The 63685-nt window shown below is 42.0% G+C and overlaps 2 protein-coding genes across 2 annotated transcripts; both read right to left on the bottom strand.

The window, feature by feature from the left end:
- Nucleotides 1–18715: 18715 nt before the first annotated feature.
- HTATSF1 (HIV-1 Tat specific factor 1) lies at nt 18716–36797 on the bottom strand. The gene is made up of 10 exons (NM_001290108.1): nt 36529–36797; nt 36088–36335; nt 34199–34379; nt 33298–33345; nt 32613–32767; nt 29471–29634; nt 28276–28375; nt 22634–22723; nt 21475–21612; nt 18716–20980 (listed from the first exon to the last, which is right to left on the bottom strand). Exons 2-10 carry the CDS (start codon nt 36271–36273, stop codon nt 19736–19738), a joined length of 2307 nt encoding a protein of 768 aa, NP_001277037.1. The 5' UTR covers nt 36274–36335; nt 36529–36797; the 3' UTR covers nt 18716–19735.
- A 4947-nt stretch (nt 36798–41744) lies between these two features.
- Nucleotides 41745–46228, bottom strand: BRS3 (bombesin receptor subtype 3). The gene is made up of 3 exons (XM_038586614.1): nt 45795–46228; nt 43819–44170; nt 41745–42158 (listed from the first exon to the last, which is right to left on the bottom strand). The coding sequence occupies exons 1-3, from the start codon at nt 46226–46228 to the stop codon at nt 41745–41747; spliced, it is 1200 nt and encodes a 399-aa protein (XP_038442542.1).
- Nucleotides 46229–63685: the final 17457 nt, after the last annotated feature.

The raw sequence follows: 63685 nt of genomic DNA, 5'->3' as shown, positions 1-63685 counted from the left end.
CTCCCCGTGACAAGAGAAGGGGAACCCAGACTCCTAGAATTCTGGACGTGTCATGGGCTTCCATGGGCCCCAGAGGGAAGGACTGCATCTCTGAACCTGCGACAGAACGAAGCAGCTCAGAGACCGCAGCCAGAGGTTTGGAGCAAGGGGGTCCTGATGCTCACTTTGAAAAATCTTCATTATTGCCTTGGGTTGGTGGCACCGTCATTCAGGTCCCAGACCCTAGAGCCATCCTTTGCTCCATTCGTTCTCCATTGCAACAGTATTTAGCAAACTTTTAGTAAACACCTACTGCATGCCAGGCACTGTTCTGGGCATTGTGTTCTATGGTGAATGAGACAGACCAAGTCTTTGCCTTTGGGGAATAAACACACACACACACACACACACACACACACACACACACCGCTTATGTGTCTGGGTGTTCATATACTGGTGTATGGTATTTGTGTATGTCAGATGGTAGTCAGCGCAACAAAGAGGAATTGGCCAGGAAAATAGAGCAGGGAAGGGGAATATATAAGATCATCTGATAACGTGACATTTGAGCAGAACCCTGAGGGAGCAAACCATGTTGGTACCTGCTCTCCTGATATCCGAAGGAATACGAAATGCAGAAGGGCTCTCATGCTTGGTCTGTTCACAGAAGGGTGAGGAGGCCAACGGGGCCTAAGAGGAGGGGGGGAGGGAGGGAGGGAGGGGAGACAGGCCTCACGGGCCCTGCTGAGGCTTTTGACTTTTGCTCTAATGAAAAGGAAAACCCACTGGAAGGTTTGGAGAAAACACATGAGTAAATCCCGAAAGTTCTACCTTCAAACTGCATTCCATCCTGTGCTTTCTCACCACCTCCTCCAGGCTCACTCTTTTCTGAGTACCCATCATTTGTCCTCAGCATCACGCCAGGGCGTAACGGTGCTCCCTACTTCCACCCTCGGCCCTTCTCAACTCGTTCCCCTCCGGACAGAGCCAGTGGAGAATCCAGTCACTCCTTGTTTAAAAGCTTCTAACGGCTTCTCTTCCCAGGTTTTGGCTACAAGGCCCCAAGGGGATGACCTGCACCCCCACCCTCGATCCCGATCTCACCACCCTCCCCTTCGCTCCACTCCAGCCCCACAGGGTTCCGGGCAGTTCCTTGAATAGGGTCAACATCCTGTGGTCTTCACCCTCCCACTTCCTCTCCCTGGGATGCCCATCCCCCACACGCCCTCCGGACTTGCCCTCTGGTTGCATTTACATATCTGCTCGGAGGCCTGCTCCCAGCAGCCTTCTCTAACCGTGCTTTGCGAGTCAGCAGCCTCCTGTAGCCTCTGCCCTATTACCCCGCTTCCCCATTCTTCACAGCACTTTTCACTGCTTGACGTCATATTGCGTATTTATTTCTTTACAGTGTGTTGCCTCTTCTAAAATAATGCCTGGCACACAGTAGGGGCTCAGTACATGTCTCTTGAATGAATGAATGGTGGGGGAGAGAGAAGTTATTCAGTCACACAAATAAATTTAAAACTACAATGGTACTAAGTCAGTATCTGGTACTAAAAGGGACTCTGATAAGAAGACCTAGCTTCGGAACACCTGGGTGGCTCGGTGGTTGGGCATCTGCCTTTGGCTCAGTTTGTGATCCTGGGGTCCTGGGATCGAGTTCCGATTCTCCACTGCCTACGTCTCTGCCTCTCTCTCTGTGTCTCTCATGGATGAATAAATAAATAAAATATTTTTTAATAAAAAAATAAAAATGAGGGGTGGGGGAAAAAACCCTAAGACCAAGCCTTGAGTAACCACAACATTGACTGGCAGGTCAATGTGACAAACCAGCAAACATTACGGAGAAGGGATGGGCAAGGAGATGGGATGAAAGACAGGAAGGTGTTAGTGTCCCAAAGCCCAAAGAACAACAGGTTTCACGATGCTGGAGCTGGTTACCTGGGTGCAATGCTGCTGAGAACTGGGAGGATCTGGTACCTGAAAATTTTCTGTCAGATTGAGTGGCATGGAAGTCACACATGATCTTAACGAGGGATGTTTGCTGGAGTGATGAAGCCAGAGGCAGATGCAAGTGGGGTGGAGGAAGAGAAAAGCAGGGATCCCTGGGTGGCGCAGCGGTTTGGCGCCTGCCTTTGGCCCAGGGCGCGATCCTGGAGACCCGGGATCGAATCCCACGTCGGGCTCCCGGTGCATGGAGCCTGCTTCTCCCTCTGCCTATGTCTCTGCCTCTCTCTCTCTCTCTCTCTGTGACTATCATAAATAAATAAAAATTTAAAAAAAAAAAAAAAAAGCACTGGCAGTGGGGAGGGTACTTTGCAGGAGTTTGGAGGTGAAAAAGAGTGGAAAGATGGAGCAGAGTCTAGGGGTGCAAGGAGGGGTCAGATAAGTTTATTGTTCATTTTTTTAAGATTTTATTTTTTTAAGTCATCTCTATAGCCAATGTGGGGCTCAAACTTACAACCCTGAGATTAAGAGTTGCATGCTTCCTTCGGTTGCCTGGGTGGCTCACTGGTTTACTGTCTGCCCTCAGCTCATGGCCTCATCCCAGGCTTCTGGGATCAAATCCAGTACCTCTGCCTATGTCTCTGCCTCTCTCTCTGTTCTCTCATGAATAAATAAAATCTTTTAAGAAAAAAAAAGAGTTGCATGCTCCCCTCTGCCTACACCTGCTCACCACCCCACAGACTGAGCCAGCCATGCTCCTGTTGGTTGCTTTCTCTTAAAAGGATAGATTTCGACATGATTAAAAAAGACCTGGTTATGGGCATCCCGGTGGCTCAGTGGTTTAGCGCAGCCTTCAGCCCAGGGCAGGATCCTGGAGACCCAGGATTAAGTCCCACGTCAGGCTCCCTGCATAGAGCCTGCTTCTCCCTCTGCCTGTGTCTCTGCCTCTGTGTGTGTGTGTGTCTCTCATGAATAAATAAATAAATAAAATCTTAAAAAAAAAGATCTGGTTAAAAACAAGGGGTTGAATATAATACCCAAAGAAGGTATTACTAATAATAGAAAATGCGGAGGAAAGCAGAAGAGGATGGGATGAAAGTCTGGGTGGAAGCTTTAGGTAGAAGGTGGGACTGTTCTGTTGGAAGGGAAGGAAAGGGCAGAAGATGAGCACAGACGTATACTTAATTACTTATTTTTAGCGGTAGGGAATTTGGCCTAGGAAGCAAGGATCTCTTCCTCTAAATAGATCCACAAACTTGGGGAAGATATTTTTCATTTCTTTGCTCATTTTAGAGAGAGAGAGTACTCTATTAGATGGTCTCCAAGGGTTCTTATACTTATGCTGTTCTAAGTAAACAAAGAATGTGAAATTCAAAATGGCAGAAAATTAACCACCTAGAATGTTCATTTTTACTATTTTTAGAGGCAAGTGCTCACGTCCAGTTCAAGGTGATGGACAGAGTTCATGTATTTCATCTCGTCTTCCTTCCAAAATCCCATTAAAATGCCAGAAGAAATATAAAAATAAGAACAAATCCAGAGCGGTGCTGGAAAACCAGAAAAGGTCTCACTAGCAGACCAGAGAAATGTAATGACTGATAGTTATTCAGTGTTTCCAAAGGGCTAGCCACAGCACTAAAGAATTTACATGTATTAAGCCATTTAAATAATTCTACAAAATAGGTCCTATTATTATCCAAATTGAAAGATGAATAAACAGAGGGGGATGGGTGAAAAAGGGTTAAAGGATTAAAAGGTACAAATTTCCAGTTACAAAATAAGTACGTCAGGGGTATAACATTCTGAATAGGGAATACAGTTAATAATATTGTAACAACATTGTGTGGTGATAGATGGTAGTGAGATTTATCATGGTGATCACTCCATAATGTATATAAATGTTTAATCACTAAGTTGTACACCTGAAACTAATATGTCAACTACACTTCAACAACAACAAAAAAAAAAAAAAGGAAAGAAAAGGAAAAGATGTTTGCTGATTCTAGGGCTAGCCCAATGAGGCAATATCAATAAAATAAAATTTAACACTGTAAAAACAATTAGTAAACAGAGCCACAGAGAGGTTAAGAGCTTGTCCAAGCCAAGGAGTCTGACTCTAGAGTCTGTGCTCTAAACCACTGTTATGTGACCCTTGAAAACAATAAGAAATTTCTGGAGATTATAATGTGGACCCCCACAGCCTACTAGCACAGGAAAAAGAGGAGGATATTGGAGAGATGATTATGAATCTTCCAAATGGACCCCCAGAAAAACCTCTGAATTAGTAGGGGCTAGAGTGAGTCATGGAGCAGAAAGCAGAGAAGTTAGTGAAAGGTCGCCAAGGCAAACGGGCCCTTCTCCAAATCTGTGTACAGTGTCTTGCTGTAGTGTTCATCCTTGGCTACAGCCAGTGAGAACAGCTTTCTAAATAAAGCACTTCTTGTGCCCAGAGAGGGGGCCCAGCATGGACTCTGTGGTTGGAGAGAGTAGGGAGTGCCCAGGTGATTGGGGGCCACCCCAGCTATAAGAATGGAAAGACAAAAGGCATCCTGGCAGGACAGTTAAATCCCCCCAAGCTCTATACATCTGGTAAGACACTGATAGCAACCTGTTCCCTATGGAGGCTTCACACCCTGGGATCCTCCTGGGGGCACGCTCCCCAACCATTCACCGCACAGCTCTGCCACATTCAGAGAGAAAACCTGTCAGGTGAGCAGGGATCTTCACAACTGCAGAGGACCCCAAAAGCACTTACCAAACTGTAGCAATCTAGTCCTTCCTGTGAATGGCCAATCACCAGACATTTAAGCAAAACCAACAGCACAGCAGAGAAAAACTCCAATGTGCAAGCAAAACCACTGACTTTTCAGGGGGAAAGTTAATGTCGAAAATGTTTTAAAATTTCAGATCAATATCTTGAGAGATGTCCAAGAGAATATTGCATCCATAGAACAAAATCCGTCTGCTATGAAAAAGAAGTAATGGAGAGAGTAAGACAGAGTTCTCACAAATTGGTAATATAATTGCTGAAATAAGGTGATTAGCAATGGACATAACCTGCGAACTGTCTTAGCAACTTGGAACTAGTCATGGAAGATCAGTGGAACAATCTGTACAGGACACAGGGTGGAATTTCTTTTCTTTTTCTTTTTTTTTTTTTTTTAGACAGAGACAGAGGGAGAGGGAGAGAGAGAAAAAAATCTCAAGCAGGCTCCACGCTCAGAGCCCAACTCAGGGCTGGATCCCACGACCCTGAGATCATGATCTGAGCCGAAACCAAGAGTCAGTCCCTTAACTGAGCCACCCAGGCGCCCAGAAAATTTTATATTTTTAAGATTTTGTATCTGTGGGGAACAGATGAATTAATCAATTGATGATGTTGAGACAATTGCCAATTCATTTGGCTTATCCTAAACCTCCATTATCCCCTTTCTCTCCTGCTTCTATTTCTCCATCTCTACTGGAGCATTTCCATCGTCGTTTAAATATGCCCACATATCTCCCATTTTTCTCAACCACCTGCCTCCACTTCCATTCCCCTGTTCCCCTTCAGCAACACTTCTTGAACTTGTTGTCCATGGCTGGTCACTATCTCTGCTTCCTCCCCTTTCTTTTCACTCTTAAAACCCCATTTTAGGGGAGATTAAACACATTTGCACACTGCTGCTCTGAGTGGTGGTGTGAGTTTCACACTTCTGGAGGGCAATTTGGCAGCATCATTGGAAACATAAAATACACATGAGTTATGATGCAGAAAAGCTACTTTATGAATTCAATTTTTTAAAGATTTTATTTATTTATTCATTAGACACACACACACACACACACACACACACACAGAGGCAGAGACCCAGGCAGAGGGAGAAGCAGGCTCCATGCAGGGAACCCGACGTGGGACTCGATCCGGGTCTCCAGGATCACGCCCTGGGCTGAAGGCGGCGCTAAACTGCTGAGCCACCCGGGCTACCCTATGAAGTCTATTTTAAGGAAATACTAAAAGATATGCAAAAAAATAAAAATAAAAAAAATAAAAGATACACAAAAATAAGCTTGGATTTAACAAAAACAGATTTTTTATTTTAATGTTTCATTTTTTGAGAAGCCTGGGTGGCTCAGTGCTTGAGTGTCTGCCTTGGGCTCTGGACATGATCCTGTGGTCTGGAATCAAGTTCCACATTGGGCTCCTTGCAGGGAGCCTGTTTCTCCCTCTGCCTATGTCTCTGCCTCTCTCTGTGTGTCTCACATGAATAGATAAATAAAATCTTTAAAAAAAATAATGTTTCATTCTTTTTTAAAGGAGGCTCCATATCTTTTTTTTTTTTAATTTTATTTATTTATGATAGTCACATAGAGAGAGAGAGAGAGAGGCAGAGACATAGGCAGAGGGAGAAGCAGGCTCCATGCACCGGGAGCCTGACGTGGGATTCGATCCGGGGTCTCCAGGATCGCGCCCTGGGCCAAAGGCAGGCGCCAAACCGCTGCGCCACCCAGGGATCCCAGGAGGCTCCATATCTAATGTGGGGCTTGAACTTGCAACTGTGAGATCAAGTCGCACGCTCTACTGACTTAGCCAGCCAGTTGTCCCCAAAACAGATTTCTGATTTATAATAAGATAATTGCAAAGCAACTGCAAGGTTTCAACATGAACACTGTTCATCTGCATTAACATCCAGAGAGAATGATAGCACTGTTGGTCTTTGCTTAATTTAAAAACAAGATAAAATTAAAGAATGTCAATCTATAGGGAGGTACAGCAAAACTCTCTTCATCAGATGGGTAGAGCCTGCAGCTATAAAATAAGGAAAGGTTTTCTGGAGGAGGTGAAGTGGATATTTATCTAAAGTATTTATTACAATTTTATTACGTTTTATAGTAGGAAATGAAACATGTTCATGTCCCTCTTTCTTCTCAGGTAAACGAGTTAGAGGGTGCCTGGCTGGCTCAGTTGGAAGAGCACATGAATCCTGGTCTCCAGGTCATTAAGTTCGAGCCCCACGTTGGGTGTAGTGATTACTAAAGAATAAATAAATAAATACACTTTTTAAGAAGTGTTTTAAACGAATTAGGATTCCCATAATCTAGATTCACAGTACAGAAATAATGAAGGGACATTCAAATCTTCCCCCATCGTATTTATTTACTAAAACTAACACATCCATTAAGATCACATCACCTGAAATTAGTATTTCCTTGGAATGGTTGCCAGCACAGCAGATGTGTTCATTATATTTGTGTTAACAATCAATGTCAATTGCCACATGATCGATTTGGTTTCAGTTGCCAACACCCCAAAAAATAAATGCCCTTCAACTCCTCCTGGTGTTAGCATGCCCAAAACTTATACATCTTTGCAGCTCACATACCTTGCCTGTGAAGCTTTTCCTGATCTCCTCCACTGAGGAGGATCTGTGTTTCTTTGATCGTGACTGCTTGCAGGCCAGACTCCTATCAAGACCAGCAGGAGCAGTGGCCCTTAAGAGCTTGTTAGAAATGCAGAGTCTCAGACTCTACCCCAGACCTATTGAATCACAATTTCTGGGGAGGGAGTCCGGTGTTCACTAGCCCTTTGGAGTTTGCATGCTAATGTTTAAGAAGCACTGACTTAAGAGCACTTCACCAGAGCCTCAGCAGTTTCTGCGTACAAATGAGGTCACATTGACATTAGTGCTCAAATGATCTGAGCTCCCTTGATCACCTACATTTGCAGGACTCTGAAATCCTTTTCAGGTCTGCTTCCTCCCCCAAGAGTATTTCTGGGAGTCCTGAGGGTCTGCTCATACATGCAGCAGAACTGATCAGGATTGCTACTGATCTCCACTGCTATACAATACTTTCAAGCGGACAATTCTGCACAATCCACTTAAAAGCCAGTCCAGTCCCCAAAGTGATAGAAAGTACAAAATGCATTTTGGCCTGATAGGGTGAGATGAGGAAACTACTGGACACAATGTGGAGCTATACATGATGTTGGCCGCCAGACAACTCGCACCAATCTATCGAATTGCCCAGCCAGAGGCCACTTGATTGCATCCCTCCAACTGAAATAGCCTACTCCAGGGCTTCAACTCAGCTATTCTCCTCCCTTCTCCTGTACATCCGTTCATCCCTTCTGCAACATCCCAGCAGCATACATGTGATTTAATATAACCCACTTAAAAAAAAAAAAAGATTCTTCATGCTGTTCTGGCAAGTTAAAAAGCTTGGAAGTCACCACTCTGTCCTAAAAACAAGCAGAAAGCTGAACAAACTGAAAAATCACCAACTTTTCTTAAAGAAGATAAGTGGGGTCACAGGGCAAACTGCTGCCCTGAAATTGGAGAGACTGACAGGCAAATACAGAGAATCACAACTTACTGGAGCAGAAAGCTCCAAGGGATGCAGCTCTGGGCAGGAAACCCTGAAATGTAATTGACACATTGCTGGAGGCTCGACGTGACAGAGACCAAAGACTCCAGGGGAACCCAGTCATCACTGGGTCCCCACAGTCTTGTGAGTTTTAGCTCTAGGAGCTTGATCAGGTTCTCACATTGAATATCCAAGAAAAATCCCACCTCCTGCTTCTGGCAGTGGGAGGGGAAAACGAACCACTTTGAACACATCAGAGCATTCTGGAATTTTTGTTTGTTTGTTGGCATTGTTTTTCTTAACAAGGTCTGCCCTCAAGAGAAGCAAGTTACTAGGATTTTTATCAGAGCCTAACTGACCTTGGGGAATGGAAAGTTGATTCTTGAACAACATGGGTTTGAACTGCACAGGCCCACTTATACATGGATTTTTTTCAATAAATATAGTATTGGAAATGTATTTTCTCTTCCTTATGATTTTCTTTTTTTCTTATGATTTTCTTAACATTTTCTTCTCTCTGGTTTTACTTTATTGCAAGAATACAGTTTATAATACATAGACCATACAACATGTGTGTTAATTGACTATTTTATTGGTAAGGTTTTCAGTCAACAGTAGCCTATTAGTAGTCAAGTTTTGAGGGAATGAGGGGTCCCTGGCTGGCTTAGTCAGTGGGGCATGCAACTCTTAATCTCAGGGATTTGAGTTTGAACCCCACAATGGGTATGGAGATTACTTTAAAAAATGAAATCTTTTAAGAAAGAAAAGACAAGAAGAAATTACAAGACATATTAAAAGGCAAAAAGCAGTTTGAAGAGACAGAGCAAAGAGAACCAGAGTCAAATATGTCAGGAATGTTGGAAGGCTGAAGACTCCTCATCCAGGCCCCTGGCTTTAAATATCATCTCAAAGCCAATGTCACCAAATTTAAATCTCCAGCTCTGACTTCAACCCTAAGCTTTATAGACATATCAAATTGCCTGTTTGACATCTCATGCAGATGTCATATAGACAATTCAGGCCATGTGGTTGGGACAGAAGCCATCGCTTGCTCCCCTCCTAGAACCCTTCCCTTCCCTACTCTTCCCTGCTACAGCTAGGAGCACCAGCAGTTGCTTGCTTGGCCAGGACAAAATTGTATAAAGTCATTCCTGATTCTTCTCTTTCTCTCAAGCCCACATCCACTCCATTAGCAAATGCTATTACCTCTACCTCCAAACTATATGCAGAATGAATGCAGTAGTTTCTCACCATCTCTACTGCTATTTGTTTAGTCTGAACTATCACTTGTCAGCTAGACTCCTGCTCTCGCCTTCATTGTTTTCCTTCTCTCCAGTCGCAGTGATCTTTCTTTTCTAAATTAAATTAAATTTATTTTATTTTTTAAAAATAATCTCTACACCCAATGTGGGTTTTGAACTCATGACCTCAAGATCCAGAGATGCATGCTTTACCAACTGAGCCAGCCAGGTGCCCCACAATGATCTTTCTTGAAGCATAAACCAGACCACATCACCCTTCTGCTTAAAAGCTCAAAAGAGGGATCCCTGGGTGGCGCAGCGGTTTGGCGCCTGCCTTTGGCCCAGGGCGTGATCCTGGAGACCCGGGATCGAATCCCACGTCGGGCTCCCGGTGCATGGAGCCTGCTTCTCCCTCTGCCTGTGTCTCTGCCTCTCTCTCTCTTTCTCTCTCTCTCTGTGACTATCATAAATAAATAAAAAATTTAAAAAAAAAGCTCAAAAGAATTTCTTTTGTAGGAACGCCTGAGTGGCTCAGCGGTTGAGTGTCTGTCTGCCTTTGGCTCAGGACATGATCCCAGAGTCCCAGGATTGAGTCCCACATCGGGCTCCCTGCATGGAGCCTGCTTCTCCCTCTGCCTGTGTCTCTGCCCCTCTCTCTCTGTATCTCTCATGAATAAATAAATAAAATCTTAAAAAAAAAGAATTTTTTTGTACACTCTGTTTGCTACAGTGTGTGTTTCTTTGGTGGGAATTAATGAATAAGCAATAGGGGACTGACATTGATATAACACAGAAATTGTGTTGGTTCACATGCTGTTTTTCTAGCATGGCAACATTTTGAAGCAATCTGCAGCAAATTTCCTCACCTTTAAAAAGAAGGTCTTAGAAACGTAGGAAGACTCCAAGCAAAAATCAGGAAATCTACAGAGAGACCTTCCTTTAGTACTAGTGTGGCTAGCTTAGTGGTTTCAATAATGGGTATGATCTTTTCTATGGTAAGCTATATCTCAAAGCTGTGATTACAGATGAAGATGCTATAAAGGCATTTCCCCTATGTTAAAATGAAGAAAAATAACAAAGCCCATGTCCTGGATTATTTACTTTCATTGAAAACAGTCTCTATTAGAAGGGAATACCCTCCAGGACTCCCATCCTGACCCAGGGTTGGGTCAGGAAAAGGAAGCTGGCCCAGGGTTGAAGGCTGCAAAAGATCAACCGGCTGGGATACAGGGCACAAATGCCATCAGAGATATAACTCTATCAGATATATTGCTATTATTGGAATTGGTGTTGCTCTTCTTAATGCTTTGGTTATAATGTTCTATGGTTTAGAAGTGATTTACCTTGACCCTACATTTTTCCTAAACTCTATTATTTTTAGCAAACACTTTAGCAGAATGCAGTTTTTCAGGATCATCACGATAATATAAATACCTGTATTAACAACACCAAAATTTCTTTTTTAAAATATATTTTATTTATTTATTCATGAGAGACACACACAGAGAGAGCCAGAGACATAGGCAGAGGGAGAAGCAGCTCCTTGCAGGGAGCCCGATGTGGGACTCAGTCCCTGGACCCGGGATCACGCCCTGAGCTGAAGGCAGATGCTCAACTGCTGAGCCAAAATTTCTTTTTTAAAGATTTTATTTACTTATTAATGAGAGACACACACACAGAGAGAGAGAGAGGCAGAGGGAGAAGCAGGCTCCTTTCAGGAAGCCTGACATGGGACTCGATTCCGGGTCTCCAGGATCACACCCTGGGCTGAAGGTGGCGCTAAACTGCTGAGCCACCTGGGCTGCCCCCCAAATTTCTTAACATCCTCATCCCCCACATTATACCTATCTCCAAAATATGTTCTGAACCCAATCATTTCTCACCACTTCCACAGCTATGACCTATACTACCATCTTTACTTGCTTGGACTACCAAAATAGTCTCCTTTCTACTCTTTCTTCTAGTTCGTTCTCTACACAGCAGTTAAAAAAATCTCTTTGAAACAGAAGTCAGGTTGCATTACCACTCTTTAAAAATCAACTCTCAGGGATCCCTGGGTGGGTCAGTGGTTTAGTGTCTGCCTTTGGTCCAGGGCGTGATCCTGGAGTCCCGGGATCGAGTCCCGAGTCAGGGGCCCTGCATAGAGCCTGCTTCTCTCTCTCTCTCTCTCTCTTTAATAAATAAACAAATAAATAAAATCTTAAAAGAAAATCAATTCTCAGGGCACCTGAGTGGCTCAGTGGGTTAAGCATCCAGCTCTTGATTTCTGCTCAGGTCATAATCTCAGGGTTGTGATACTGAGCTCCATGCTCAGCAGGGAGTCTGTTTGGGATTCTCTCTCTTCCTTTCCCCTTTCCCCTCAAACAAACAAATAAACTCTAATGGAGTCCCATGTTATTCCAAATAAACCCATGCCCTTCCCATGACTCTCAAGCCATGCCTCAGAATCTTTTTGGTCATTATTCCCTCTGTCTGGAATCATCTTTTTCAGCTCTTCACCTAGCAGGTTCTTTCTCATCATGTGGGTGCTGTCTTAAATGTCACCTCCTCAGCAACCTTCTCTTCTTACCACCCTAAAGAATGCTCTCCTGTTACCAAATTGTGTGTAGCAAATCATCCTGATTTGTTTCTGTGCTATCTGAATTTATCTTTTAAAAATATATGAGTATTGTCTATTTCTCCCCCAATTTCCTCTTGTTAATCCCTGTAATCTCAGACCTAAAACAATGTCTGGCCCATAGTTTGGGTTCATTGAATGAATGAGCAGATGAACGAATAGTCTAGAAAGTTTTTTTAAGACTTTATTTTCAAGTAATCTCTATACCTAATGTGGAGCTCGAACTCGACCAGAGTTCCAGAGTTGCATGCTCCACCAACTGAGCCATCCAGGTGCCCCATTTCAGAAAGTTTTATAAACAAACTCCCAATTGCATGGGACTCAGATATAAAAAGCCTAAGATTTGTAAACCTGCTCTTGTATTCCATGCATATATACTTGAACACTTCCACTCATTCATTTGAAGAGGTTCATTGCCTTCATCATTATCCCTATCATCATTCTGCGTGATTTCAACATCAAAGTGGTTGATGAATTTCACTGCCTTGGTATTGAGATAGTGAATTTCTAACAGAAATATAAGTAAATGTATGAATAAAATATAGTCTTCTTGCCAACTTGTCCAAATCCCTATAGTAGTGCTGGCATCTGCATTTGAATCTGGCTCTCATTTCTTCATTGTCATCAAAGATGAAGATAGTTCTAATGGTTAATGATAATGTGTCTAGTCAAACTGGAAGGGACCCAAACACGTTTGTAAAGTCACAGAATTTTGGTAAAATTTTCCAGTTTGTGGAGCAGGTGGAGAGAATAAATAACAGAGAGGAAGAGTGTAGGGAAGTTAGAGAATCAAGTCATTTTAGACATCAAGTCAAGGTATTTTCCAAAGGAAATTTTGTATGATTCATTTAAGAAAGACATTTTATATCCAGGAAGATTTCCAGAAATGTGGATTCCATAAGCTCCCCTCTGAGAGGCCCAAGTGATTGTTAGAAAGCTTAACATGTCTTACCAAGGCCTTTTACTATAATTCAAATCCAGTTCTCCATGAAGATAATGAACAAGAATATAATGAAACTGTAATAATATAATCTTTATGTCCCCAAATGGTGATTAACTCTACCAGTGAGCCTTGTATTTTCAAAATCTTATCTCATTGGTTTAGTATTATAGATAATTGTTCCTACTCCACTTCTTTTGCCCCACTTAAAGTTCTTCACATTTCTCTAAAAATGTGGAGCTCCTCACAGAATACAACACATTCAGGATGAATTATTCCCAACCCTGAAAAAGTATTTGATTGTCTATTATATTCCAGTTACTGCTCTAGGCCCTGGAGAGACAGAAGAGATCAGGAGAAAGCCTGGCTATTGTGGAGCTCACATACTGCTACGGTGAGGGGAGGAGGGGACGAGACAAGTAAACACATAAACCAAATAGTATTAGAGTGTATAATTGCTCTGGAGAAGATTCCACAGTGGAGGCTTGGAGGGGGAGCTGGGTGGAGAGGAGGGGCAGGGGACCACAGGACGGTCAGGATTTCTAAGTAGGTGATACTTAAGTAACCTGAAGGATGACAAAGATGTAGCTTGGCTGGGGAAAGGGCATTCCAGGCCAAGATACATGCAAAGGTCCTGAGATTGGGTGAGAAACAGCTAATGCCCACATGACTGAAGAGTGGTACAGTACACTAGAGAGAGGCACTCTGCAATGAATCTGGAGGGGCAGGCCACAGTGAGGAGTTTGGATTCTATTCTAAGAGCTATTGGAGCATGGTAATAGAATGCTACTCAGAGCATATTTTAGGCAGTGAAGTTTTAATTGCCCTGGTTGTCATGTAAGAAAATCCTTAGAGGGGGACAAAAGTACAAATGGGGAGTCCAACTTGGAAGTTCTCTGATGGGGTGATGGTGCTTTGTACTACTGTGGTAGGATGGGGGCATGGGGAGAAGTATTTAGATTCTGGGTATATTTGGACTTCGAGGCTCTGTCAGGGCTTGGATGTAGAGGGTGAAGGAGACCGAGAAATCGAAGATGATTCCTAGATTTTTGGTTTTCACAGCTGGGCTGTTGAGATGGGAAGACTAGGGTGGGGGTGCGGGGGTTAGAACAGCATTGTTTACTTCAACACTGAAACCATTAAGAATGTTAACAAGGTAATGGTGAAGGCAATGAACTTCATTGATGATGAATGGGGATATGCAAGTATATCCATAGCATAAATGAATCCATCCAGCAACTATTTATTGAGCCTCTATTATGCGGCAGGCACTGTTCTAGACTCTGGAAATCATATTGCTGGATCAATGCCACATTTTTGGGGGGCTGCCTTATCTTGACATAGATTACAACTGCCATTTGAGGAGGGTCTATACCTAATGCTGCCTTTATGCCCACTGCCCTACCTCTTCTAGCATATTAATGAACATGCAGTAGTCTAATCTCTACTTGCTAATTGAACCAAATTATATTAAACAGATGCTGTATTAAATCTAAATCAGTAAGACTAAATCAATAAGACTAAATCAATAGTCTAACACTACTAATATCTCAGTATGGTAATAAACATATTTCCAGTAAACAGTGCTATCAAAAGCATTGAAGTAATGTATAAATTTTTGAGACCCTAATCTATAATTTCTTAAGTATCACCAAAAAAACCCAAAGTTTATGGGGCACCTGGCTGGCTTAGCTGATACAGCATTCAACTCTTGACCTCAGGGTTCTGAGTTTGAGCCCCATGTGGGGTGTAGATTACTTAAAAAAAAACAAAAAAAAAACTCCCAAAAGCTTACATTGTTTAAAAGCATTATAAGGGCAGCCCTGGTGGCCCAGTGGTTTAGCACTGCCTTCAGCCCAGGGTGTGATCCCGGAGACCTGGGATCGAGTCCCACATCAGGCTCCCTGCATGGAGTCTGTTTCTCCCTCTGCCTCTCTCTCTTTCTCTGTGTCTCTCATGAATAAATAAATAAATAAAATCTTTTAAAAAGCAGTATAAAATACTTTAAGAGAGGTCAAGTTATCACATTTTCAACTTTAGGCATATAGTTGAGTCTAGAAATTTGATGTTGATGCTGCAGTTTTATCATCACTATTATTTTAATCTAATTTCTATGAAAAAAGTTGGAAATGGCCGATCAAAAAATTTATTTATTAACAGATTAAAAATAAATTTTTTAGTAATCTCTACACCCACTGTAGGGCTCAAACTCACGACTCCCTAGATCAGAGTCACATGCTCCACCCCCAGCTGAGCCAGCCAGGCATCCCCAGGTTTTATTTTTTTAAGTTCTTCATTTCAGTATAGTTAGCATACAGTGTGATATTAGTTTCAGGTGTACAATAGAGTGACCCAGCACTTCCATACATCAGCTGGTGCTCATTACAAGTAAACTCCTTCATCCTCCCCCAACACACCCACCTCCCCTCTGGTAACCATAAGTTCTCCATAGTTAAGAGTCTTTTTTGCTTTATCACATGGTATTTGTCTTTCTCTAATTTTGCCCTCTCGCTCCATCCATGTCATTACAAATGGCAAGACTTCATTCTTTTTTATGGCTGAAGAATATATATACTACCTCTTCTTTATCCATTCGTCAATCGACACTTAGGCTGCTTCCATACTTGGCTATTGTAAAGCTGCTATAAGCATGGGGGTGTATGTATCCCTTTGAATTAGTATTTTGAATTAGTATATTTGTATTCTTTGGGTAAATATCTAGTAGTATGGGGCAGCCCGGGTGGCTCAGCGGTTTAGCACTGCCTTCGGCCCAAGCCTGATCCTGGAGACCTGGGATCGAGTCCCACGTCGGGCTCCCTGCATGGAGCCAGCTTCTCCCTCTGTCTGTGTCTCTGCCTCTCCCTCTCTCTCTCTCTGTGTGTCTCTCATGAATAAATAAGTAAAATCTTTAAAAATAAATAAATAAATAAATATCCAGTAGTGTGATTGTTGGGTCATAAGGTGTCTATATTTTTAACTTTTGGGGGAACCTCCATACTGTTTTCCACAATGGCCACACCAGTTTGCATTCCCATCAAAGTGTAGGAGGGGTCCTTTTCTCCATGTCCTTGCCAGCACCTGTTGTTTCTTGTGTTGTTTTTAGCCTTTCTGACAGGTGTGAAGAAATGCTTTCTGCTTAGAGCTTTACTCTTCTCACATCACCATTGCTATTTCAGCAGAAGCATTTAGAAATAGTGCAAATGCTGGCAGCAGCAAAGCCACCTTCATGCTGCTGCTGGTCTAGCTTTCCTTACCAAGCCCAGGACTAGCAGTGCATCTTAGTGTCATAGTCTGGAAGTTCTACAGATAACCCAACTTTAAACACAAGCTGCTCTGTTTTTGCTTTCTATGTGCATGTAATGCATCTGTCATCTCACATCAGAATCCTCTCAGTTCCAAATGAAAAGTAAGACAGGGGCAGCCCCGGTGGCTCAGCAGTTTAAGCGCCGCCTTCAGTCCAGGGTGTGATCCTGCGGACCGGGGATCGAGTCCCACATCGGGCTCCCTGCATGGAGCCTGCTTCTCCCTCTGCCTGTGTCTCTGCCTCTCTCTCTGTGTGTCTCTCATGAATAAATAAATAAAATCTTAAAAAAAAAACACAAATGAAAAGTAAGACAAATCTGTGGGACTCGAAATACCTAAAAGTAAACTTTAAACCATAAAGTAGGGCACCTGGGTGGTTCAGTCGGTTAAGTATCTGCCTTCAGCTCAGGTCATGATTTCAGGATCCTGGGATCAAGTCCGACATGGCTCCCTGCTCAGTGGGGAGTCTGCTTCTCCCTCTCTCTCTACCTCTCCCTCACTGCTCGTGCTCTTTCACGCTGGCTCTAATAAATAATAAAAAAAATCTTTAAAAAAAACCCTGTATTTTTCTCAAGCAATTGATCTCTGTGATAACTGGTGTCCAGGATTTTAGGCTATCTGCAGTTACCAATTTGTGAACTTAGGGGTAATTTTAACTTTTTAAAAAAATTTATTTATTCATGAGAAAGAGAGAGAGAGAGAGAGAGAGAGAGAGAGAGGCAGAGACATAGGCAGAGGGAGAAGCAGGCTCCATGCAGGGATCCCAATGTGGGACTCGATCCCAAGTCTCCAGGATCTCATCCTGGGCCAAAGGCAGGCGCTAAACGGCTGAGCCACCCAGGGATCCCCTAACTTTTGTTTTCTTATATCAGACCAGTATTTCACTTAGATGTGAACAAGCCAGTCAAGTAAATGAGGTGTGGTAAGAGGCAAAAATCATCTGAGTGTTCTGATCTTAAATGAAGTGACTATCTAAAACAAAACAAAAGCAAAAAAAAAAAAAAAAAAAAGACCCAGCATGCAGTTTATATGTGACTCCATAAGGAAAAAATAATCTTTAAGAATACTGACAAATACTCACAAGGGCCGCATTTATAAGCCTCTTCCTATTCTCCAAGCCATGGCTCTGTTAAAATGAATTAAGAGCACTTCTTGGCATTATATTGAAATGATTGGTTCACTTTAAGATTCACATTATTTGAGAAAGGCATATTCAGAAAATCAGCTGCCTCCTACCTTTTCTCCAAGCCTCAGAATACACAAACAACTTATACCAGAACGGATTCCATTCTTAAAAGGAAGAGGCAGCGGCTTTCAAATGGACCAGATATGGTCACTTTGGGCTTCAGAAAGAGCCTAGAGTTACCACAAATGGAGAAGGAAAACAGACTTTTGAACCAAATTGCCCCAATTTTACTCTGTCAGGTTACTTTTGTAGAAAGCAGTAGTAACTTCAAATGTCTCGTGAATATTGCAAGGCCAGTAACATCTTTCTTTTGTAACATGGAGTTTCAAGTTTACTCCTCCAGGGCACCTGTAGACTCAAGAGAGCTGGCACTCATACCATTTGAAGGCATCTTTGAAGCCACTTCTGGTTCAGGCATTCAGGGTGGGATGTGTTAAGTAAGCAACATAGCCTTAAGGAACATTAAGCTTAGACTTTGTCAGGTAGTTAAGCATTGCTGTGCTTAAAACCCATCCCTGTATTGTTCTTCTTTTGCTACCAGGACATATTGTTGCCTTGCAATAAACTCTGCCAGGACCAATAAAACCCGACTTAGTAAACAGGTGACTGTGTATGTGCGTGTGTGTGTGTGTGTGTGTGTGTGTGTGTGCGTGCGCGCGCTTCATGAGCCTTAATGTCTTGTCAAAATCACCTCACAAATGATTTACCATTTTTACAGCTATTTGTGACCTTTGCTTCCAGGGTGTTTATATAAAAAGAGTGTGTTTGATATCAGCCAAATTAATGAGCAGGGGAGAAAAGAAGTCAGAAAGAAAACAGCCCCCTTCTAACGGTCTTGGAGCTTGTCTGTGTTCTAGTTATGTGTTCCAGCCATTGTATATGAAGAGAAGCAGCAGCCTGCCGCTCAGGAAATCAATCCTCCAATAAATGGGACGTTTAAATGCTTCTGGCTTACCTTTAAAGGAGCACTAGTTTGGTCTGCAACTTTTCTATATTTTAGTTTCTTTAGCTCTTTTATGGACTTACCCCTGGTGAAAATCCTGAGATTTTAAGAAATCCCAGCGACTACAAAATTCTCAGCTTTGGCGTGAAATATAAGAACACTTTTTTTTTTTTTTTTGTCTGAAGAGGGTTAATGATTACACTTACAGACAGTATAATGAAAAAGCACCAATGCAGTTTATTTTAATGCTTCTAATTCACGAGAGTTACTTCTTAATTCTACATCAGAAGTCATTTCACCAATACTCAATTTGGAAAGCACAATCAAGAAAGACTCCAATTTTTATTCGGACTACACAACTCAGCACAGTACTAGGCATCATGAATCTAGAACAAAAAATCGAAATATGCAGGACACAATAGATCTTAAACTCTAGGGATCCATGAACCTCTGGGAAGTGTATACAAAAAAGCTGTGTAGTGTGTGCTTACATCTTTCTGGGGAAAGCTCCAATGATTTCAATCAGCTTCTAAAAAGGTACCCAAGCAGTACACAAGAGAATTCTCATCTCCTCCATATTTCCAAAAACGAAAGCCGCGACTTCAGGAAGTTCACTTTCGCACATTTCAGAGTCAGTTTCCACAGGGACAGAGGGTGGAAAAGAAAACAAATGAAAGTAACTTGCAAGGACTAGGCAGGGAAAAACTCCAGAGTGTTATTTACTTTATAAGTTTAGTAACATGTTCTGGGTTAGGGAGGGGAAATGGGGATGTTAAGTGCTAAGGGCAGTGGGGAGCAAGAAGACTCCTAAAAGGCTTTTTCAAGTCCTCACAAACACCACACTTGAGTATGAATGAAGCAACAGCAAGAATTTCAAATGCAATGTAACGCCAAGTCCAATTCTTCAGTTTCAGCATATTAACAACTTATTTTTATTTTTGAATATCACAAACTTCAATCAGAATACTTTAAAAAATATTATTCTGCATGCACTTAACAAATTGGACAAAGGACAAGTATCCAGCTGACTTGCATTATACTATGAAGTTTTACCTGAACAGCCAATTAACACAGATTTAAAATCATTAAGTACAGGTGACAGTGAAAACTTCAATGCATTACTCTGCTGGCATCCTACCACTAGGCACACGTTCATGTAACACTACTAGCAATTACCCTGGAGCACGGGCAGAATGCAGATGGAGGAAGCTCCCTACAAAGCAAGTTTAAGGGATTAAATGTCATCATCGACATCGTCGTCGCTACTGAGGACAAAGCTACTGCCTGTGGACAGGGGCCCTTCCTCCTTCACGTTGCCCACACCCCTCACTGTCCCTCTCTCATCAGAGTCGTCAAACAGCTTCTCACTGGAATCCTCATCGTCATCATCAAACAGCTTCCCGTTGGAATCATCCTCTTCAAACATCTTATCATCCACGTCCTCACCTTCCTTTATCTCTACTCCTTCCTCATCTTCTTTGTCATCCGAGTCTTCGAACATCTTCTCATCAACGTCTTCAAGCCCCTTTTCATCTGCATAGTCTTCATCCTCTCTTTCGTCTGACTCATCATCAAATACCTTTTCGTAGGTGTCCTCCCCTTCTTCCTTGTCATCAGACTCTTCGTCAAACTCCCTCTCTGAGACTTCCTCCTCAAACACTCTCTCAGAGCTGCTATCTCCAAATTCTGATTTGTCAGAGTCATTGTCTTCAAACTCCCTGTCGAGAATGTTCTCGCCGAACTCCTTGTCGGAGGCATCCTCATCAAAATCCTTCTCAAGGCCATTTTCTTCAAATTCTTTCTCAGAGCCGTCTTCAAACTGCTTTTCAGAGAAGTCTTCTTCGGATTCCCTTTCCGAGTCATCCTCTTCAGACTCCTTTTGAGGGCTCTCCTCTTCACACTCCTTGCTGGGGCCATCTTGGTCAGAATCCTTTTCAAGACCGTTCTCTTCATAATCATTTTTGAGCCTCTTCTTTTTGGATTCTTGTTCAGGGCCATTCTCTTTAGACTCTGCTTTAGGACCGCCCTCTTCAAACTCTTTTTCAGGGCTGCCTTCTCCAGACTCTCTCTCTGGGTAGTCTTCCTCACGCTCCCTCTTGGGGCAGCCTTCCTCAGACTCTGTTTTGAGGGAGCCTTCTTCAGATTCTTTCTGGGCGCAGCCTTCCTCAGCCTCTTTCTCGGGACCACTTTCTTTGGCATCTTTTTCCGAAGCATCTCCTTCAAATTCTCCCCCATCTTCGGTTTTTTCAAACTTCTTTTCATCGATGGGTTCTTCAAATGCCATTTCCCTTGTGGCCTCTTGTGCATTCATTTTCGATGTGCTAGGGCGCTCTGAAAAATGCCTTACCCTAGAAGGCCCCGCCCTTTCCGAAGCACAGATGGAATTTGAACGCCGAAGGCTTCTGTTAGCCTCGGGAGCATTAAGGAAAGCCTCCCATCCTCTCAGCCTTTCCTCCCTTTCTCTTGTGGTCTCTTCCACCTGTGGAGAAAGGGGAATTGCTATTAAAATGAGTTTTAGGCAAAAATAAATAACTTCTCTGCACACTTCTGATACTGACACAAATACCCTGATTTCATACAGCATCTCTTCTTAGGAAATCAGAGCATTTCCCTATATTCAGTTTTCAAAATTTTACATCTTGATTAATGGGAGTTGAGCTTAAGATCATTTAAACAAAAGCCCAACACCACAGTCCTGCAGAATTGTTAAATAAAGAAATCAAAGAAAAAGTTAATACTTGAATGCTCTCCATCCTTTACTTACCACTATTCTGAGCACACCTCAAAATTTCAGGCTTATAAACTGAAAAACTAAAACATTTTTCTTTCTATGCTCTGGATGCAAAGTATTATTTAGAAGAACTGTTACATTAAACAGATTAAACTGAGCCCAAAACTCATCTGAAGAACCACTAGATCAGCATTTGTTGGTAATGTTACAATTTATGTGCCCTTGATAGTTGCAGAATTTACCTGATAATCTGTAGTCCCATCCCACGCCTGGGCAGTGATTTGACGGCCACCAAACCACCTTCCATCAAGAGTTTGTATACAATAGTCAGCTTCCTCCGGATCCCTGAAGGACACAGAGGCCACACCATCGGGGTGTCTCTAGAAAGGGAAGAAAAGGCAGCAATGAATGATAAAACTAAAAATAAAACATACACATTTGACAAAATAAGTATGTAGTGGAGTTCTTTGATAACTTAAGCTTCAAGATTTTATGTATGAAGCCATTCTTCCTTTTTACTCCAGCCAGTGACTTGAAGCTAGCTGCTTCTTTAAAAAAAAAAATATTTTATTTATTTGAGAGAGAGAGAGAGAGAGAGAGATAGTGAGAGAAAGCACGAGCTGGGGAAGGGGCAGAGGGAAAAGCAGACTTCCCACTGAGAGGGGCGCCCGATGCAGGGCTCGATCCCAGGACCCTGGAATCATGACCCAAGCGAAGGCAGTCACTTAACCAAATGAGCCACCTAGGCACCCCAAAGCTAGCTGCTTCTTTAGCTTAATCTTGTATATCAAGAACCAAGCATGATGTTCTTGGAAATGCTTCTACCACTTAGCAGCTAAATGACCTTGAGCAAGGTGCTCACTCAATCTCTAAACTCCGAGCTTCCTCATCTGTAAAATGGGTAGAATAGTACCCACCTACCTCAAAAGATCATGAGAACTAAATGAGGTAACATGTAAAGTAGCCCGTATGCAATCAATAAATGGTGAATCTTTTAGTATGTGTCAATCTAGGAAGTAACAGAGTAAGAAGGGGAACATAGAGAAGAATATTTTGCTTGATTTTTCTTCAAATATGGAGGAGGAGAGTAATTCACCAAGAGGGGTAAATGGGGGCAAATAGGGAACCACAAGATCTCACACGTCTTTCTTGTACTCCTTTCATCTGATCACACACTCTAGGGCAATAAAGGGAAATCACCAAGGCATACCAAGTCTAGCAAGCCCTGACTTACAATCCATGTTCATCTAACTACTGCTGACAGATGACTACTACTAGATAGCAGCCCTACTATAGAAAAACATTAATCCAAAATTTGTGGCATACTGACCTCTGGGAATAACTTCTCAAAGGGAAAGAATGCTTGGCTTTAGGAATCATTTGTCTAAGCCACGAACTTACATCAAAGAGAAGAAGCTTCCTAATTTGTCCAAACTTTGAACACTCTACTCGAAGGTCTTCTCTGATTTCATTCAGCACCAATGGATCATCCTGCAAACATACACATGATTAAAACAGGTTTGCCCCCTTTAAATACAAACCCTGAGAAATCACATTTCTTGCTTTGACAAGCCAACATACCGAAAAAAGTTTTACTTAAAAAAAAGTAGTCTTGTCTGAGGCCTACAAAATCTTAAAAAGTCAAAACGGATTAAAGTTAGATCACCAAGACTGCAGCCACTGCTACAGGGCGGCCCTGCTTTCAGCTTGAGGAAAGGGCTGAGAATGGCGGGCAGCAGTAGGACTGTGCTGGAGCAGAGGGGAGGGGAAGCAGGGAAGGAGGACCGGGAATCCCCAATAACAGCAGCTGTACGGGCAGGAAAAGTCCTCTGACATATATGCAATCAGACACTGCTCATTCCTCTGTCCTGCACGGGCATCATGAGTGTACTGACCAGAGCCTTCTGCTTTGGGTTTTGCATAGATGCCTATTTACAGAAATGCTGTCATGGAGAGAGAGATAGCCCTTTCATTGACTAAGTGTTCTAAGATAGTTCTTTGTGCTTCCAAGATTCTATTTTAACTTACAGGGTAAACCTCCCTTATAAGGGTGCCTGTTCATCTTGTCTCCTACCACATCGCACCAGAACCACACAAATAAAGCACTGTTAATAAGCACACGAGAAAATATATTCTTAGGGTGTCTGGGGAGCTCAGTAGGTTAAGCGTCCACCTTCAGCTCAGGTCATGATCCTGGAGTCCTGGGATGAAACCCCACATAGGGCTCCCTGCTCAGCAGGGAGTCAGTCTGCTTCTCCCTCTTCCTCTGCCACTCCCCCTCCCCCTCCCTCCCCCCACCACTCTGCCCTGGCTCGTGTGTGTGCACGCACGCACACGTGCTCTCTCTCTCAAATAAAATCTTTTAAAAAATAGATTCTTAGCTGCTGCTTTCTTGCAACTATAAGTCTATTAAGAGCATTCAAGAGCTGCTGCTTCTGGTGGTCTTGAGTTCAAGTGGACCATCTACCCCACAACAAAAGCATTTAAGATTACCAGTAGGAATTAACAAACCTTTCCTCAAGTCCCAGTGCATGGAAAGGGCTCATAAAATGTTACATTATCCACTTGAATTTTAACTACATAAACATATAAATGAAACATCCTATATATGAACTTCTACTGAAGTAGACTTATGCTTTTTAAGAAACACTTAACTTCATCTTGCTCACGGGTTTTTATTTTCCTCACCAACTAAAGAACTGCAAAGAACAAAAAAAAAGTGCCTTTTCCCTCCTGAAGTTCTCTCAGAAAGCAAAAATAAAGAACTGATAGGTAGTTACTGATATCAACTTTAAAATAAAAGAATACCCTACAAATGAGCCTTCTAAAGGCACAGCTGGCAGCACTCTGTACAAAATCTCATTTTAGAGAAGATGCTGTTTGTTTTAGATAGATTTGTCAGCCCTATGAGGAATGGGAACCAGAGCATGAAAGTCATATGGTAGCCTATAGGAATGTGTGCGTGGTTGGCTCCTACTGGACTACATGCTTTCTAAAGGCGGGAATCTTGTTTGAATGAGTTTCATATGCCTCACAGAACCCAGCACCGGTGTTTCCACATGGTGAGCAGTCAATAAAAAGCTTCTTCAAGATAAACAATTGCCAATACCTCAAAACTTTATTCACCAAGGGAAATCAGGATTATAGTAAAACCACAGAAAACTGTTACAAAATATTCAACAAATTTAAGTGTGATTCCATTGTAGGGGGGGGGAGGAACCACTCTATTTCTGTACCAAAGTCTCAGTGCTTTTCCTACAAGGATGTCAGATTTTAGCCAAAATCTTTGTACATTTCTGTTTTCATTTATACCAGCTTGAAAAACGAATCTAGCCTCACTGCTGTATAGTAGCCTGAAGCATAAGTATAACAGTCCTCTCCTCTGGAAAATTCTTTAACATAATTAAGAATGGAAAGTTTCTAAACACAACACTTTGCAAGCAACAGACTTGAGACAAAAATCAGACAGAGGAGTTGAAACCTCCTGTTCAACACTCTTAGTTTTTTTTTTTTTTTTTTTTTTTGCCAGGGTGGTGTTTTGTTTTCCCAGGAAGAAATAAATCATGTTTCTCATTCCTTTCCAATCTAAACTTACACTGGCCATGACGGTGGCCACTAACCACATGTGGCTACAGAGCACTTAAAATGTGGCTAGTCCCAATTGAGGTGTGTTCCAAGTATGGCATGAACACCAGATTTTGAAGATTTAGTACCAATGGGGAAGAAACAACAATGTAACTCATGAATATTTTTATATCACATGTTGAAATTAAGAATATTTTAGATATACTGGGTTAAATAAAGTTCATTATTAAAATTAATTTTCCCCATTTCATGTTATAGTTTAACCATAGCTCCTGGAAAAATTGTGGCTCACATTCAGTTGCTTTGCTGTTGGCCAGTTCTGTGTACGCAATGAGAAACCTAGAGAAACCTAACACACTGGCATCACAGTTTTGGTTCTTCATCTCCTAGGATGCAAATTTGCCAGGCATGCCGTTTATTTTTTAAAGTTCAATGATTGATTTTTTTCGTAATCTCTATACCCCACGTGGGGCTTGAGCCCACAAGCCCGAGATCAAGAGTCACATACTCTTCTGACTGAGCCAGCGAGGCATCCCCAAGCATGCATTTTTAAGTAAGGTGTTGAATTAAATACTGAAAACCCTCTGAAGTTACATGAAAAATATTAGCCTTCACATCGTTCACCCTGATACCAAATAGTATTTTTAGGTATTTTGCTTCTCACACTGGTCAATTATTTAGAATAAAAATATATTCCACTCCCCACCCCGAATCTGATTTCATTCTGACACCCCAGGGAACCTGACCATCAGTTTTTGTTTCCCACAACAAAGCTCAGTGCTGATGACTATTCTTTAGATTCACATGGAATCTTTAGTCAAATCAAATACTCTCTCCAAAATGCCCAATAGCATGTTCTCCGGCTGCACACCTCTATGACAAGCCATACAGTGTCTACACCAGCGTGTCCAACAGGACTTCCTGTGGTGACAAATGAGTATCTGCATTATCCAAAATGGAGGCTGCTAGCCACATGTGGCTGGTCCGACTAAAGAATTCCATTTCTAGTTTTCTTCTATTTCAGTTAAATTTAAATAAGCACATGTGGCTAGAGTAGACCCTATTGGACAGTCTACTATGTTGGACAGATTTATACTGATACACTTTGAAGTTCAAGCCCACAGAGACCCAGAACAAAAGACAAGATCCCTCTATTCTTTCTCTCCCTCTCCCTCTGCCCTCCCCCTGCTTGCGTGTTCTCTCTGATCTAAAATAAATAAATCAAAAAATAAAATAAAATAAAATAAATAAATAAATCTTAAAAACAAAACAAAACACCAAAGAACAAGATCCTCTGACAGGCTCTTATCAAGCTGGCAGGCCACACAAGAGCAGGCAGGTAGGCGAACAAGGATAGCACCCAAGAGTTTTTCCATCTGTGAGCACTGAAGCCTGTCCCTGCTCTCTCAGCTTCTGTGGCACAGTGTCTGAAAAGAACACTTTCCTTCATTTGCAAAGATGCTCAAAAGAAAACGTTTTATCCATGGAGTGAAGCAAAAGACTCTGCCTTCTGAGTAACAGGGCTCTCATTCAATCATTCTTTTACTTTTTTTTCATATAAATATTGAGGGTCTGTAAAATAAATACATATTGAGGGTCTACTGGATGCCAGGCAGAATTCTAACCACTGGAAATATTATAGCACACAAGGGAGGCAGAGCCCTGACTCTCATGGAGCTCACATTCTTGTAGAGGACATCCAATTATTTCAGATAATAATAAATGTTATGAATAGTTTTTCAAACCAGCATAAATGAAAATGAAAGTCTAAGATGACTTTGGCTCTAAACAGGGTAATTTAAAGACTTACTATAACTCAAAGTAAGGTTTACACTAAACCAGTGGGAGTGTTTGAAAAAAAGAACAAAGATTTTACAAGCATGTAACATCTATCTTTAAAACTATCCACTGGAGGGAATTTGTAGGGGTCAAAGTAAATTAGATGTGGCTTTCTGGAGGAAAGAATACTCATTAAGCTAGGAGAAACTAAGTCTGCACAATGTGATGGCCAGATTCAAATTAGGTGGCTCAATGAGCAAGGCAAGAAGCAAAACACAAAAACAGATGTAATTACACAACAGACTTCTACTCACAGAGGTTCCAGACAATTTGAATTAAGTTTGCATTAATATTCACATTCAAGTGTTAAGAATATGGAATGCATGCATCAAACCAAGGACATGAAGTCATAGACATTAATAGGTCATGTAATTTTAAAAAGCCATTTAATATTTAAATGAGATGAACTCTAAGAAATTGGGAGCCATACCTAATAGATAGGGATACCCTGGGGTCCATCTAAATTCCTTTCAAATCTCTATTTGGCAGGGGAACGGTTTCAAAAAGTGTTTCAAGATGAGTCAGGATTCTACTCAGTAGAAACATCAAATGTTACAAATTGACCACATGTATCTCCCCAGTGATCTCAAAAGATGCACAGACCATATGGGTGCACAGCAAACTCTACCACATGACTCTGGGCTGGGATGGAGCTCAACAGACCATAGGGGGTTCTCTCCAAGGGGGCTACAGTGAAACTGCCATGCTCACTGTTTCAATGCACAGGAGTGAGAAAGGTCTTTGGTTGCACCTAGATCATTTGTAAATCTGGAGTTTCACAGTATGAACCTTCTTTGTTGTTGTGTGACTTGTTATTTTTATGTTTACTTATGTTGACTTGTGGTCTTTATCTATCTTGTGTGTAACTGGTTGTCATTAATTTCAGATTCCAGGGAGAGGAGAAAGACCTGATGCCACACAAGTGCCGTCTGTGGTTTGGATAAAAGACTAGCCCCAAGGACAAGAGGCAGACCAGCGCAAGGTGCCCCGGCGGCATGCTATACCTTGCACACCTCTTGCACCTGTCCAGCTCTTCTTCACTCTGTTCACTTTTGTTCGCTGTTCTTAGAATTTTACCTGGACACTAAGTATTTATAAAGTCCCCCTAATAGCCACAAAAGCATTGTATGAACGTCAGGTCTCGAAAAACCACCTTTAGTATTTAAACACCAGGAGCTGTCTTTCATTAACCTGAGGGTTTTTTTGTTTTGTTTTAAGGATCAAATTTGTGGTACCAAAGTGAAGTTCTCATTTGCCAAGTATAAAATGACTCCCCGCCCAAACCGGCCTGTGCTTGTTGAAATGCACTCAAAATCCATAAGCAGCGCCCAGAAATCTTTCAGTGATTATATTTTTAATGATTTCCCAGAGTAAGTAGCTGCTGTTTACAGCTGCAGTGTGGGTGTTAAGCAGTGTTCCCTGGGGGACAACTAAAAGAACCCTAGGCTGAATGTGGGAAAATTTAAACATTTTGATACACTCTTAGCTCTATTTTCCTACCTTGACAACTACATGGAGGGGTGGTATGTGACATGTGAAAACATGGGGTGAAGCAAGCTTGGGACTCCCTTGAAAGAAAACACATCAGTGTTTCCATCAGTGGGAATATCACCTCCTACCTCAAAATCCATCGGATGAAACATATTTTTGATGATGACAACTCGCTCATGGCGCATTCGAGATGGGCCAGCTCTTCTCTCAGGTCTCCAGTCCAACTGCCTAATGCAATAGAGCAGGAACAAGATACTGAATTTTGTTTCATACTTGCAGGACAGAAAAAAAGGAGTTGTTACAATCAACCTTTATTTGAGTATATAGTGATGCTAATTATTCGATTCTAAAATAACAATATGTATTTCTGGAGAACTTTCGGAAGTAAAACTAATGGGCAGGTGAAAGATGGACCCAGTGTCTGAAATTCCCAGAATGTATCTTTTTTCAGGGCTGCTGTCTGGTTACAAATGTTCCAGTAAGATTCCTGTAAAGAGCCAATTATTTAATATTTATGACTATCTGGTATCTACGCCTACACTTTGAGGGCAAAAAATACATTCTACTTGTATTGGTTTTGAGGCATTTTATGATTATAAGGACCAAACTACATTGAAATATGTAAAACTACTGTTACATAACCAAAAATTTTATTGCTAGGTGTTTATAAAATTGGTAGGTATCTAGCCTATTCCTGTAAAAACTATAGGATATCACAACTCAACTCCTTTATCAGCACTGTTATCATTAAGTTGAGTGCAGTGTTAGAAGTGTTATTAGAACTCACTGTGATAGAAGAAAATACTTATCATTTCAGCCAACTTCTTAAAACCAGCATACTTCAAAAAACCCATTGACATGAATGGATTAGTAGACATTTGATGATGTTTACTGTACACACCGTGTACAACCCTATCAAATACAGTCATAAAAGCTGCTGTTTCTAACTCCTACTGATGAGCCTACACAGACGCCTTAGCTCCTGGCGTAGCTGATGTCAATTCACATTAGAAATGAACTAATGGCTCTGGTAAACAAGCTTCAACTATTTTATTTAACTTCATGTTCAACTTCTTCCAGAGATGGCCCTCTCATCTCATTGAAGCCCGGTTTATATTACAAATTAACACTCCAGGAAATAGACATGCTGCCACTGCCAGATCATCCTGCAGTAGAGATGACTGAAGGTTTCTGATGATCTAATGAAATTCTTTGAAAATAACTTCTGCATACATTTGATGGAACACAACTAAGGAGCTACACCCAAAACATAGTCTAGGATATGTAAATGAAATCATTCAAAAAGCGAAAATCAACACAAACTTCTGTTGCAGAGACAGCTTTTTCTTGTAGTCTTTGCACTTCTTCTTCTTCTTTGAGGCATCATACTCTCCCTTCAGTTGAAACTTGGCCACTTCGACATGCAATTTGTAGCCTCTAATTTCATCTTCGTCCAGAAGCTTTAACGCGAGATCCACAGATTCCCTCTTTATAAAAAGGTAAAATGAGATAGAATTTCCATGCTGAAATGAAACTTGGGGAGGTTTTTTAGGCAAACGATGACTATATGGACAATAAAGATTTCATCACAACTACCTCCTTTGAGATAAAGAACTCTAGGCTGCCTTATCAGGAAACCTGCACTCTAGAAACAGCTGTCCTCAACCAGTTTTGTGAACTTGGGCAAGTTATTCAATTTCTTCATCTGTAAAATGGGAAGAAAAATGCCTTCTTTGCAGGGTTCTTGACAAAATCAAATGAAAGAACGCACATAAAGGATAGGGACTGGCATATAGAAGGTACTTAAACTGCATTATTATTGGAATAAGAGTATTACCTCTTGGGAGTCTCAATTTCTCAATGAGGCAAATGGACTTGTGTGACTTTTAAGGTACAGTTTTATTTATTTATTTATTTTTAAAAATGTATTTATTTATTCATGAGAGACACACACAGAGGCAGAGACATAGGCAGAGGGAGAAGCAGGCTTCATGTAGGGAGCCCAATGCGGGACTTGATCCTGGGACTCTGGGACCCCGCCCTGAGCTGAAGGCAGACACTCAACTACTGAGCCACCCAGGCATCCCTACGGTACAGTTTTAAAATTCTCAAGTACTACTACTTAAAAGACTACATGACTCAAGGAACTGGGAATAACATAGCCAGCCTTTAATTTTTTTGTTCACCAATTAAAATGTAGGTCTGTGATATTAAACAAAGATGATTATATGATGGCTAGTAAATTAAGTACATTTGTGGATTCTGGGTTCTACACAAAGGGGGCAGTTGTCAGACCTATGCAGACCTGAGGAAAACACAAAAAAATACCTGAATTCAGCTGCATAATCAAATATGGATCTTAGAACAATTACATATTTTTAAAAGATTTATTTATTTTAAAGGGAGAGAGAAAGAGCACTCAGGAGTGTGTGTTGGGGGAAGTGGCAGAGGAAGAGGGAGAGGGAGGACTCCATACTGAGTGCAGTGCCCGATGAGGGGCTTGATCCCAGGACCCTGAGATCATGACCTGAGCCAAAACCAAGGGTCACATGCCAACTGACTGAGCCACCCAGGTGCCCCTTAATTATATTTTTTTGGAACTTAATTTACTGGCTGGCCAATCTTGTTCTTTTTATAAAGTTACTCAGAACTCCATTTTTCTTTTGGAAAAAATAGAAAATCGAATCAAACTCCCTAAGAATCTGTTCACAGATTAATAACCCTTTAATAACTAGTAAAACTCTCAAAATCTCCTTGTATTTGAAAATTAATAACTACCTATAATGACCATACCCACATGTAACTCCATTATGTTCAAGAACCAGATTCAAAACGTGTCTTCCCAAGAGCTGTCGGCTTAACCCTACCCCTTCCTGATTTCAATGAAATGCTGTACACTCACAACACACCTGTGGTATTAATACTGTTGTTTAATCATTTTGATATTGTTTTTTAAAAGGATTTATTCATTTGAGAGAGCACACGCGAGAGAGAGAGAGAGAGAGAGAGAAAGAAAGAGAGAGAGAACAGATGGGGAGGAGGGACAGAGGGAGAGGGAGAAGCAGACTCCCCACTGAGCAGGGAGCCTGACGTGGGGCTCAATCCCAGGAGATTGTGACCCAAACCGACAGCAGATGCTTAACCGACTGAGCCACCCATGTGCCCCTGATTTTACTTTGTAATTATTTTCACCTTCCATGACATAGGTACATGTCATTGTTGTGCATATTTCTTCTGTATTCTGCAGTAATGCATAAAACATGCTTCTAAGGTGAGAGACGTTCTAGAAATGATGACTGCCTTTGACACTGAGCTTTCCCTGTGCAATTTATGGTACCATGAATACGTAAAGTTTTGCAAATTTCTATTAATACCACTCTCTCTTCTCTTGCATTCAAAATACATTTCAAAGCAGTAAGCATAGCTATCATTACATTTATGGTCTAACTCAGCACTCAGAAAACTTTTGTAAATGGACAGTTAAAAAAAAAAGTAAAGGGACAGTTAGTAAATATTTTAGGCTTTAAAAAAATATATTTGGGGGATCCCTGGGTGGCGCAGCGGTTTGGCGCCTGCCTTTGGCCCAGGGCGCGATCCTGGAGACCCGGGATCGAATCCCACATCAGGCTCCCGGTGCATGGAGCCTGCTTCTCCCTCTGCCTGTGTCTCTGCCTCTCTCTCTCTCTCTCTGTGACTATCATAAATAAATAAAAATTTAAAAAAAAATATTTGGGATCCCTGGGTGGCTCAGCAGTTTAGCGCCTGCCTTTGGCCCAGGGCGCAATCCTGGAGTCCCAGGATCGAGTCCCACGTCAGGCTCCTGGCATGGAGCCTGCTTCTCCCTCCTCCTGTGTCTCTGCCTCTTTCTCTCTCTCTGTCTATCATAAATAAATAAATAAATCTTTAAAAAATGAAATAAAATAAATATTTTAGGCTTTGTGGGACACGTGGTGTGTGCTGCAGCCACTCAACTCCACTGCTGAAACACAAAAGCAGCCATAAACAAATGAGTAAATGAATGAATGAATGTGGCCACGTTCAGTAAAAGTTTACTTACAAAAATAGGCAGTGGGCTGGAGTTTGCCAAACCCTGGTCTAATTCATTCCAGTGGGCAAATAAAATGTTACTGGCTTTCTTTTCTTTGTGGATTTTTAAAATGTGTTCTGAGTTGATACATGCATATAGTCCTAAAGTATATATTCTTTGCAGTGAGAATTCTTTTAAGACAAAAGCAGCACTTCAGTCACATAACTTACATAATACCTTGACCTGATAACATATTTTCCTAGAACAAGTAAATAACCTCATCAATGCGATACACACAGGCACAATCTGAAATTTCAGTTTTCTTCACATCCTGTTTTGAATAGTTCTCAGTCTTAGTTATCATCTATACAAAATTATAGCCCTGGTTCCTGAGTTAAAAATGGAAATACAAGAAACTTATTTGACCACATAACTAACCTTCAAATAACAGCAAAGACCATCTCCTTTAAGATTTCCTTGATTATCTTTGTAAAGTTTGACCTTAAATTCTTCTGTTTGAGGATCTCTCATAATGATGCCAAACTTGGACATGAGCTGTATAAATTCATCCACTGTAATGTCTGGAGGCAAACCTGGAACATTAGGGAAAAAAACTATAAAGGCACATACAGTAACAGTGAGGGTTACTTAAACATTCTACCAATTAGAAATCTGCAACTCAGATTAACATAATTTTGATTTTCTAAATGTATGTAAAAAATCTCACATCTATAGAACTGAGGAAATTTCACATTTTAATGTATTCAAATATACATTAAAATCATATTTGCTTAAGTCTTGTATCACTGTAGGGGCAAGCTGCCATAAGTTACCTAAAGCAGACAAAAAGGATATTATACAAAGTTACACACTCTTAATTTTTCTTAGTTTTTTTTTAATAAACAAAAAACATTTTCCTTACAAATGTAAATAGACTCCAAAGAAGCTGAAAAGTAAAAATCATATGTTCTCTACTCTAAACTTGTTTAAAAGAGGAAGGAGGGGATGGTTCCTGGATGGCTCAGTTGGTAGAACATGTACTCTTGAGTTCAGGGTCATGAGTTCAATCCCTACGCTGGATATAGAACCTACTTAAAACAAACAAACATAAGAGTATACATACCAGACACATATACATTTGTATTTCTGTCTTCTTCAACATGAAACCATCCTAAAAATCAAAATGAAAAAAAAAAAACACATACGAGGAGAGTTAAGAGTCATATTATGAAATCTTGACAATGTAGCAGTTTCTTGAAACTTCCAGGACTTTTTTTTTTACCCTTAGAACAAGAGAAACTAACCCAAATCACTGTCTAGATTTCAAAGTACTTGAATCTTTTGACACATAATTAGTTTCAGAGACTCGTCTGAAAAAGGATGACTAGTGGGACACCTGGGTGGCTCAGCAGTTGAGCACCTGCCTTTGGCTCAGGATGTAATCCTGGGGTCCCAGGATCGAGTCCCACACTGGGCTCCCTACATGGAGCGTGCTTCTCCCTCTGCCTATGTCTCTGAACTCCTCTCTCTGTCTCTCATGAATAAATAAATAAAATCTTTAAAAAAATGAAAAAGGATGGCTAGTTATGTTAGATATTTATGATTCTGATACTACCTTAAAAAAACTCATCCTTGCACTGACTTTGGGCCTGCATGCATAAATTGCTTCTGACTTCAATCTACTGTGTTGGATATGGCCAAGCTGAGGCAATACTGCCTTGAGTTCAATTTAATTAAACTCAAAAAATATCAGAAAATTACCTTAAAAAACAGAATTTCTGATGATCCCCTAATAACAGCTCTATTTTACAAAGGAAGAAACTGAGGTACAGAATTGAAATAGCCTCCCCAATGCCCACAAGTCAGTGTGCAAGCCAATGGATAAATCTAAATAATAATAATAAAAAAACCCTTCATCTTATGATTCCTTCAAGACTATTATAATTCTTCAAATAGTAATCATATATACACATGCTAACATTTAACATTTTTATGTTCATATTTTGCAAGCTAAATCCACTTGCCTGGTTCAGCCTTTCTCTTTTCTCCCCTCTTTTTGGGATCATTGGGTTCAGGGGTTTTTCTTTGTGGCGGTTCTTCTGCAGTCCTAGCACTGACTTCTTGCACATTTGCAGTAGAGCTAGATGCCCCCTCATTAGAAAAGCCATAATTGGCCTGATATGTAGCAATGAAATCTTCAGTGATCTAAACAAAAAATTCAGCACACACACATATAGAAATTTGAAAATGACTTCTTCCCATAAAAAGTGTACATTGTGATAAATTTCTGCATATTTGGTTATACAACTGAACACAGAAATGTTTCTACAGATAATGGCTGTAGTAAATAAAGTGTAAATGCAAGAATAGTCATGTTATACAGAAAATGTGCATAAAATGACAAAAAAAAATAAGATGGGTATTTGGATTATCAACACAAAACTCTTAAGGAAATTATTGGCACTGTAAGTGGTGTTGGCGCATTTTCTAGTTGATTCATTTATAAATCACTACCTCTCTACAGTCTACTTGAGTAAGGCTACAAGTACATACAATAAAGGAAGTACCAGATAACAATATAACAAAAACCAACAGTCAATAACCTAACAACAGAATCAATTTTTCTTTTGCTACAGAGATACACAAAAGTATACACGCATTAAATATTTGAGTGTCTGTATGTAGAGAACACACAAGATAAAACTGATTTAGTATATAGAGAATAGAACTAACGATTGTAAAACTAAATGCTTATTTTCACTCTCTCACTAATTAAATGACACAATCTTTTAGTGTCAGAACAAACTAAGAACAAATTCAACTCACATCCATCTATCCTCCTGGCTTTTAGGGGAAAAAAAGCCCAGTTGCACAATGAAAGAAATAGGAGTCTGCCTTCATTCTGGTCAATGTTACGCACATACAGGAGTGGGGAATTTTTAAAACTCAAAGTTTCAAGAGGTATGGGTTTCAATAACATAAAAAGATAAGAGTCACAAATGAATCCATTATCAGACTATTGTTAAAAGTCCTCAGGAAACCAAATCTGCTCTGGAGCTGGGATGACCAGAACCAGCAAAATAATAAATGTAACAATGTAAAGGGAATGAAGTATACAAAAACAAAAAGGAAAATAAAAAAATTGAAACAAATAATTTTAAGAATAACAGTCAAACTACACAATGGAGACATGGCTTATATTACCAGCTTGCAAGTTGATTGCTACTGGTATATTTTCCCACCCACATGAGACTTTGATTAACAGGGTACTTTTGCTGAAAAGTTTGCAGAACCAAGTTAACACCGGTTACATTACTTACAACCTGGAATAAAATACTTAACAATTTCCAAGCACTCTACACAAATATACACAGATATCTTCTATCCATATTCCGTGCCTGTGGTTGTATGGTTCGAACACACATGCCTAGGGACAAAATCTGATAGGAAAGAGAGGTGCAGATCAAGTTCAATCTATAAAGGGATATAAATGGCTATTTTTTTTTCAAAACCAAGAAGCTGCATTTTGCACAAAGTACACAAGCTAAGCAAACATCAGAATTCCTAGGGTATATGAGGTTGGCTATCCAAGAGACCCACAGCTACTAAATTTGCTCTCGGTGTTTTTCCTCTTTGCAATAAAAAGCAGTAACCAATGCAATAACCAACCATGACCTTCACAGACAAAATTAATAAGGCATAGAAGAGATTTAAGAATTAAATTACATTCGAGACATCTCGGTAAAGATCTACGTTTCTCTAACATCGGTTCGGCAACAGAAACAACAAAAAGAAACGTCACTATCCATGGGGCCCTAACTCAAGACCTCAGCAAAGAAAAACGGAAAAGGGGCGCCCCGCGAGGCTGGCCAGGCGGGCCCGCTCTGCAGTGCCGCCCGTGCCACCGTCGTACCTTGGGGAACCAAGCCTTCTTGTCCAGGTCCCACTCGTACGGGGTGTCAGCCGGCTGCTGCCCGAAAGAATCGGGTTCTCCACTGGGATCTTTCTGGGTGTCGCCGTCCTTGGCGTCGCCGTACAATTCTTGCATTCGCAACTGCTCATCAAACTCGTCGTTCCCATCCAAGTTGTTGCCGCTCATGTTGCCGACTTAGGCAAGGGACAGGGTCCGCGCGAGCAAAGAGGCCGAGATGCAGCCGGAGGCTATAGAGAAAGGGAGGTCAGTCGCACTGGGCCCGCGTCCCGCCGCCCCCCGGCACGCCTCCCCGCGGCGCCCCAGCAGCCCCCGGGAGGTCGGGGCCGACCGGCGCCCGCGCCGCCCCCTGCTCCGCCCGCTCTCCCACCGCGCGCGCGCGCGCGCGCCGCAGGCTGCAGCCCCTGCCGCGCCGCCGCCCACCTGGCTCGCTCCACCGGGCCTCGGCGCCGCGGCTCGACCCAGGGCGTGGCGGGAGCGCGCACGCGCGCCGCCGCCGCCCCCGCCGCCGACCGGGTCGGAGTCGCCTGCAGCCTCTGCAACCCCCGCGGCTCCCGCGGCTCCCGCGGCCCCCGTGGCCCTCGCGGCAACGTCAAGAGGTTGCCGGAAAACTGAGGCCCGCTCAGGCTGACGCAGTCGCCATTGTTGGCACGTCGAGACGTCGCGGGTCGCGCCGACACGCCTCCAGTGGCGTCAATAAGCGCCGACGCGGGCGGGCAGTGCTGGACCCTAGGGGCGGGGCGTCTTGCGGGGAGCGCTGCTAATCGCCCGCCGCTGCCCACCCGGGCCTCCTGGGCGGGGCGGGGCGGGGCGGGGTGGGGGCGCGGGGGCCGCTGCGCTTAGGGACCTCGGGCTCGGTGGAGGCCGCGGTGGGCGGCAGCCGGAGGCGTGGGAATGTTCCCACTCGGCGCGCGCCATCTTGGGGGAGTGGATGGGGCGGGCGGGACGGATTTGTGTTCCTGAGAAAAAGACAGGCCTCCTTCCCCCGTTCCGCTTGGGAAACGCGACTTTGGCTTATTTCTTTATGATTTCCCTAGGATGGGCGCCGGCTCTTGTTCAGCTTCTTGGCCTAAGCTCCCAGCCCAGGGTGTGGTGTCTAGTGCGTATTGAATGAGCGAGTGAGCAAATGAATGAATGAATGAATGAACGAACGAACGGGGTGGGGACCAACCTTCTTTTCCCAGCCTGAGGCCCCTCCTTTATCTCTGGTACTTTCTCAGGCTGAAGATCGACTCTGGAAAGGCGGAGGGGGACAGGGGGGAGCAGTAGTTTTCTGCCTCTTGTACGCCACGATTCAGAGGTGCTCAAGCTCCAAACCTGAAACTTAAAACATCCAAGTATAAGCACCAGCTTTACTGGCCCAGCAACTTCGGGTTTTTTGTCTTTCTTTTAGAAAAGTACAGAATATTTTCCCTCTACACAGCTTTTTATCAAATTACATATTTATCGTAGAAAATAAAAAGGTCTGTATTTTTTTTTAATCGGGCAGATATTTATTGAGCAACCAAATGCCAGGGACTGTGCTAGGCTCTGGCGAGCCAGCAGCCAACAACACAGGCACAGCTCAAGGGAGACGTACTTGTTTATGTAGATGATTCTATCAACATTTGTTGTAGTAAAAACAACAGTTTAAAAGGGTTTTTAAAAATCCCTTTAAAAATAACAATGATAAACTTCTTATGTACAAACGTAAAATTTTATAAACCAGACGTGAGGGTAAAAAGCTTACCAGAAGAAATTAGTTCTGCTATCCCAGTGATCTTTTACTTCTAAATATAGCAGTTGCGTATGGGCTCTAGAAAATCTTAACTCCCCAAATACCGACTGTGAGAATATGGTTTCAACCCTTAAAGCGATTTTTAAATAGTAGCTTGGGTTTGAGTTGGTTTTTTTTTTTTTTAAGTACATTTCTTTTTCATGAAGTTCTTGTTCTGTTCCAGACTACAGGAGAACTGAACTTGCATGCTTTTTTATATATATAATATAGATAACATGAGTTTTATTAGGCTCACTTATTTAAGCATTGCTAAGTATTTCTTCCTGGATCCCAAAATAGTGTACAGCTGTTTTCAGCAATGTGTTATTGGGCTCCCATTTCATTCCTGAGTGAGTTCACAGCATAGGTGATAATATGTTACACAGCCCTACTACTGCTCGTGACCCTCTGAATGCCTGCTGTATCCACAGGCCCCTCTGAACAGGTGGCCAAAAAAATTCCTTATGCGTAGGTCCCATGTGACCCAGCCACTGTGGCCCACAGGCTGCCCAGAGGCCTGTGAGGTGACCTGATAGGGTAGCCCTGCATCCTAGACTGAATTTGGCTATATGAGCCAATAAACTGCCTTGTCTAGAGACTGGAATGAGTATGGAATGGGCAGGGACATGGTCAGAGTAGCACAGAGGCAGGGAGGCCCACATAGGCAACCTAATAAGCAGAACAGAGGCCTGCTGTGAAGAAGTTCCCCAGAGGTGAGAAGAGAAGCTGAGGAAGGGACAGAGGGTCACTGAGTCACCATAATAATGGAGCAGTGGAGTTGGGAGCTAAGCACATTTGTGCCTACAGTGGCATTCTGTTTGGCCATGAGACCTGACTATTGTTTTTGCTTTAACAATGCTATTGTCTCTATGAGGCCTGGTTCCTGTGTGTTATCTCCCTGTGTTCTCCCTGGTAACTGAGGTAGTCTGTAAGCCTCTCTGTAATCTTTTTCAAGATTTTTTGCAAGTTACAGAAACACTCAAGGTAACAAGCAAAACAAAACAAAACAACCTATATATTTCTTACAATGATGAAGATAGCACCTGAAATTCCAGGATTGAAATGTAGATGGGTCTCATGAGGGGCTACTGGACCCAGGAAGCCAAACCAGTTCTCAGGACCTGGAAAGCCAGCTTCTCTGAATATCTTCATCTTTCTCTCTTTGACCTGTGTTAGGGCACTGTGTTATGGCCCTAATAGGCCATGGCCTTCTTGGTGGATAAAAAAAATACATTCACTTGTAAAAGCAGAGACTCCTTGGCCAAAGAAGTCTCCTGCCTGGGTTAGGAACACTGGAGAATTACTGAACTATACCAACTAGATTTTTTAAAGGGCCTATTCAAGTTCATTCTGTTGCCACTTCCTGTAATCTCAAGGTTTAGTGGAAACAAAAGTAACTCCTTTTACAAAGTTACAAAAGAGTGATGGATCCCTGACCTCAGAGGTTTGAAACTACAGAAAGTCTTTAACCTCAAACTTGCTACTTTCAGTGGATATGCCAGTGTTAAATGTTTGCCAGCACTTTCAGCTTCAATGACAAAGACTCACCCATTGCACATTTTGGGAATACCTGAGTTTGTGACTTTGTTTTCCTGTTTTGTTACATAGTATTATGGTCCCGTATCCTAAGATGGGTTGGGGCAGACCCTGAGCAAAATTGGGACATATACAGAATTTGTTTTCCATGTACCAACCTTTTGCCCATTTAGGACCCTCTGCAAAGAAACAAAATCTAGCATAATAACATTTCTGGCACCACAGTAGGCAGTGTGAAAGCAATTGTGGACATTGGGGTCTACTTAGGTAGGTTAGGACCATTTGTTAAAAAAAAAAAAAAAGAGACCACCCCCTCTAAAAACAAAATAAAAACAAAGCCATAGATTTTAATCCCAATTCCCCAACTCTGGATGGGGGGGCTGATGCCCTATAAAACCATTTAGGGAATTATTTTATATCAGAACCCCAAGTCGCCTACAGATTGCTAAGAGGGAAGAAAATGAAAGTTCTTTGAGTTCTAGTTTTATCAACTGCTAAACAGCTTTCTTGGCTTTTGTTATCTGGTACTTTTATCTATTTCTAAAATGCTATGTTTAGGAAAGTAAAGATGTAGTTTTTACTTAGAGTGAGGAAACAGTAAAATATCCGGGAGATTTATGACTTGAAAATAACTTAGGGGCGCCTAGGTGGCTGGCTCTTGAGTTTGGCTCAAGTCATGATCACTGGATCCTGGAATGGAGCCCTGCATCAGGCTCCAAGTTCAGTGGGCCATCTGCTTGACATTCTCTCTCCCTCTGGCCCTCCCTACCCACCCCCCACCCGCTAGCATGTGTGTGCGTGCTCTCTCCCTCTCTCTTTCTCAAATAAATAAATCTTGGGTTTTTTTTTTAAAAGGACTTAAATGTTATTAAAATGGGTTCTCAGTTATATTCTGTTATAACTATTGTTTCTAGAATATAAAGTTACACAAAGTCATTTAAAGTTTTATTTCATGTTTGTTTCCCACCACTTATTACAATGTCCAACCTAATACTAATACAGTATTGGCACCCCCACTTTCAGTAAAACAATTTTACAGAAATGTAAAGTTCAGTGTTAATATATATCCCCTTTTTGAGCCACATCATTAGCGAAAATTCACAACTACACAAGCCATTTAAGGAAAGCTCAAAATTGCCAAAGCATACTCCAAAATCGAGTTTTTGGAAATACAAATATAACTATAGTACCAAACTTTAATTTGCCCCAAGAAAACATTTTCTAAGACCACAAACCTATATTTGACACATCAATTGACAAAAGTTTGTCTGAAATAACAATTATTAAGCTTATAGAGTTAGCAAGTAGGAGCAGAGGATAGAAAATCATAACCTTCCATCTGATTTCCAAGGGCAGAGTAATTAGGTCACACTCTCACAGAACTTAGGCACCCATCAGGTTTAAAGAAGTCAAGCAGGAGGATGACCTGGCAATAATTGCACACCCAGATGTTAGGGATTTCATGTGGTACTTCACCACTTTTTAGAAAGAGGGCACTGCTTACCAGAAAGAAATGAATTCCTTAAAGGAAGAATTTCAGACACTGGCAGTTTCACAGATTTTTTCAATGGAGGTCCTTCTCTGGGGCCTTCAAATGACAATAAATATGACTACTTTGTCTATGAATAAGGCGAGTTCGTCACAGTATTTATTAAAGATAGCTTTGCTCAGTTATCAATCAGTAGTAGTCGTGAGTAGAACTATATTAAGTCAGTGTTGACCCAGTAAGCCAAACACCCTGCCTCAGATCCTTACTCAGAACTTTATACTCGCTGACCCCCAAACATTTCCATTGTAATTGCAGAGCTTTCTTATAATGGAATAGAGATTAATGGAAAAGAGCAGTCAAAAAACCCTGCGAAGGTTTATTTTTTAGGGCTTAATTTCTTAAGAAAACTGCAGAAGAGAAGTTTTATCTCTTTTTGATCCCCTTTTCATATGCAAAGCATAATCTCTAGATTTACACCACATAATAAACGCAAACACAGTTTTACGAAAATCACAGGAGTATAGGAGAAATTAGAAACATGGATGTGATGCGAACAAATAAGATTTTTCAGTGTCATCTTGTTTATTTCACTCTCTCTCCTATTCAACCTCCCATAGGATTCACTGACATACAAACGTGTCTTTCTACACTTAGTGGGGCTTCATTTTATTTAGAAAGCCCAATGACAATGTATGTTGACAAAGAATCATGGTGTGTCTTTTACTTTATAAGAATCTTTCACTCCTAAGATTTCAGCACAATTCACAAACAAAAAAAAATCCTGACACCATACACCTACGCATAGCTCAGAGTCGGATACACATGCTGGGAGGAAAAATACCATTTTTAATTGAAAAGCTAGACTCTGTCATCTTCCTTCTTTACACTACACCCAGTGAACAAGGTCACACTGATTTCAGACACCTGTGAGCTTCCAGGGCCTGGGACCCTTCCCATCACAGCCAGGTTGTTAAGAGGGGTATCGGTGGGAGGAGGGTCCGGCAGCTCTGTCTTGCAACAGAATAACTGAGCTTTAAAATGCTGCTGGAAGGTTTTGCTCAGCCAGTAAAGAGCAAAGGGGTTTACGCAAGAATTGCTGAAAGCCAGAACCCGAGAGAAAATGGTGACAATAAAATGAATGGCAGAGGGGTCCACGTAGGTTTGATAAGAGAATGAGTGGTAGAGATACAAGAGGTGATTCGGCAACCAGCAGAGAGCAAACAGAGCCACCAGCACCAGGACGGTTTTGGCAATTCTCTTCCGGGATTCAATCTAGAAGTGGGGAGGAGGAGAAAAATGACCACAGAAACAATCATTTAGCTGGCAGAGATTTTAAAGAGCCATTCTCTAGATTACATAGAAATTTACGGTTAACAGGCTGCAGTCCCTTTGAGCATGCGTTTGTGAAAGAACTGCTTGCTTGGAAGGTGTGGGAAGGCAGCCTGTGCCTATAGAATACAGCCAGTTAATTGGCATGGTAAACCATGATCTTGGTCTCATTAGTTCTAATACAGAGACTCCCAGCCCTGGTTTTGAGAGACTCTAGGATGTGTCCAATTACCTCAACGGTGTTGTGGAATTCTTGAAATTTTAATTTGATTAGAAATAGAGGCTACACAAAACTGCTTTCTCCACCAGCAGAGGCTGACTAGGTTAGAATGTTCTTACGGGGTTCATGGAAGTGGCCAAGTCGGTACCAAAAATGGTTTATGATCTATAGGAATTCTGACCATATAGTGAAGGAATAAAAACCAGTGTGTCAAGAGGCCAATGCAACCATCTCCCTCCTCACCCCAGAAAGATAGAAACCCTCTTGTGTGTGTGTGTGTGTGTGTGTGTGTGTTTAATCAAATGGAACATTTTGGCAACATTCTTTTTATCCTGTTCATATTTCTGGAAGGAGGGCACACCTGGCTCTTGCAATGGTCTTTTTTTTTTTAAATTTTTATTTATTTATGATAGTCACAGAGAGAGAGGCGCAGAGACACAGGCAGAGGGAGAAGCAGGCTCCATGCACCGGGAGCCCGATGTGGGATTCGATCCCGGGTCTCCAGGATCACGCCCTGGGCCAAAGGCAGGCGCCAAACCTCTGCGCCACCCAGGGATCCCTCTTGCAATGGTCTTAAGCTTCTGTGAGTCTCTGTGTTCTCTGCCACCAGCACTTACTTTATCCCTTGAGCCCTCAGTTTGCTCCTCTGTGTGTAAGTGGTTTGCATTGAATAATGTTAGGGCGTCTTGCCAGTTCTATCATCCCGTGTCTTTCTATCATTCTGTTACACTTTCTAAAACAAAAGATGCTTCCCTTCGTAGTCTCACCTTGGGTGCTGTTCCTCAGTCTTCCACAGGATGAATAATTTTGACTTCTCCCAAACTTCAGCTGTCCCTTTTCTACCAAAAGCAGTCCTACCATGTATTGAATGCTCACTGTGCTCCAGGAACTAGGTTGAGCACTTTATATATATATCACCCAGTCTCCATCTTCATTTTACAGATAAGGAAATAGGCTCAGAGAGGTTAAGTAACTTGCCCAAGATTGCTCAGTTAGTATGTGGTACAGCCAGAATGAAATCCTGGGGCTGACAGACTCCAGAGCCCGTGACCCTAACAAAAATACTGCACTGCTATTGCACTTATTGCTCACAGGTGAAGCAGAAATTTCATTTCTAAATTGATGCATGAGGGGCGCCAGGATGGCTCAGATGGTTAAGCATCTGCCTTCATCTCGGGTCATGATCTCAGGGTCCTGGAATCGAGCCCCACATTGGAGTTCCCAGCTCAGTGGGGAATCTGCTTCTCCTCCTTCTTCCTTTCCCCCTGCTCATTCTCTCTCTCTCTCTCTCTCTCTCTGTATCCCTCTGTCTCAAATGAATAAATCAAGTCTTTAAAATAAATAAATTAATTAATTCATGTATGAGTCCTGATTAATACATACCTGCTTGCGAGCATGGCTCTGTTCCTCAGTAGGTATGTTCAGGGTGCTTTTGTAAAGAGTCCTGGCAATTAGAGAATAATAGACAGAGATAATCGAGAGTGGAATAATATAGAACACTAAGAAACACAGCAGAGAATGTATCTCTTGCATGAGCTTCTCAGAAACAGGATAAGAGGTACACGCTTCAAGTGTCATATTTTTGTCGGGATCTTGTAAAGTATACACATTTGAAAATATAGCCTCAGGTAGAGCAATTAGCATAGACACGATCCAGACGCAGCCAGCTTTGGCACAGGTCTTCAGGATGGCATTGGAGGGCTGCCGCTCCAGTGGCTTCACAACTGCCTTGTATCTAGAAACACACAACCATAGGCAAAAAATCAAAATAAATACCAAAACTATAGAATCTTGGGGTTAGAAATGACCTTAGTGGTCATCCATTTCTGCCTCCTATCCACATATCTATAACCAACAACATCAACCAACTGATATTATTATGATTTCAAATACATTATCCGTCCCAATATTTTATATTTATGCTAATCATCCTTTTCTCCTATTCCCTAATAGTAACTATTTCAGAGTTGCAATTTTAGAATTTTGTGTGTAGACCCTCTATTTAGGAAGAATGCATTTTTTTTCAGCATGATTTTTTGGTATGATTGAGAGTAATTCATTACTTGTGTAGAACCTTACATGTTCTAAAAGACTTCCTTTTTGCACAAGTGACTGCTTTTAAACCTAATTCTCCTTCCTTCGTGAGTGAACAGTCGTCAACCTTCCCAGAAAAGATTTCCAAGAGTTTGTGCAGTGAAGAGAAGAGGGTTGATTTCTTCTCTGTTCATAAGGGCTACTTTGTTGCCCAAGCTGATCTGTGGGTAGATTTAGAGCAAGGCAAGGGTGAAACCGGACACCCTTTGCCCGTACAAAGGTGCCTCCTTATGCTAACAAACCTTAAAATCTACAGCCTTTAAGTAAATCTACCCTCAGATAGAATATAAAGCCAGTCAAAGCAAAAATCCATAAAAGACACAGGGAAAGCTTTTCCTCCTCTTAGATTCCAGAATCTGAAGAAGCAATTCCTTCTGGCACTGCTAGGCATTGATTAGTTACAGGCTTCTAGCAGGCTTTTTTTTTTTTTTTTTTTTTTTTTTTCTAGCAGGCTTTTTAAAGCATCACTTTTAACATTTGGAGCCTCAATTTTCTCCCCTGCTTTCACAGTTATTCTACACTAGGAACACAGAAAAACACAGTACGTAGACCGAAAATACCCTAACAGAGCCTGAATACACGGACTGCCAGAGGTTCTCACACGCTCTATCCATAGAGCTCTAAAAGTCAACCGGATTAATTTATTTCTCCGGGAACAAGACTGTCACCGAATGCCTATGGAGAAAACAAATACAATTAAGTGATGACATTACACTGAGTTACCAGGCAGCCGAAAACCTCATCGTTTTTCTGCCACTGGCTAATTTGATGAATTTCAAATAAATTGGATGCGTGCATCTTTTTACCATTCTTCCGTGGACAATAACGTATATGTGGTCAATTTCACACCTATGCTGATGTTTTAATGTTAACAATATTGCACCACTAGGCTGCACTAATGTATAAAGCATGAATTGTTTTTCTTTTACACCTGGAACGGTTTGCCTTACTTACTTAATAAATAAACGGGGAGGGGGGAAACACTGTTCCGTATTCTTTCAAGCAAACAATTATACTTCAAAGAGAATAAATTATTCCTAAAACACACAATTTCAGCCTTTCCTCCGATGCTAACACAGGAATTTTAACATTCTTACACCAACTTTTATTTTCAATGCCCCCCCTCCAATTTTCTAATCTTACATCCACGTTGCAGACTGTAAGAAAAGCAGAATAGTAGCCTGTGAATGCTAAGTACAAGCTTTCCTCTCTCTCTTTTGCCTAATTTTACATCCTGACAAATAAAACTGAGGAAAGAAACCCACCTGTCAGCGCTGAGAATGGTTAATGTGAACACTGATACACCAACAGAAGTGAGCCGGATAAAAGAAAGCACCTTACAGCCAATTCTCCCGAACAGCCATCCTTCTGCAAGGTAGTGGGTTGCATCCACTGGCACACAAGTTAGCAGAAGTAAAAGATCCCCAAAAGCCAAGCTGGTGATGAAAATATTTGGAACTGTTTGCATGGATTTGGTCTTGAAAAAGACTTTGATGAGAATAGCATTTCCAAGGATCCCCACAGAAATGATCACAGCATAAGTGATGTAGATGGCACACAAAGCTTCTATTCCTGGAGAGTTGTCTCCGGTCCGTCCTTTATTTGTGGTATCATTAGGAACGAGAGAGCTTGATGATTCTGTGTCATTTGTGATTGGAATTAAAGTCTCATTAGGTGACTGAGGCTGTCTTTGAGACATTTCTTCTGAAGACTGCCTTTAATATTTCTTCTTCGCAGTTTAAATGTAGTTGATTGTCACGTCTAATGCCTACGTCTAGTAACGAGATGGTAGAACAGAGCAGAATGGCAAGCAAATTCAAGACGCCCGGATCCTCCTTTCCTTCAGTTGTTCTGTGTCTCCCAGCATGCTTGGCTAAATGCTTACCGATCCTGGCATTGAAGGGTGGGAGGTGGAGGAGTTTTATTGGCGTTTCCGTGACACAGGGAGGGGGGTTTGGGAAATGCTCTGCAGTTGCTTGTTCTTCCCCTGTTGGGGAATCTTATCAATAACTAGTTATTATAAAATAACACTTAATGTTTAGTAGAATCACCCTGTTTCCTTGTCTGGCCATGAAAATCTGTATAGGTCTTGTCCGTTTTTTTCCCCAGAACTCATTCATGTCTCTGCAATCAGAAGATGGTCTAATGCATTTTCTTTTACATGATAAATAAGTAAGTGTGTCCCCTGAAGCACAAACTTGAATCCACTTCTCTAGATTTAATATTGGAAAGGCGCTGAAGCAACAAATCATTCACACTTTGACGGGGCTGATGTCACTTCCAAGGAGGAATAATGCAGGTGACCCTAGGCTTATCACCTAGCTCTGACACACAGTAATTCCCCACTCTGTGCACGTTACCGGGGCCATGCTGCAGAAGAGCACAGCAACCTTTTAAGAGACAAGAAAATCCAGGCAAACCACCAGTTGCTTTGTCTCTGAATGTCCTAATCAAGCAGTTTTTTTTTTTTTTTTTTTTTTTTTTTTTTTTTTTTTTTTTACTATTTGATAGTTTCAATGCCATATGCATTTTTAAAATGCTGTTGAGGGTTTCTCTCCTCATAAATGGTTAAAATGAACATGTTCTGTTCCAAAGCAAAATAATACAGGACCCTGCTCAGAGGTCCTGACACAAAAGGACTTGTAAGGATGAAAGCCATTCGGGGCACCTGGGTGGCTTGGTCAGTTGAGTGTCTGCCTTCAGCTCAGGTCCTGATCTCAGGGTCCTGGGAATGAGCCCCATATTGGGCTCCCTGCTCAGCAGGGAGTCTGCTTCTGCCTCTTCCCATGCCTCTCCCTCTATCTCTCCTCCTGCTCCTGCTCTCTCTCTCAAATAAATAAATATATTTTTTTAAGGATGAAAGTCATTCTTTTCCAATGAAGGAATGTGGCAGGTGACTCCAGAGAGGACGGGCATGTAGATGATGTTTACATCAAGTGGAGAAAGAAGAAAAGGAAAGCAATCACCTTAGTAGCAGCAAGAAAAGCCCCTTGTTTTTTTTTTTTTTTTAAGTAAAGGTTTTTTTTAAGCAATGAATTTGTTCTTTTTTTTTAAATTTTTACGATAGTCACACAGAGAGAGAGAGAGAGAGAGGGGCAGAGACACAGGCAGAGGGAGAAGCAGGCTCCATGCACCGGGAGCCCGATGTGGGATTCGATCCCGGGTCTCCAGGATCACACCCTGGGCCAAAGGCAGGCGCCAAACCGCTGCGCCACCCAGGGAACCTGAAAGGCCCCTTGTTAAGGAGGATGTAGGTATGTGATTTCGTGTGTGTCTGTGGGGTGAGGGATTGCTTGGGACTGGAAGGCCAGCAGTCTGAAGGCATTTAATAATAACCTGCGAAGAACTCCCAAAAATGATGAAATTCAAAGGATGATCTCTCTATGTAGTGAATTTTTAATAAATATGTCCATATCAGAGTTAGTCTGGGAAGTGAAATGAAAAACAGCAAAGTATTTGGCTAGCCAGTGAACAGGAGGAGCAAGCAAGGATTGCTCTTTCTACCTGACAGAGTACGTGCAATAAATTCTACAGGGAAAGTGAATGGGATGAAGTGAATCAATTATCTGGTTAAATTGAGCCCCCCCCCAAAATCACACCCATCCCTCCACCCTTTATAAAACTACCCCTACAGCTTGAATTACTCAGCCATAAAACCTTTTTCTGATGGGAATGGGGAGGGGAAGTATTTGGATAAACCCAACTCCCTTAGCTTTTAAGTATACACACACATAATTTCATGCACTGGGCTGGCTCTTTAAGGTCATCTCTACAGAAAACAGCTCTATATACAGTTCATATCTTGTTCTCACAAGCCAATGATAAAATCTCTCTGGGATTCCTGTGTGTCATGTAGCAAAGAGCAAACAGTATCTTCCAATTCACACCTCGGCTGATGGCCACACAGCACTGTTTCGTAAGAAACAAACTCTTGCGTATGAGTTCCAAAATTATCTGAATTCCAAAGATCTCAGGGCATGCTTTCATAAGGCTGCAGCCATAAGCGTGCCTTTCTTTTTCCCTGCTCCTCCTGGGCAGAAGATAGTAGTGGTGTTGGGGCACTGCTGGAGCAGTGGTGTTCTTGGATCTCTAGAATTCCAGAATTCCAGAATATTGGAGATGGCAGTGAACTCAGAGATGCTGAAAGCAAATCTATTTTTCTCAGATGCAAAAATGAGGTTCAGAGAGGGCAAGTATCTCATGCAAGGTCACACAAGTACTCAGTAGCAGAGCTGAGGTGAAACGGGTTCTCTTTGAATTCTGAAAGGTTGAAAATCAGTGACAAGAGCAGAGCAACATTTAGTTCCTGACAATGAGCCATATTTGCTCATTTGGCATCAGAGACTCTGTATTTCTGCATGTTCTGTTAACCAAAGGACAAGGGGTTTCCAGACTAGCAAGTAAACGATGATAGATGATTCATGTGCATCTGCCTCTCTATCTACTTACTTTACCTTATAACTCATCCACAAAGCATAGCAATGCCTAGTTAATTATTCCTAGTTAAAGTTGCAGGGCACTTAGCCTAGAGAGAAGGATGGAATCCTTTGTTGTTCATATTTGGTGCATAAATGGTCAGTATTAGCATCCCAGTTTCTCAAAACCAATGACTCCTTAGAGATTGAGCAATTGTAATATGATCCTAATGTAGCCTTTTAACCAGGTAAGTGTTGGATAGTGAACAAATAAATTGCCAGTTTTCTGAAGTTGGGTCTCCTGATTTGGTCCCTTCAGTTAGTGTTGCTAAAATCTTTTTTAAATCTCCAAGGAGCTGGGCCTCTAAGGGGGCTGCAGAGCACTTTTCTGCCTCTGAGGTGGTGGAGGAAAGGAATGAGAGGGCTGTTGCTGGAGAGAGGTTGTAGATTTGGCATCAACGTTCTCAGTCATCAGTGAATGGTTCCCAAAGTTTGGCTTGTGTCTGAATCACTCCGAAGGCTTATCAAAGCATATTACTGGATCTCACCTCTGGAGTTTTAATTTGGGTAGGTCTGGGGTGGGGCCCCAACATTTGCATTTCTTTATTGTTGTTATTTAAAGGTTTATTTATTTATTCATGAGAGACACACAGAGAGGCAGAGACACAGGCAGAGGGAGAAGCAGGGTCCCCACAGGAAGCCTGATGCAGGACGGGATCCCAGGACCCCAGGATAATGCCCTGAGCCAAAGGCAGATGCTCAACCACTGAGCCACCCAGGTGCCCCTGCTGATTTTTTGGTAAGATTTTAAAAATATATTTTATGTATTTATTTATTAATGAGAAACACACACACACACACAGAGAGAGAGAGAGAGGCAGAGACACAGGCAGAGGAAGAAGTAGGCTCCATGCAGGGAGCCCGACACGGAACTTGATCCTGGGTCTCCAGGATTATATCCTGGGCTGAAGGCAGTGCTAAACCACTGAGCCACCCAGGCTGCCGTAAGATTTTATTTTTAAGTAATCTCTACACCCAATGTGGGTTGAACTCAAACCCTGAGATCGACTGTCACGCTCTACCACTGAGCCAGCCAGGCACTCCCCCAATTTTTTTAAGTAAGCTCTACACCCAATGTGGGGCTCAAACTCACAACCCCAAGATCAGGAGTTGCATGCTGTACTGACTGAGCCATACAGGAGCCCCAAACATTTGCATTTCTAGCAAGTTCCTAGGGGATACTAATGCTGCTGGTCAGGGACTACATTCTGAGAACCGCTAATGCAGGATAAGAATAATCCAGCTGTTCAAGAGAATCATGGCCTTTCCTGATACTGAGATCAAAGAGATATTTCTGTGGGTCTTCATTAAAGGCAAGGGAATTGTGTGATGTGATGAATACTTCACGAATCTTGCCTATATCTCTCAGTCCCTGGTAAGCCCCATTTCCAAGTCACTCAAGGGGCTTAAGGTGATCTTTCCAACAGGAGAAAGATGAAGTGGTTAAATTTTGTGCCTACTACTCGAACACATTTTGTATATTTGAGAACTGACAAATGAATGAAAAAATCAGAATTATCAATCTATAAGTCTCTAATTACAGAAGTTCCCTTTCAAAAACTAGTCATGCTGGAAAACAGGATGGATTTGTTACTAACTAACTGGGCTAGATCAATTGTGAGAGGAAACAATTTGACTTGTAGGCATATTTGGATCTATGTAATAGTGACTCTTGTTGTCACAGTTCTCTGTTCTCCTTCGCAACTTCTTGCTTCAAATTTCATATTTCATATTAGTTTCATATTTCAAGAGGAAACTGCTATTCAGAATGAACTCAGCAGAGACCAGACAGAATAAAAACTAACCATGCAATGGTAGGCTCTACAAAGAGTAGAAATTCTAATTAACTCTCTTAAGTGGAATTTTTTGGTTAAAGCTAATTCTTGTCATAATTAAACTTAATGGCTTCCTAAAAGTGGACAGCCGTGTAGGCTGTTCAGATTTAGGTGCTTTTATTGTTGCCCTGATCACTGTACCTAACCACCCACACATGCCCGCTAGTGTATGCTATGGTTTGCATGGAGTTCCACAATTATGATAGATTGAGGCAGTTTGACATCAGATAAAATGTTTAGACTTCCTGAGTACTGAGGTATAAATTATGAAGTAAATGACACTATCTCTTAATGCATTTCTACCTCTCTTCTCAGTAATTCCCCCTTTCCTAAAATTCTCTTGCATACCCCGAATTATATGTCCCGTTCCCACAGGGCTTTGTGCCAGCCTCCTACAAATTGATCCCATGGTGCTTCAGATCAATAGAAACCATACACTTACCATGTGGCCCCACAGAGCCACTCTTATGTATCCACCCAAGAGAAATGAACACCTATGTCCACCCAAAAACTTGTATGCAAGGGCACATGGAAGCATTATTCACAAAAACAAACTGGAACCAACCTAAATGTCCATCAGTTAGCAATTGGGTAAACAAAATGGGACTTCTGCATATAGTGGAATACTACTCAGCAATAAAAAACAACAAACCGCTTTTTAAATCCAGGTCATTGGTTATCAATTTTACTATTTTTTAAGTGACATACAGACATTAGCATTGTGTGTCTATTTCATTAGCAATATGAATCCCTTTCACAATCTATAATTTGCAGTAGGAATTGTTCCAGATAAGAATAATGACTTGCAAAATTGAAAATCACGGATTATTAGAGACACAAATTATTTTTTTTAATTGGTGTTCAATTTGCCAACATATAGAATAACACTCAGTGCTCATCCCATCAAGTGCCCCCCTCAGTGCCTGTCACCCAGTCACCCCCACCCTCCGCCTACCTCCCCTTCCACCACCCCTTCCACCACCCCTAGTTCGTTTCCCAGGGTTAGGAGTCTCTCATGTTTGAGACACAAATGTTTAAATGCATTTTTGTGATTTCCCTCTCAGTCTCACTGCATGACTGGAATAACTTGAGAAGGCTGGTTTTCCTGTGTATTAACATTAGATTTTTATGAGTTCAGACTGGCCACGGTACATGTTACAACATGGATGAATCTCAAACATATGCAGTGAAAGACACCACATCCTCTGTATGATCCCTTAATATGAAATTTCTAGAAAAGGCCAAACGCTAGTCATGTAAGGCACATCAGTGCTCACCTGGGTTTGGAGGTTGGAGTAAGGGTGACTGCTAAGGAGCACAAGGGAAAAGTTTAGGGATAATGGAAATGTTCTGACATGATGTAGTGTGATAATAGTTGCATGACTGTGTAACTTTATTAAAACTCAAACTCTACACTTATAATGGATGAATTCATGGTAGATAAATTATACCTCACCTAAAATAAGCTAAAAAATGAGCAAATAGTAAGGCTAGATGCCTTCAAGAGATAGAGCTGAGGAAGACATTTTTAGCCCCAGGGATGGTGGATTGGGGCAGTCTCACCCATGCTGGGAATGAGTCTGCTCTGCCCACATAGCTGCTGCCCCAGTGGGCATTATCACACTCTGCCCTGCAACATTCTGCCAGGACTAGTGCTCATACGTTGGGGAGATATGAAAATTAACAGAACTCAGCACTTGTCCTCAAAGAACTTAATGAGAGAGAGAATGTAAGGAAAAAATAAGCAAGAAAACCAAATTTCTCTGGCTCCTACACATACTTGTTCACACAGGATCTTTAGCTTCTTGTGACGTCCCTTACCTCAAGCACTTCTGGCAGCCCCTGAAGATGAGGGTCTTACCTGTAGTTAGGGATTAAGGTTGTGCTAGAGTCAGTGGCCATTGGGACTATCCCAGGCCATTAGATGTTGCTCATGCCTTTGGATCTCAGAAGGCTGTGTTAGCAAGAGGGGGTCAGGATCTCATTCCCTTTGCCACCATGAAAATCCTTCCTAGATACAAATAGGTGCCTGGATAAGACACAGACATGCATCTAGGGAGGCTGGGCTGGGGTGGATTGAGATAATAGCCATCATATTGTACCCCAATTTACTGCTTCCTGCTTCAGACTTGGATTTTGTGCCTCATCAGCTCTGTCATGCTTTGTGATTCCCTCCTTCAGGAGGATTTTAAAAAAATATTTATTTATGTATTTTAGAGAGAGTGTGAGCTGGAGGGGCAGAGGGAGAAGGGAAGGGGGAGAGAAAATCTTGAGCAGACTCTGCACTGAGCATGGACACCAATCTGGGGTTCGGTCTTATGACTGTGAGATGACAACCTGAGCTGAAAACCAAGCATCAGTCACTTAACTGACTGCACCACCCAGGCACCTCAGGAGGATTGTTAAAAAAGATTTATTTATTTATTTCAGAGAGAGAGAGAGCATGAGCTGGAGGGGCAGAGGGAGAGGGAGAGAATCTCAAGCAGACTCCCCATGGAGCACAGAGCCCATGGACCCTGAGATCATGGCATGAGCTGAAATCAAAAGTTGGAAACAAGCAACTGAGCTGACCAGGAGTTTCCCCATAAGGAAGATTTACTCCTCACCACTGTTCCCCCAAGTTACCCTTCTGCCAAGTGTGTCTGAACCCCAGCAAGGGTTGCAACCTTGGCTGAAAATAGAACCCATGTCACAAGTAAGGTAGAAAATAAATTCTATCATGGTTCAAAGGGAAGAGAGATCACATCAAGTTGGGGAAGACTGAAGGATTTCAGTAGATAGAGATAGGGGACAGGAAAGAAGTCGGTAAATAAAAGTAAATAGCAAAGACGTAGGGGTGGGTGCATATGGGGGCATGTTCAGGGAATAAATTGTTCAGTTTGAAGTGTGGATGTGAATAGGGAAGCAAGGTGTAATAAGCCTGGCAAGAGAGGTTGAGGTTAATGTGTGGAAAATAGCTGAATGCTGTGGGCTCAGACTGCACTGAATTCAATGGGCAATAAGTGGTTAATTCAGGCCCCCTCTTCACAATCTCATACTGGAACCCCAGGGGCATTCTCCTAGCTTTTGGTTGGCAAGTTAGGGATACAGCAGCCACACCACACTTATGGCTGAGCTGTGTAGTTGGGCAAATTCAAGTAGGTATCTGGATTATCTTGGCTTCTTTAAAAACATACAAGGCATACCTTGTCCTTCACGAGGAGCACTAAACCATGGTAGGCTGGTTGGAATCATTTTTGAATATCACCTTGACCTGTCCATACCTCATCTTATCTTTTTTTCCCTCATCTTACCTTTGATCACATTATCTCCTTACTTGGTTTTAAAATTGAGTCTTGCTTTGCTTTTCTAGTTCCCCTTTTTTTTGGTCCATTTAGGACATACAGGGCTTGTTGGAGTACAGTGAGGGACTGGAAATGAGGAGCTTCAGAGGCGGTTTCTTTTTTAAAATAGATTTTATTTATTTATTCATGAGAGACACAGAGACATAGGCAGAGGGGGAAGCAGGCTCCTGCAGGGAACCCGATGCAAAACTCCATCCCAGGACCCTGGGATCACGCCCTGAGCCGATGCTCAAGCTTCATTGAGCCACCCTGGAGTCCCTCAAAGGGGGTTTCTAAAGCTACACCAATTTAAAAAGAAGCCTGTTTGTTGGAGCTGATGGTGGAGGAGAGAACCCATATAATTGTGGAGAAATGCGTTCTGGCTGAAATAAAAATAGTCCCTGGGTTCAACTATAAAGAGCAGAATATACACGTTTTTTGTCTTTTTATTTGACCACAACCAGCTTTACACTAGGTGGCTTGATCTGAGGAGGATCAACAGCCACCACGCACTACGATATTCTGGGTGCTATAAAATATGTCATCTCATTTAAATCAGAGACAGCTGTGGGAGGCAGATTATATGCTTTTGCATTTTAGTGGTGAAGAAACTAAGGCTCATAAGGTAAAGAAATTTGCTTAGATCCACACACACATTTTTAAGTGGAAGAGCCAGAATTCAAATCTGGATCCTGCTGGGATGAAGTTCTACTTTCTTTTTATCCATCTACAAGGCCTGACAGAAAAGGAAGAAGCCTAAATATGAGCTGGAAACAAGACAAAAATCAGATGCAAGAAATGGAGGCCGATAACAGTTGGGTCTGTGCTAAAGCATCCCTTTTCTGGGCAGGTACCTGGTACACCTAGAGGGATAGGTGTGGCTGTTTAAATGGTCTCTAGAATTCTACTTTTTTTTTTTTTAAAGAAGAAGCCATTTCTTTTTTTAAAAATTTTATTTATTTATTCATGAGAGAGAGAGAGAGGCAGAGACACAGGCAGAGGGAGAAGCGGGCTTCATGCAGGGAGCCCGACGTGGGACTTGATCCCCAGTCTCCAGGATCACACCCTGGACTAAAGGTGGCACTAAACCGCGAAGCCACCAGGCTGCCCTAGAATCCTACTTTTTGAGTAGTGACTTGAATGGTCTTCAACAGAGATTCCTTTGGCACTGTCTTGGGAACCCCCTGTTCCCTTATGGGCAGTTTTGACTGGCTGGGTCTGGCCTGGTTTCTGAGTTGGGCTCATTTTGGGGACACAGGTAGATAATAAAGCTAAGCAGTTAAAACTTCTTAATTGATTCTAGGAGGAAGGAGAGTTGTGTATGTATGTCAGAGAACATGGGATACATAAAAGGGAGAGGATGAAGATTGGTGATCTGGAGCTAGTTCAGGGAATCTTCCAGAATCTCATAGTAGTAACATTTCAAAACTATGATTCACCCACCTCCACCCCCCACCAAGAAACAAGAGAGCTCCCCATGGAGGGAAGAAAACAAATGGTACTTTGTAAAATTATCAAGAGAAAGACAGGCCCACCTCAAGAAGCAAGAGAAGTCACAAATACACAACTTAGCCTTACACCTAAAGGAGCTAGAAAAAGAACAGCAAATAAAGCTTAAATCCAGCAAAAGAAGGGAAATAATAAAGATTAGAGCAGAAATAAACAATATAGAAACAAAAAACCAGTAGAATGGATGAACAAAACTAAGATCTGGTTCTTCAAAAGAGCTGATAAAATTGATAAAAACCCTAGCCAGACTTACCAAAAAGAAAAGAGAAAGGACCCATATAGATAAAAATGAAAGAGGAGGGAAGCCTGGGTGGTTCAGCAGTTTGGCGCTTGCCTTCAGCCTGGGGCGTGATCCTGGTGATCCGGGATGGAGTCCCACATCAGGCTCCCTGCATGGAGCCTGCTTCTCCCTCTGCCTGTGTCTCTGCCTCTCTCTCTCTTTCTGTGTCTCTCATGGATAAATAAAGAAAATCTTTTAAAAAATGAAAGAGAAAAAAAAAGAAAAAAAAATGAAAGAGGAGAGATCACAACCAATATCATAGAAATACAAATAATTATAAGAGAATACTATGAAAAATTATATAGAAGAAATGGACGAATTCTTAGAAAGTTGCAAGCTACCAAAACCGAAACAAGAAGAAATAGAAAATTTGAACAGACCCATAACCAGCAAAGAAATTAAATTAGTAATAAAAAATCTCCCAACAAACAAAAGTCCTGAGTCAGATGGATCCCCAGTGGAATTCTACCAGACCAATTAAAGAAGAGTTAGTACCTGTTCTCAAATTGTTCCAAAAAAAATGGGAATAGAAGGAAAGCTTCCAAACTCATTCTACCAAGCCAGCATTACCTTGATTCCAAAACCAAAGACTCCACTAAAAAGGAGGATTACAGGACAATATCCCTGATGAATATGGATGCAAAAATTCTCAATAGAATATTAGCACATTGAATTCAATGGTACATTGAAAGAATTATTCACCACAATCAAGTTGGATTTATTCCTGGGCTGCAGGGGTGGTTCAATATTCGCATACCAATCAACATGGTACACCACATTAATAAAAGAAAGGATGAGAACCATATGATCTTGCCAATAGATGAAGAAAAAGCATTTGACAAAATACAGAATGATTTCTTGATAAAAGATCCTCACCGAAGTATAGATAGATGAAACATACCTCAACATCATAAAGACAATATATGAAGGACCCACAGCTAATATCCTCAATGGGGGAAAAACTGACAGCTTTTCTCTATGGTCAGGAACAAGCAGAGATGTTCACTTTCACCATTATTATTTAACATAGTACTGGAAGTCTTAGCCTCAGCAATCAGACAAAAAAAGAAAGAAACAAAGGAAGAAAGGAACCAAGAAACAAAGAAAGGAAGAAAGGAAGAAACAAAGAAAAAGAAACAAAGAATGAAACAAAGGAAGAAAAGGCATCAAAATTGCCAAGGAAGAAGTCAAACTTTCACTATTTCCAGATGACATGATATTTTATGTAGAAAACCTGAAATACTCCACCAAAAAAATTGTTAGGATTAATACATAAATTTGGTAAAGTTGCAGGATATAAAATCCATGTGCAGAAATCTGTTGCATTTCTATACACCAATAACGAAGCAGTAGAAAAAGAAATCAAAGATTCGATCCCATTTGTAATTGCACCAAGCAATAAGATACCTAGGAATAAACCTAACTTAAAGAGGTAAAATATCTGTACTCTGAAAACTATAGGTGAAAGAAATTGAAGAGGATAAAAAGAAATGGAAAAACGTTCCATGCTCGTGTATTGGAAGAACAAATGCTATTAAAATGTTCATACCACCCAAAGTAATCTACACATTTAATGCAATACCTATCAAAATACCACTAGCATTTTTTCACAGAGCTAGAACAAACAATCCTAAAATTTTTATGGAACCACAAAAGACCCCTAATGGCCAAAGCAATCCAAAGCTGGATGCATCACAATTCCAGACCCCCCCCCCCAACCAGGGGAATACTAACATTTATTTTTTTAATTTTATTTTAATATTTTATTTAAATTCAATTTACCAACATATAGTATAACACTCAGTGACAATTTCAGACTTTAAGCTATATTACAAAGCTGTAGTCATGAAGACAGTATGCTGCTGGCACAAAAACGGACACGTAGATCAATGGAACAGAATAGAGAACCCAGAAATGAACCCTCAATTCTATGGTCCACTAACCTTCGGCAAAGCAGGAAAGAATATCCAATGGAAAAAAGACAGTCTCTTCAACAAATGCTGTTGGGAAAACTGGACAGCAAGATGCAGAAGAATGAAACTGGACCATTTTCTTACACCACACACAAAAATGAATTCAAAATGTATTAAAGATCTAAATGTGGGACAGGAAACCATCAAAATCCTAGAGGAGAAAACAGGTAGCAGCCTCTTTAACCTCAGCCATAGCAACTTCTTACTAGACATGTTGCCAGAGGCAAGGGAAACAAAAGCAAAAATGAACTATTGGGATTTCATCCAGGTAAAAAGCTTCTGTACAGCAAAGGAAACAGTCAACAAAACTAAAAGGCAGCCTATGGAATGGGAGAAGATATTTACAAGTGACATATCAGATAAAGGGTTAGTACCCAAAATCTATAAAGAGCTTATCAAATTCAATACCCCCAAACCAAATAATCTAGTTAAGAAAAGGGCAGAAGACAGGAACAGATATTTTTCCAAAGAAGGCATTCAGATGGCCAACAGACACATGAAAAGATGATCAACATCATTCATTATCTGGGAAACACAAATCAAAACCACAATGAGATACCATCTCACACTCATCAGAATAACTAAAATTAACAACACAAGAAACCATAGGTATTAGCAAAGATGTGGAGGAAGGAGAACCCTCTTGTACTGTTGGTGGAAATGCAAAATGGTGCAGCCAGTTTGGAGAACAGTATGGAAGCTTTTTGAGCTTCCTCAAAAAGTTAAAAATAGAGCTACCCTATGATCCAACAATTGCACTACTAGGTATTTACCCAAAGGATACAAAAATACTGATTCGAAGGGGCACATGCACCCCAACGTTTATAGCAGCATTATCAACATTAGGCAAACTATGGAGAGAACCCAAATGTCCATCAACTGAAGAATGGATAAAGAAGAGGTGGTATATGTATATGTAATGGAATATTACTTGGCCATCAAAAAGAGAAACCTTGCCATTTGCAACAATGTGGATGCAGTTAGAGTGTATTATGCTAAGTGAAATAAGTTGAGAAAGACAAATACCTTATGATTTCACTCAGATGTGGAATTTAAGGAAGAACAGATGAACATAGGGGAAGGGGAAAAATAAAAAAGGAGAGAGGGAAACAAACCATAAGAGACTCTTAACAATAGAGAACAAACAGAGGGTTGATGGAGGTAGGCCGGTGGGGGACGGGCTAGATGGGGAATGGGCATTAAAGAGGGCGCTTGTTGTGATGAGCACTGAGTGTTGTATGTAAGTGATGAACCACAGAATTCTACTCCAGAAACTAATATCACACTGTATGTTCACTAACTAAAATTAAAAAAGAGAGAGGGAGGGGATCCCTGGGTGGAGCAGCGGTTTAGCGCCTGCCTTTGGCCCAGGGCGCCATCCTGGAGACCCGGGATCGAATCCCACGTCGGGCTCCCAGTGCATGGGGCCTGCTTCTCCCTCTGCCTATGTCTCTGCCTCTCTCTCACTCTCTCACTGTGTGCCTATCATAAATAAATAAAATAAAATAAAAAATTAAAAAAAAGAGAGAGAGGGAGGAAGATTTGGGCCCACGTTTAGAAAAGGTAGGGAAAGGTACGGTTGAGGTCATTTAAATTAAGTACAAAGGCAGAGCCACAACAGTAAGGAGCTTGAAGCCGAGCCCAGAAAGCTGACCTGGAGCTTCTAATATACCGCTGTGTCTTAAAGCCAGTACAACTCTTATGAACTGGGGGCTCGGACAGAATGCACAGGTGGGGGTCCTATGGACCCAGAAATAGTTCAAGAAGGTGACAGAATCTGTTCTGCTCCTCTCATAGGCCATAGGAAGCGCTTGAGAGTCGGTGCAAGAAACGGGCTCCTGTGGGCCATGCTTATCTCCAGAACATCCCTTTCTCAGAAGAGGCACTCCCAGGCTCAAGGGGCCATGCCCTTGGTGCCTTTGTTGCTGATTGTTATTTGGGTGAAGTAGAAGTACAGAGGACCTGAACAATAAATCATCCCATACCATGAGAAAAAAAACAAAAACAAATATCAATCCTAGGAAAACAAACATGTAGATGAGCTGAGCTAATAGTTGCGAGTGATAAAGACAATGTGAAGCTCTGGAGATGCACATAAATAATAACAAGTGGACCATGGACTCCTGATAAGCTAAACAAATTGCTTGGCATTGTGAATTGGTAATTATGCTTCAATTCACATTTTCTTTTGTTAGTTATAAGATGCTATTCCTTCAGATTTCATACTATCCACTTTCTTTCCAGCAGAATGCCGTGGTAAATAGTTCTCTGTACAACCTGAGGTGTGTAAGAGCAAAGGGACCTGGCCTCTGTCCATTCCCAGGGGAGAGCACATGACCCTGGCACCAGCAGGGGTCAGTTAGGAAGGGCTAGGCCTCGGCTGGGGGTTCACTGTTCAACTGGCCTTTACTGCTCCAAAGCTCACCTCACCCAAGAGATGGCTTCCCACTACGCTTTGTTAGGCAAACCCAAGTGTTCATTCTTCCTTCCTGGTTAGGATTCCAGTCTGCCTGGCCTCCTTGAAGCTCATGCCTAGGGAGGCAGTTCTGTGTTCCAGGCCCCTTATCAGGACAGCTGCATAGACTTCGATGCCAATCTGAGTCTCCCTGCCCTTAGCTAACTAAGGTTCCATGGTGGGCATGAGATTGGGTAACAAACATCCCCAGATGAACTTGAGATTGGTTAACAGAAGCAAAGTAAGAAAAAGGCCGCCCTTGGGCAGCCCGGGTGGCACAGCGGTTTAGTGCCACCTTCAGCCCAGGGCGTGATCCTGGGGCCCCAGGATGGAGTCCCACGTCGGGCTCCCTGCATGGATCCTGCTTCTCCCTCTGCCTGTGTCTCTGTCTCTGTCTCATGATTAAATAAATAAAATCTTAAAAAAAAGAAAAGAAAAAAGCCACCCAAGCAAGCTTCCCCTGCACCTCCAATGTCCCTGTAGTCTAGAATACGTAACAAGCCTCCCTTAGTAATGTCTGTACAAGGGTAACGAAATGAACTGTTTTATGGATCTCTCTCATACATACCACATGTTTGAGTGCACATCTATATGCAAAGTTACTTACATAATCTCAAAGATGATCTCTTGGAAGGCTTTGAAAAGATTATATGGCTCTGACAATCCTGAATGTGGAAGGGGGAGACAAGTTGGTAAGCATGGAACAATTTACCAATACAGCCACTCTGGAGTCCTTTAGGGTTGAGACTGTGCTTCTGACGAGACTGGGCACTCAGGCCTGTCTCCCTCACCCCATTCTGGAGCTCCCTTGTAAACCAAAACAGTGATGTTTGGGTCTTTACTGGGCTAGAGTGGAGGGTCTAGGTAGCATTTTACACTTTCTGCTCTATCTCCCATGGACAAGTTAACGCTACCCCTCTTGGTTTCTAACACGAGCAAGTCAGAAAAATTTTTGGCTCTTTGGTAGTAGCTCAGTGGAGTATAAAGATGAAGGATATGTGGTTGTGATTTTCAGGAGTATAAGAGCAGAAGCCAGAAAACAAAGATGCAGGCTTCTCTTAAACCAATGAATCCTCTTTCCCCAAGGATCAACACACCATCTACATACTCTCTCACATTCTGTTTTTGCCTCTCTGTCCTGGTCAGTCCAGACTTTAGGCTCCTCAGACCCCCTCCTCTCCATTGGATAGACCACAACTGTGCAGTTGCCTTTTTGTGCCTTCATGGAAGCTGGGAAGCAGAGACACCAGCAACTTTTCCATTTTCCCAGAGCTGGATCTCTCTTCAGTACAAGGAGTCTGATATCAGGGGGATGGATAAAGACCCACCCTCCCCTTGCTGGGAGCTAAGAGGAAGCCCAGAGAGAGACTTGGTGGACCAGCCCAGACAAGGAGGTCTGGTATTTGTCCAGAAAAATGGTGGAATGGCAGGCACAAATCTGCTTCCCTGTCCACACTAGCTTCCCTGTTGTAGGTGTTACTCTGATAAGAGGGAGGCTGAGTGTGAAGGCCCACACGGGGAGCTCTGACACTTGTCCTCCAGAGTATGGTAGACATAGAGGAAAACACGCTTCGGCTTCAGACCAGCGGGTGTGGAGATCCCCTTTCTGGGATATAGCAGCTGTGTTCTTGTCTCTACAGAGGCAGGTGGCTGGAATTACTCATAGCATTTCTATCATCCTTGAGCTTTAACTGTGTAGAAGGGATACGTGTGGGTGGTGATTTGCAGTAGAAAAATTTGCATCAGTAGTGATCCTTGCCTTGTGTGGTGGGCTGGAATAGGGCTGAGAGCCTGGCTTGCCAGGCTGGGCCTATTTAAGGGCCTCTGGAAGTATTCTGTGGAATGGTAGGACCAGCACTGGAAAAGTTATGGCCCTGTCCCCACTAGCAGCTCCTTCCTGGGAAGTTTCTTTCTTTCTTTCTTTTTTTCTTTTAAGATTTTTATTGGGAAAAAAAAAGATTTTTTTTTGTTTTGTTTTGTTTTGTTTTGTTTTTTTTTTTTTTTTTTTTTTTAAAAAAAAAAAAGATTTTTATTGGGACACCTGGGTGGCTAGCAGTTTAGTGCCTGCCTTCAGCCCAGGGCGTGATCCTGGAATCATGGGATGGAGTCCCACATCGGGCTCCTTGCATGGAGCCTGCTTCTCCCTCTGCCTGTGTCTCTGCCTCTCTCTCTCTGGGTCTTTCATGAATAAATAAAATATTTTTAAGAAATAAAGATTAAAAAAAAAGAAATAAAGATTTTTATTTATTTGACATAGAGCTGAGAGAGCACAGGGGGGTGGGGAATGGTAGAGTGAGAGGGAGAAGCAGGCTCCCACTGAGCAGGAAGCCTGACATTGGGCTTGATCCCAGGGTCCTGGGATGATGACCTGAGCCAAAGGCAGACGCTTAACTGACTGAGCCACCCAGGCGCTCCCCTTTTGGGAAGTTTCCAAAGTGCCAATAGACCCACACACTCTACACCAGCACATCTTACTCCCTTTACCAACACTTCTGGAGTTTTGCCTTATGGACACAGGGGCCTGGAGACTCTAATGTCCTTTCCACTTTTATGCTTTATTGTTTTTGGAGGGAAAACTATGTGTTGGTTCACAAGGGCAATGGATCAGTTCCCAGAAGACTTCTTCTAGGGCTTTAAAAAGGGCCCATGGGAGGGAAGAGACCAGGGATACTTGACTATTTACTTCAGGACTGAACCAGCAGTGGTAGAATTGAAGTTCGGTCAGGTAGTGAAAGTGTGATTGATTTGTGGTTCAGTCTTTTCAGAGTGCACTGAGCCCGCAGAGGCTACAACAACTCTTTCTGAGCCCTGGTCAGGGGTAGCTGTGCCGCCCCTCACCCCACCGGCTTCCCTCCACTCTCACCCCATCCCATTTTATCAGAGAATCTCAAAAAATACAACCAGCCAAAAGTAAGAGAGCTGGAGCTCAGAAAGAACATACTCTCTGGTTGTTAGGGAAAGCCCTCTGCCTCCCCACCCTCACTCCAGCCTCCATTCCCCTCACCAACATCACTCCCCAATGCTCCCCAACCCTTTTTGAATGATGGCCCCCATATAGGGCTATTCCTATTCAAATGAGGTGTGGCCTAGGGTCCAAGGGCAAGGCCACCCTTCCTTAACCTTAGCCCACATCTGCTCTCCCTTCCTCTGTGCTAAGGCTTTGGGGAGCAGGAAAGAGGGAGCATTCATGTGGGAGAGCACAGGATCTGGCACAGGCACTAGCCTCCAGGAACCCCCCTGCCTTCAGGTTAGGTCCATCCATGCCCCCCCCCCCCCCCCCCCCGCCGCCACCCCGTCTATGAGACT

This window comes from Canis lupus, chromosome X (genome assembly GCF_011100685.1).
Source record: "Canis lupus familiaris isolate Mischka breed German Shepherd chromosome X, alternate assembly UU_Cfam_GSD_1.0, whole genome shotgun sequence".
NCBI lineage: Eukaryota > Metazoa > Chordata > Mammalia > Carnivora > Canidae > Canis > Canis lupus.
Note: the sequence above shows the minus strand (reverse complement) of the source record. Positions and strands in the feature narration are given on the sequence as shown.

Coding starts and splice junctions, on each gene's coding strand:
- HTATSF1 (NM_001290108.1), bottom strand. CDS start 36,273: ATGAGCGGCAACAACTTGGATGGGAACGACGAGTTTGATGAGCAGTTG. Junction 33,346..34,198: donor AAAGAGAAAGGCTGAACCAG/GCAAGTGGATTT, acceptor TTTGATTTTTAG/GATGGTTTCATGTTGAAGAA. Junction 20,981..21,474: donor ATGGGACTACAGATTATCAG/GTAAATTCTGCA, acceptor CTTTCTCCACAG/GTGGAAGAGACCACAAGAGA.
- BRS3 (XM_038586614.1), bottom strand. CDS start 46,228: ATGTCTCAAAGACAGCCTCAGTCACCTAATGAGACTTTAATTCCAATC. Junction 44,171..45,794: donor ACCATTCTCAGCGCTGACAG/GTGGGTTTCTTT, acceptor GTGTGTTTCTAG/ATACAAGGCAGTTGTGAAGC. Junction 42,159..43,818: donor AGAGCCATGCTCGCAAGCAG/GTATGTATTAAT, acceptor CCCCACTTCTAG/ATTGAATCCCGGAAGAGAAT.